Source organism: Strongylocentrotus purpuratus, unplaced genomic scaffold, assembly GCF_000002235.5.
Source record: "Strongylocentrotus purpuratus isolate Spur 01 unplaced genomic scaffold, Spur_5.0 spur5_scaffold_6, whole genome shotgun sequence".
In the NCBI taxonomy this organism is placed as follows: domain Eukaryota; kingdom Metazoa; phylum Echinodermata; class Echinoidea; order Camarodonta; family Strongylocentrotidae; genus Strongylocentrotus; species Strongylocentrotus purpuratus.
Window position 1 is genome coordinate 53,197,803 of NW_022145612.1, and position 72,089 is coordinate 53,269,891.

Here is a 72,089-nt window from a genome sequence, read left to right on the forward strand (position 1 = left end):
CCCCATGCCAGACGGTTATTTCTGTCTACCCATGCCATGGCCAAGGCCAAGCAAACACAGTCACACTAATTACTCACAGGCAGTCATCATTACTGAGTCATTCTCACATGTAACATCCACAGTCCACATTGTGCTATGCAAGCTCTCATTCATTCATTCATTGACTGTAGGCAGAGCAAGTGCCGTCGGTCGACTCTTTGTTCGAGAGGTGAATAAAACATCATAAACTGACGAATGATTGATTACATGTGAGATATTTGAGATCATATCAATAGCTTCGATATAAAAATCACTCAAAATGCAATTCTTTATGTAAAAAAGACATTTAGCAAATAAAAAGAAGATATAGAAATTCTCACCTCAACACCGCACAACAGCACTTCTGCCCTCCGCCATAGTTTCACAAGCAACTTACTAAGTACGCGCGCGCGGCCTGAATATGTGCGCTGCGCGCGCGCTTGTTGGAAAAAGAAAAAGAATAAGAAAAATAGACCTTTAATATACATTAAAGGAAAAAGCGGAAACAAAAACACAGTTCTTGGTTCTTGGTTCTTGGTTGGTTGGTCCTCCAAAATACTCGTCTGAGTTTTAACTGGAGGTTATTACGTTGAAGCTGGAAACAGCACAAAACAAATAAATTAAAGCAAACAGACCGTCAACGAAAATAAATCTTGACCCCCGAAATATAACAATGAATAATAAATAAACAAAAAGAAAAACCTATTATTTAAGTGTAATGTTCAGCTCTTTTGAATATGAAATTGCATTTTTGAATAGATTTTCGCTCAGGCAAAATAGTGAGCCTGTTCCCCCATAACTATTATTTCTCTCTCTCCTCGGGTTTTATGATGAAGACAATTAATAACAGTGACGGATTCAGGGGGCACAGGGGGGCACTGACCCCTCCCCCCGGTAAAAAAAGGGGGAAGGGGGAAAGAGAAAGGGTGAAAAGGATAACTAGGAGGGGAAAATAGAAAAGGGAAGAGAGAAAGAAGAAGAAATTAGGTAGGAGAGAAAAGGGGAGGGGAGAAAAGGAGGAAAGGAAGAAAGGGGAAGAGAGAGGAGAGAAAAGGCGTAATAAGGAGAATAATGAAAAGCCAGCCTGGAAAAAAGAAAGAAAGGGGGATGAGTAAGAAGTATTATCGGGAAAGGGGCGGGGAGCACGTAATTTTGCAGTGTGCTGTGTGCATAATATGGGGACCCTCTTGCTAGGCGTGTAGCCCCCCCCCCAAAAAAAAAAGCACAAGAAGAACACAAAAAGAAGAGATGGAAAGGGGGGGGAGAATTTGTTGTGAATTCAAGATGAAAGGGGGGGAATGAAAGATAATTAAACAACGATAGAAGAGAGGTACCAGAGCATGAGGAATTGCATCTGTTTTAAAATAATAATGGGATAACATCCAGGGTCGTCGCTAAAGAAGGTCGTGGGGGGGGGGGGAGGGGAGGTCTTGCACTCCCGCCCCCCCCCCCAACGAACTGTGACTTTTTATCGGAAATAAGAAACACTTTTTTATAAATTCAGACAATGATTAAGAGTCGGTACAACGAATCGTCTTCTTTCTCTAATAATTTAATGAAACGTCATAACTTCTGCGCTTCACGTGGGAGGGGCGAAACAAGAAGTAAGAGTCGGGAACGGTACAGCGAATCGTCTTCTTTTTCTAATAATTTAATAAAGTGTCAAAGCTTTCGCGCTTCGCACGGGAGGGGAAAAACAGAAAAATAACTTAGTTCCTGGCCCCGGGTTTATAGGGTTAAATGTGTAGACATTGATTGGCATGTATGTATTTGTCGGTAATTATAGCTAGTTTTTTCGGTAAGTTGGTGGCCTCTACTCTACACCCCCCCCCCCTTCCTTACACCGATAAAGGTCTAACGACGCTCCTGATAACAAAACAGTTTATACACTCGAGATATTATTTTTATGCAAGTACTACTGGTGAAGTACCAGACCACCTTCTCTGTGCATTGTGCAGCAACGAAGCATAATTATACAACGTCTCGTGACGTGACAGATCACTTTTCTCTAACTTCTAACCAATCAGAAGTTTTTTTCCAGGAAGTGCCGGTGAACATTAATGCTCCAAAAAATCTCAAATTGCAAAAGATCCCTACTCTTGGAGGGGGCAGGGGCGTCGCCAAAGGGGGGGTGTGGGGGGTGCGACACCCCCCCACCTGTCAGGATTTTGTCGGTAAAATTGCGCTGCCGTCGGGAAAAAGAGAAAAGGGGGGGAAAGAGGGAAAAAAGAGAGGGAAAAAAAAGGGAGGGAAAAAAAGAGAGGGAAAAAAAAGAGAGGGAAAAAAGAGAGGGAAAGGGAAAGAAAAAAAAAAAGAAAAGGAAAAGAAAAGAAAAAAAGAAAAGGAAAAGAAAAGAAAGAAAGGAAAAGAAAAGAAAGAAAGGAAAAGAAAGGAAAGAAAAGAGAAGAAAGAAAGAGAAAAAAGAAAAAGAGGGAGGAGAGGAAAGAAAGGAAAAGAAAGAAAAGAAAGAAAAGGAAAAAGAAGAAAAAAGAGTGAAAGGGAAACAAAAAATACGGGGGATGAAAGAGAGGAGAGAGAGGGGAGATAAGAGTCTGAGAGAGGAGGAGTGGGAGTAAAAGAGAGAAGGGGTTGTTGGGTGGAGTCGTCTCGTCGAGGGAGCAAGCAAGACACGGGTAAATATGTTGCTGTGTCGTGTCAGCTGTGTCGGTATTCTTGCTCGATCCTCGTGTACTATATCAATGCAGAAGTTTAAAGTCGGTGAGATGTATATTGTTGGTCGGCCGACAAGTTTTTTTCCCTACGAACTGTGATTTCTTATCCGTTGTGACCATTTCGAGAGTGACTACAACTACAATACTTGTATTTTCTCGAAGTTTCACTTTCCTATAAGTTCAGCTAAAGAAATCAGAGGTTTAACATTTTCGGGGAAACTCAATTCAAACAAGGTATGAGAATCAAAAACGGTACGACGAATCCTCTTCCTTTCTTTATACTGTGATGGAAGGCCAAAAATTCCGCGCTTCGCGCGGAAGGTGAAACTTCATTTAGACGAGTCGAGAACGGTACAACGAAATCGTCTTCTATCTCTAATAATTTAAGGAAACGTCAAAGCTTCCGCGCTTCGCGCGAAAGTGGGAAACTGAATTCAGACAAAATTAATAGGGCTTATTCAGAGTCGAAAACGGTACAACGAATCGTGTTCTTTCTCTAATAATTTAAGGAAACGTCAAAGCTTCCGCACTTCGCGCGAGAGGGGGAAACTGAATTCAGATGAATAGGCCTTATTAAGAGTCGAAAACGGTATGACGAATCGTCTTCTTTCTCTAATAATTTAATGAAACGTTTAAACTTCCGCGCTTCGCGCGGGAGGGGGAAGCTTCATTCAGATAAGGATTAAGAGTCGAGAACAGTACACCGAATCGTCTGCTTTTTCTCATAATTTAATGAAAGGTCAAAGCTTCCGCGCTTTGCACGGGAGGGGGGGGGAACTGAATTCAGAAAAGGATAAACAGTCGAGAACGGTAGAGCAAATCGTCTTCTTTTTTATAATAATTCAATGAAACGCCAAAGCTTTCGCGCGGGAGGGGGGGGGGGAACTTCATTGAGCCAAGGATTATCAGTCGAAAACGGTATTATATTAATCGTCTTCTTTTCCTAATAATTTAAGGAAACGTCTAAGCTTCCGCGCTTCGCGCGGGAGGCCCATCACCCACACCCCCTTAATGAGCGCGCTTTTAAGTGATTCTCTTGCTCACTACCGCCCCTCCCTAAAATAAGATCCAGCTCCGCGCCTGCATTAAAATGTCTAGCTATGATGCTGACTAAATTGAAGAAATAATTCGTATATTTATGTCGTCGAGGAAAATGACCATTTTGCGCATATGCAAGTACAAGAGATAGTCCATAGGAAAAACAATTTAGCCTTCGGCCCCAGGTTTATAGGGTTGAATTTTTCGATATTGGACATTTAATTTTGTCGGTAATTGGTGGCTAGTTTTGTCGGTAATCGTAAGCCTCTACACCCCCCCCCCCCCCCACTGAAAAAGGTCTAGCGACGCCCCTGGGAGGGGGTAGGAGAAAGCAATTTAACGTCATATTACTCCAGGAAGTGCCTGAAAGTTGCAAATGCTTCCTATTCGTGAAATATAATACGAAAATGGAGAAGAGAAGTTTGACATTAACTATGGAAAAAACAGAGAATTATAACAGGGGGAGAGCAAACGGACTTGATTTATAAACATTTCAAACAATCAAAAACTTTTTTGTTAATGCAGGATGTGCACCACCACTATCATATCAACTATATTATGTCGCGACCATTGCATGGCACACCAATCACGTTTGTAAACAAGGTTAAAGAGGTCATGTTTACGACTGCGACTTGACCTGTCCATTTAACCCTGAATATTGTGACTCTATAGTGGAGGAGAGCAATCGAAACAGTGGGGAAGGGGACTTTGCCCCTCGATCCTTACCAAAACCTAATTCCCCTCACGCATATAACATAATCACCCCCCCCCCTTTCCTCCGCGTTTACTGTCTCTCCCAATATTTGCATGAGAAAATCATCTCTCAAGAATCAGCACGATAAAGCTTTCATGATTGTATATAGACCGCCCCAACAAACAATTTTAAAAAAAGTAAACAAAAAGAAAGGGATTGAAAACTTCACAAGAACCATCACACTGGCATGTACAAATATGATCAATTTATTGGGATGAAAGTCCCCGGTTTTTGTATTATCACTAAGTGTACTCATGATTGGCAATGCCGATTTACAGCTATGTATATAGGCGATGCTTAGAGAACATGACTGTCTTCGTTGACTAGACTGTATGCACCCCCCTTTCCTCTGCAACCCCACCCCTTTATCCTAGCACAAGGGCGACTTGACCTAGCTTCCATCTCATTCCGACCCTCCAACAGCCGCTCACCAAGTCCAGAATCTAGCCAATTTTTTTTACATAAAAAAATCTATGGCTGAGCCACTGACTCTATACACTACAGTTCAGTAGGCTGGGCGCGTACACGAGTTCGTTGATAGCTCCATCTACGGTGACTTGGCAAACTATGAGTTTGATTTTGACTGAAGTTCAAGCCAAGGACAATCCACAGCTAGCTTATATTATTTTTTGTTTGGACTGGCATGTACATAATTATTGTATTTTGACAAGGTTAACTCGCCGGATGTCGGTTGCGCCACTTTGTGATTCCAAGAGCAAAACATTTTCCGTGCGGAATTTCAATATTGCTTCTTCAGCACAATTAATATTTTCAATAAAAGTGGGATCCTGACATTTTTTACCAAGCTTGAATCATTCGTAGTGGAAATACATCAAATCGTATCCAAAATAAGTTTGTGAACTGAGTCTTTGGAACGGACTTTGATAGAATTACCTGAAGGCTGCAGCGCAATTATTAGTACTGTATTTGTAGGCTCTTTGATATAGGATTTCTACCGTGACTTACTTTCCACTGTACTTTAGAAAACATCCATAGTTAGATTTAGTATTCATAATCATGGATTCGAACGCTTCAATGAATTCCACATCGACTCTGGATACGCAGCCCTTTACGGCCATCGACTATGTGGTCTTCCTTGGTATAATGTTAGCTTCGATCATCACGGGACTCTATCACGCTTTCGCCGGGGGAGGACAGAAAACAACTTCGAGGTGAGCCAAACGAAGGGATTCAACGTAAAAGTACCATGTCTAATGATAGCCTTTCTATCTTTTCCCTCCACTTTATACATGCAATTATTGCTTTAAAAGAGGATGCAACTATTATGATACAATAGCATGGTGTTTGATGATAACTAATTTTAATGCTGATTTTTGCTTGAAACGTTCTCTCTCTCTGTTTCTATCTTTCAAATTAAAACTTTGAAAAGCAATTCACCATGGCACAATAGGCATATTTGAAAAAGTTAAACATCTTATTAATGCTTAAAGATACTATGTCCCTTTTGCAGCCGACATCAAATTCTGTAAAACTCTGCAGGAATTATGAATATGTCATTGTCATGTAATTATCTGTGAAATTTAAACATTAGCAGTGTCCTATTCAAATTATGCAAGCCCGTTTACCTTCTAGATCACTGTCAGACACTATTGAGTGACTGACCGACATCTTTTTTTTTTCTTTGGTATAATAACATACATAAAATGAGCTCTATACATGTACATGAACAATTTTGTCTACATCAATAACTTACTATTGCAATCACTTAAGTCGATTCGACAACATTACTAATGGTCGTTATTTTCCTATACTTAAAGACGTTTTCAAGCCCTTTCGGTTTGAGGGAAGTTCTGAATTAGTATTGTCTTTCAAATACGTACGTTGGAAATTAATCTTTTCATTTTGTTTGGCCTGCAAATGGGACATATTACCTTTAAAATGTCGATACAATAAACTTAACGAGCTACCTGATTATCGTCTACTTTTGCTAGAATTGAAATATTTAACGTTATATTGGAGGACCAATTATTGAATAAGTAAGCATGCGGGAAGTAGAGCAGTAATTAAGTCGATGAAATTTACCAGAGTACGAAGCTCGGAATACAAATGAAAAGAAAACTGTGGCATAATAATATTGTTTTATATGTATAAATACAGATACCTTGCCTTAATCAGCGACCACATGTATTGAAAGACCGATTGGTTGTAGAACGTTTTTTTCTTCTCTCTCGTGCAGTAATTATTTTATACATTGGATTGGAATGTGCATCAAACTAAAGGAACCTGTACACAACGGCTACCTGCCTATTATATACAAAAGACCTCTTTTCTATTCTTCAAACTTTGAGTGGTCTCTACGTATACATTTTATGTGATTATCAATCAAGCATGATGTAACCATTTTTATTTATACATTTTTTGTTGTTACATCTTTACCACGCAATTAAGTTACCTGCTCGCTGATCGTAGCATGAACAGTTTACCCATTGCGTTGTCGACCGTCGTTTCGTTTCTGTCCGCTATCACTCTTCTCGGTATCCCTGCCGAGATCTACACCCATGGTGTCCAGTACTGGTGGACTAGTTTTTCCTGCCTCATCATGATGTCTTTAACGGCCATCATTTTCATTCCTGTCTACTTCGGGCTTGGTCTAACAACTGCGTATGAAGTGAGTATCATGAAACCAACATCATAACAACCGCAAGAAAGTCTAACTTCGAGAAAATAATTTACACTCAGACAGCTACTCAAAAAACAACATCTAGGACAATAATGCACACCTTGCATCAGCAATGATTATGACATAAACTGCTATATTATTATAGGGGGTAGTTTCAAATGTCTGCTTTGTGTCGTTGTACAGGTTTAGTTGTCCGGGGTTAGTTGTTGTCCAGCGAAAACTGTCCCAGGAAAGTATAAGTGGCCTATAGAAAGTAGCTGTTCGATGGTTATTGCATTGGGGTTGTTGTCAGAGTGGGTACTAACTTAGTGTCTGGGGAGTTATCCCAAGGAGTTTTCTGGGGATATAGTTTAATAGTGGAGTTAGTTAGTCCAGGATTTTGTTGTCATAGAATTCAATCGAACATTATTGTGTCAATGTTTTGACTTCTAACAGGCTTTTAAGCGCATGGTCGAGTTTTGATTGATAAGATATTGTGGATTTTTAAATATTAAAACACAACTTGTAAAATCACAAGTAATCTTAACGTTCTTACAGAATAATTCCAAGGATAATCTAGTACCGCGTATATTCTGATTTGCTTTATATAAACATGCCCTATTTGCATTCTTATTCATATAGTATAACAATTAAGTTCTTTTTCATCTTATTTCAAATATTTTTATCATGATACCCCTTCATCCACGCTAGAATCTTAATTAGGGATTTAACTACATGAGAGGGGTGCAAAATATATTTCTTTCCAACACCACACATCCATGAACGACACCATTGGTCTGTATACTTTAAGCGATATAATATACAAAATTAATATTGACTGCTCATGAAGATGATGGTAGGAATTATCACTCCCAAGGTGGTGTTCATACCGGCCCTTCTATCACCCCCGAGGCGAAGCCGAGGGGTGATAGAAGGGCCGGTATGAACACAACCGAGGGAGTGATAATTTACCCCACCATCCAATTACAGAGCAGTCCACATTTGTTTTTTAACACTTTCTAACACTTTAGAGATGGAAGACAGGAGAGATATGGGCCTGTAATTACATAAATCTTAAGGGGTCACCCTTTTTAAAAAACGGAACAACTTTTGCCAGTTTCATGACGTCGGGAACCGCACCCTCGGACATGGAAAGAATAAAATGTGTTCTAGGGAAAAACTATTTCGTGTATAATATTTTTCAACAAAAAGTTACTGACTTCATCATGACCCGCACTTCTCTTTTCTTTGAAATTTTTAACAAGTTTTAGAGTTTCAGATGAGTTGGTTGGACTAAAAAATGTAGAATTCTGATTTTTGTTCTTCAAAAAAGAATGAAAGGGGTTTTCGACAACAGGAATTTTTTTGGCAAGATTGGGTCCAATGTTTGAGAAGTAATCATTAAAGTGATTAGCAATAGATTCTTCATCATTGATGGTCTTATTACCCGCTCGGATTTGTTTTATTTTTTTTTTCCCACTTTTTTTGTTCAATGCCTTCTTAATAACTCCCCATGTTTCCTTTATGTTGGATTTCTTTTTTTCAAACTGGGCACAATAATATCTCTGTTTCTCTAATCGCATAATCTTTGTCGATGTGTTTTTATATTTAACATATTTTTCACGAAGTTTTGGTTTGGGATTCGCACGAAATTTATAATACAAGTTTTTTTTTTCCTATTAATTGATCTTAATAGAGATTAGGGTTACGTGGTTAATGTCTATAACTAGAAAATTTGCATCTCTCTAGAGGAATACATTCGTCAAGAGCTATTTTTAGAACGTGGGTAAATTGTTATAAGACACAGTTACATCAGTATGAGCCAAAACTTCTGCCCAATCAATCGATCCCATGCAGCTTTCCCTTTAATTTATCAATTTTGGAGGCTGTAAATTTCCTTACTATTTTTGAGGGGTAGGTGATTTAGTAAGATTAAATAAACTTTTAAATTTGCAATAAACTGGACAGTGATCTGATATGTCAGACAGTATGATGCCAGATTCAGTATGTAAATGATCAACATTTACAATTATCGATGAGAGTACACGAGAGTGGATAACCGCGTGGGTTTTGATATTACTGGAACAAAAGAATACGAAAGCAATGTTTTCAGAAAATCATGAGAGAACTGATTATCATTACATTTTAACAAAATAATCAACGTTGAAATCTCCCATAATGATGCAATGTTTATTTTGAAGAAGGGGGTGCACAAGTAAATGCTGCATTTCAACTAAGAATTCGTTGTGATTTGAAGAAGGGGGTGATAAATAGTACCAACTACGATATTTTTCTTGTTTTGTAAAACTATTTTGAGAAAGACCACTTCCATTGTCAGATTCATTGTGTTTATATCAGAAAGAACTTTAACATTCAGATGATCTGGAACATACATTGCAACGCCCCTACCTCTTTTATTCGTACGGTTATTAAATATGAGGTTAAATTCATGAATAGGTCTAGAAAATAAATCCAATATCAAGAGTCTATATGCTCAGCACTACCGAGGGAGTGACAATTTCCTCCACCATCCGATTACAGAACAGTCCATATTAATTTGTTTGTATATACCTCATCCTTTTCATTGATTCATGAAAAGGTCTAGACAATAAATCCAATATCTAGAGTCTATATGCTCATCGCATTCAGTACTATATTTACAGTCTTTTGAAGCTCAAAACAGTTTTAAATATCCAACGCTAAAAGAAATCCAACATACGGAAATCCAATGTATACTACTTTGTGTACAGGTAGTGCAGTAAGGTAATGCAGTTACTGCGGCCCAGCGTAAATAGCATGACTTGAGCACGCATTCAAAAATATGAAAAGTTTGGAACATATATCCCCCCCCCCCCAATATTTCAGGTGGGGGGATGGCCTGTACAATCATTCCCCCAATAATTCACCATCAAAACAAACAAAAATGAAGAGAAAAATTAATAATGATAGCCCGATGGTTATTAATGGTTATGCTCGCAAGATGACCATCAATATACACATTTTGCTATCTCATTTTCATAATATATTATGTAAATGAGACAAGAATAAATGGAATTCTCGCTCATACGGCTTCATCAGAAGTTGATGAATTTATTCAATTTATTCAATCAACAGCATTATAGAAGTGCAGAGCGCCAAATGCAAAGTCGCAGCGTTAAAAAGCAACGAGCTAAATGTTAAGCGCGAAGCGCAAAAGTGCAAAAAAGAAGTAGAGAGTGGGAGAGAGAGATAATGAGAGACAGAGAGGATACAGGCGCGTAGCCAGGGGGCGGTGGGGCGGTCGCAAGACAAGGATTAAGAGTCGAGAATGGTACAACGAATCGTCTTCTTTTTTTAAGTAATTTAATGGAACGTCAAGAGAAACTGAATTTAGACAAGGATTAAGAGTCAATAACGGTATACAACGAATCGTCTTCTTTCCCTAATAATGTAATAAAACATCAAAGGGGGGAGGGGACTGAATTCAGACAAGGATTAAGAGTCGAGAACGGTACAACGAATCGTCTTCTTTCTTTAGTAATTTAATGAAACATCAAAAGAAACTGAATTTAGACAAGGATTAAGAGTCGAGAACGGTACAACGAATCGTCTTCTTTCCCTAATAATGTAATAAAACATCAAAGCTTCCGCGCTTCGCATGGGAGGGGGAGGGAAACTGAATTCAGACAAGGATTAAGAGTCGAGAATGGTACAACGAATCGTCTTCTTTCTTTATCAATTTAATGAAATGTCAGAGCTTCCGCGCTATGCGCGGAGGAAGGGGAACTTCATTCAAACAAGGATTAAGAATCGAGAACGGTACAACGAATCGTCTTTCTCTAATAATTTAATGAAACATCAAAGCTTCCGCGCTTCGCGTGGGACGGGGAAACCCCCCCTCCCTGCAGCCACCCCCTAGGGAGCGCGCTTCGCGTGCTCACTACCGCCCCCTAAAATAAAATCCTTGCTACGCGCTTGAAAGGATAATAACCCAAGTTGCAAGCCCATGTGGGACCCACATGGGTCCCATATTCTCTGAAATGTTATCTTTATTGAGGGTGACTTGAAAAAAGTTAATAACTTGTAAGGGAGTGGGTGCAACCTGCCAGACGCTTCTACCTCTTGGTTGCTTTGATCCATTGCCGAAAATATTTTGGCACCTATCATCCCCCCCCCCCCCAACCACGGATGCAAATCGACAGCTTTTAGCAGACACTAATTAAGGTTTAATTTATCCGACATATTCGCAAGTTGAATCGAATACATTCAAATTAAACAAACAAAACATTAAAAGTATCATCAGAATCGTAAGGAAATCCCCCCCCCCCCCAAAAAAAAAAAAAACAACAAACGTGAATGTGAATGTGTCGCGCTTATTTTGCGCTAATTTTAGACCATGGTTCATGTAAAATATGAAGATTTAAACCATGGGTTAAATTTAAATCTACTTTGTGAATTCGGGCCTATGTGTTTGCTTTATGATCAATAAAACGGAGTAATAATCCGATACTTTTGTCAATATTCTTTCTTTTCATTTAAACGGAAAAGAACAAGCTATAGAGGAGTAGGTCGTCATCTAATAAAAAAATAATCGTAATGAAATGATGATCCTAGTAGAAAATATTTGTTCATTGTAGTAAGCAAATATTAATCGACTACGAGGGTTATGGTACAAATTATATACCTCACTTAAGAAATCCAGCCATCTGATTGGTCGAATTGCATTCATAAATTTCAATTGTTCCTGTAAAATTCCCGGTAACCATGCTTAAAACATTTCAATATTTTTAATAACCATGGTTATTAAAAAAATAGGTCAGTCTCCATGGTTACCCCATAGGTTTACATGTTAAAAAATGGTTTGAGCGATGGAGGATACCATACGTGTGCGAAAAATTGGTCGGCAATTTCAATACAATTGAATCTCGATCGATCTTACCGACAATTTTATCTTGCATTGTTGACATGAAGACGAAAATTAACTCTCAAAACAAAAAAACAACATCTGCCGATAGATCTTGATCTAAGTTCGTGCCAATATGCATTGCAAAAGTAAAAGAAGGGTCCGTTTCATATGGAGCTTTTGCGAAGCATCCCTCACGCGGAGCCGTTTTCAATCCATTTTAATGTATATATTGGAGAAAACTGCCAAGAATGTTAACGGCGCGCGATAGCCGAGTGGTCTAAGCGTTGGTTTTCGTTACACCTCTTGTTGTACGCAAGAGTTCGAATCCCGTCTTCGACAAAAATGTAAATTATTTTTTATTTTTTATTTTTTAGTCTATTTTTTTTCGGCATATAAAAGTATTAATGACTGCTTTAATATTCGAGAAATAGTTGTTTTCATACGCTCTCGGGAAGGTTACAATTGGGCTATTCCCCTCGGCAAGCCTCGGGGAATAGCACAATTCTAACCTTCCCGTGAGCGTAATAAAACAACTATTTCTCTCAAAGCAGTCATTAATACTATACTATCATCGCCGAGATATCCCACATTGTATTTCAATTAAGTCAATAAAACTGGTAGAAGTCCGAAAGAACGATGAACTTGTCAACACATAACATATCATACATGTCTACAGTGTATATGTACACTAGAGACCAACGAGGGGATGGTAGTTTGTACTGTAAAAAGTACTATCACACCCCTAGCTTACAGCCATGAAGTGATGGTAAATCTATCATTGTTCATGTGACCTCGTTTAGACCAATCAGATTGCAAGATTCTAAGTAGGCCTATATGCGGGATATAGGCATTCGGACATCATGAACAAACACTCAATAATTATACCCAAAGTTCATTTGCGATCAAACTTCCATGATCTGCATGTGTCGACTGGATACATCACAATAACAGTCACATGAATAATAAAGTATCATAAATGAGTGCTTTTTATTTCCCTGCATTGTTTGTTGTAAGACTATACAGTATACTTTTATGACATTACAAAAGATATACACTGTTGCTCATAACGGTGGAATATTTTTTTTTATCCCAATTTATGGAATTATTTTAAAAATAATTTAAAAATACTAGATCTAGATAATAGTATACAGTCTCAGATTTTATTGAATAATAATTTGCCAATATGTGTTTTGCGTGACTGCTAAAGCATGTATATTATGCTACTATGTTTATCAACTAGGGGACCTATGCCCTTAAGTCATAAATGACAGTAATGAGGATTAATGCCTCACAAAAGGGCACTAATATAGCACATCGACACGGTGTTGATCCTGGGGCCTCACAGTTACGAGGCCATTGCTTTGTCACTGAACCATGACTGTACGCAGCGGGGGCTATGGTAGGGGGCAGTTTCCATAAATTAAAAAAAAAAACAGAAAATGCAATAAATTTTCAATAATTTATTGCATTCTACCCCGGTCCCCAACATAAAAAAAATCTTCTGTGTGCCCATGCCTTGAGCCATAATGCATGGCCGTCCAGAGGATTTTTTTATGTTGGGGACCGGGGTAGAATGCAATAAATTATTGAATATTTATTGCATTTTCTGTTTTTTTTTTAATTTATGGAAACTGCCCCCTACCCTAGCCCCCGCTGCGTACAGTCATGGTTCAGTGACAAAGCAATGGCCTCGTAACTGTGAGGCCCCAGGATCAACACCGTGTCGATGTGCTATATCAGAGCCCTTTTGTGAGGCATTAATCCTCATTACTGTCATTTATGACTTAAGGGCATAGGTCCCCTAGTTGATAAACATAGTAGCATAATATACATGCTTTAGCAGTCACGCAAAACACATATTGGCAAATTATTATTCAATAAAATCTGAGACTGTATACTATTATCTAGATCTAGTATTTTTAAATTATTTTTAAAATAATTCCATAAATTGGGATAAAAAAAAATATTCCACCGTTATGAGCAACAGTGTAATTGAGAATTAACAACTCGAGTTGGTATATATCAATATAATAAATTTTCAATGAGGGGTTGAGGCTCCGAATGTGAACAGCTATTGCCTTCAAACTTTAAGGAATGAAACGATGTAATTCTGAATTAAACTCAAGTACGAATAAATATTTTTAGAAACAAGAGTGAAATTGATTGAAATCATATTGAAATGATGTTTTCTTTCAGTACCTCCATCTCCGGTTCGGTATGACAGTACGAATTGCTGGGACCATCTTGTTCATATTGCAGACAGAGGTTTACATGGCTATAGTAATATACGCCCCTTCATTAGCAATTCAAGCAGGTAAAAGTAGTATTAGTATTAATTATTTGGAAGAGGGGGTGGATTGTGGAGATAATGGGGGAGGAGGAGGAGGAATGGGGGGGGGGGGTGAGGTGTCAATACTTTGGTGAAGTTATACGACGATAAATTTTACACAATGCACGTACCAGTACCACCAGTTTAAGGTATGGCAATTACTCGAAGACAACAAATAGCCCATTTTTGTTTATTAAACAAACATTATGAGTACTGGTATTCCTTGAAGCCTTTCTCCCTTTTAAAGTTTATACCTGTAAACCGGACTTGATTTTGTAAACATTTCGAAGAATTTTATGAATGTTAGGCCGACATTAACACACCACTTTGAAATTTCGCCCGGTACTCTGAAGGCATCGTATCAATATACCGGTTACTAACATAATTATTCAAATTTGGATAGACCGAGGCTAAACCATGCACCTAGCACCAAAACGAGTGAGTCTATAACATAAAGTTTTATGAATTATTGCTAGATAGAAATATTTGCCCCCCCCCCCTAGGGTGCCGAACAGTGCTGACCTACAGTGGTTTTTCTATTAAGATCAAACGTATACCGGTGAAAAACAAATTTCTGAATGGATAATAAATGGTTTATTTCAATTTCAATTTTAATTTGATGTTTCAAAAGTGATATTAAGCATTTTCCCAAGTGACGCATTTTCGTATTTCTACATACAGATTCTGTTATTCATAACATAAATTATGGTGATATTTTGAATTGACAATTTTTCGCAAGTCTATGTATTGTGCGGTTTAATACATGCCATAGTTTTCTATGTGTGTGCATTTGTCATAGATCAGGGCTTTCATAACGAATCTTAGATAGGGGACCAAGGAACCCCCCCCCCCTCCTTCCTGTTAATTTTGGATGTTTCTTTCCTGGGGACATATAAAGTGACGGATTATTCCAGTGACCTGTCATTAATGAATGAACTACAATACTCTGAATCTAGTCTGTATAAATATATTTATATATATATATATATATATATATATATATATTACTTGTTGCTATGTCGAACAAGCCTATGAAAAGCTTTAGGGTTTTCAACAACCTTTATTTCATAAGTATGCATAACATTTGAAAATGTTAGTAAATCGGTCGACAAACCTCCTTTGTGAATTCGGGCCAGAATTGTATTTGCCATCTGTTTTCAGTGACTGACCTGCCGGTTTATGCAACCATCCTTCTAAGTGGAGCTGTATGTATCATCTACACAGCATTGGTAAGGTCAATTCTAGTCCTGACTTCTTTCTTCTAGACTCTCAAATTTGAAATGCATGTTACCTTGACATTCTGTGGAGATTATCCTTTTATCATAAACCCTTTTATCGTGTACGCGCCGTAACGGTGCCGTACTTTGGAAACGCAATCCAATAATGAATCCCATTCTTGCGCCTGTTGGGGTTTTAGGCTGTGTGGCAGTATATACTGGTGTAATTTCGATTTGATTTGATTTGATTTGATTTCTGCATTTTTCCAAATACAATAACTTAATAACAAAGAACACATAAACGTATAAGGTATAATACAAACAATAATAACTTCATGTCAAAATGTTATTTACATTTGTACATAACGAACTTAATATTTCTATAATATATTAATATAAATTTAAAGTATTATCCGAATTATCTGTGGAAAAAGTGCAGGAGACGCAATCGTAAACGATGCTTGACTATACTTGACTAGGATTGCGGCCTCAAAAGAAAAATCTTAAGGTGAACTTTGAAATGAAAATAGCTTGGCTGTAATGTATTGAAATGATGTTGACATTGTGCTTCATTGCTGACAGTGGGATATTATGTAGAAATATATGTGGTAGCAGAGAGGCCGAACGTTATAAAGAAGAATTAAATTACTGCCCGATACAAAATGACGTCAACGCTGAAATGTTCTATAGGTGTCTCGAAAGAAAAGAAGCAAAAAGGCAAGAAAATAAAAACAAGAAAAAGAAGAAAAAGAAAAGCAGGAGACATGCAAAGAAATATAGAAGGAAGAAAAGAATTTCAACAACAAAAAAACCACACCGTTACAATACACACTTCACAGATCAGCCTGAATCTTTAAGAGAAAATGTCTTAATGAAACTACACGTATTTTTGTAAGCCCTGTTGTTTTTCAAGACCATGATTAATAATAGCTTAATCGCCATTTACAAAGAACTCCCTGAAACACTTTTACCAATATATAGGGTGGAATCAAGGGTGTCATTTGGGCTGACGTTCTCCAGTTTCTCGTCCTCTTCGTTTCTTTCGTCCTCGTTGTCGTTCTCGGGTGCATCCGTGCTGGAGGAATTGACTACGTCTGGGAGTACAATAAACAAAATGATCACCTGAACTTCTTGTGGTAAGTTTATAGGCCTGCATAGGGTTCTACGACACACGCTCAAGTTGCAATTGCTCCAAGTCCGCGGTCGATTTCCTACCTTAATCAAAATTATTTAAACACTTACCAAGTTTTGTAATTTTATTAAGCATGTGAACAAATTGATTTGTTCCGATTTGTGTTTCTTGAGAATGTGACATGTAAAAGTAATTTAAAAAGGTCTTTATTTTAATTACAGAGCACCAGGAGTGTCAAGTCTGAAAGACATGGGCGCTATTATAAGAACCCACTATTATTATGTTAATTATTATTTATTATACCAGTCCACCTTTGATTCTTGAGTAACGAAAAACAGAAAAACATCAAATTTATAATTATGAATAATTTAATTGTTGACTGTAATATATTAAATATCTCTTTGACCTTTCCCTCTACAGGTTTTCTCCTGATCCGACCGTACGTATCACTTTCTGGGGTGCTACGATCGGGGCAGGATTCAGCGGACTGGCCCAATATGCCGTCGGTCAGATAGCAGTCCAACGTTTCCTCACTGCCAAGTCTGTCAGGCTTGCTCGCAGGTGAGAGTGGAAGGGTTAATTATCGGTGGTTAGTGTCACTACGGGGAGGGGAGAGGGGGGGCGTTGTTTAATTCAATTTTTCAATTCAATGTATTTCTCCACAAATGCAAAACATAGGGAGATACATAAAATAAAATACATACATACAATACAATAATAGAACATGTACAATATATATAGAACGACTCCATTTGGAGCAATGTATGTTTTAAAAAGGAGAAAAAATCAGCAAATGTGGAAGGGGTAGTCAAAAATCAAAAATGATTTGTCGAGGACTACCCCCAATAATACAAAAAAAATTATACAATTAAAACTTAAAAGTAAATATAAGGTAAAATGATGAGGTGGTACCAATAACGAGAAAGAAGAGGGAGAAAATATCAAAGACAGGGGGGGGGGGGGTGCATCTACCTTTATGTGAATGTTGTAGGATTGATTACTTATAAGGAATAATCTTAACTTAGCCTTAAATGAATACAATGAAGAACAATTTTTGAAGTCAGGTGGATGATGACTCCATAACATAGGTCCATTGAAGGGTATCCGTTTTTTGTAAAAAAAAAAAAAGTCTTAGCTATGGGTATATGGAAACTACTTGCATTTATTGTAGCACATGAATGAATAAAAGAGTTCAGTATAAAATGGCAATCAAAGACAGGTGGCAAGCTGCTATGTTTGTACTGTGTTCTATCACCTTTGAACTCCTTAATAGCCCCTTCACATACACGTATCTTACGAGTCCTCATGGATCGCCAACTCGTAGTCAATCGCAAGCATCCGTAAATAACTCGCTGATACCCCTAACTGCAATCACTGTTTCTGTCTGTAAACTTGCATTTGTCTCGTTTGAAATAGAAAATCTTTGTTGGCAATTTTCTTTTATAGGCAACTTTTATTGCCGCTCCTGAGCTTCGTCAGGCGCGGATCCATGGGGGGGGGGGGGGGCAACGAGCCCCCTGGCAAAAAAAGAAGTTGTTTAAAAGATGTTAACCACAAATTAACCTTTGTCTTTTTTTTTCGTTTAAGGGGTAACAAATATTTGGGGGGAAAAAATATATTTTTAGTGCTCACTACCCCCTCAATATTATTGAGCGAAATTAACTGTCTGCGCTATTTTATAAATTTCCGCCCCCCCCCCCCCCTTATTGAAAAATCCTAGATCCGCCACTGTGCTCCGTTGCATGAATATTGGTGGCACTGATTGTCACTTTACCATTAATGATAACTTCCATGTAAACCTTGATTTGATTGACTGATGTGGGATGTTGACATGGTAGTGTTGGGATGCTTATAAAGGTAGTATTGGTAAAGCCAACGATCCCTTCGAGTATGGTGTTAATGATGGTTATTGACGTTACACTGTAGAGTTGCTGGAACTGGTGATGGTAATATTGGCAGTGATGAATGTCACAGCAGTTAGGGTGATTCCGGTGGTAAAAATAGCGTGACGATGGTAATACTGGCGGTTATGAATGTCACTGCAGTTAGGGTGATTCCGGTGGTAAAAAATAGGGTGACGATGGTAATACTGGCTGTTACGAATGTCACTGCAATAAGGGTGATTCCGGTGGTAAAAAAAAACTAGCCTAAGGGTGACGATGGTAATATTTGGTGGTGATGAATGTCACAGCAGTTAGGGTGATTCCGGTGGTAAAAAATAGGATGACGATGGTAATACTGGCTGTTATGAATGTCACTGCAATAAGGGTGATTCCGGTGGTAAAAAAACTAGCCTAAGGGTGACGATGGTAATATTGGTGGTGATGAATTCTCACTGCAATTAGGGTTACTCCGGTAGTAAAAATCGGGTGACGATAGTTATATTGGCGGGGATAATATTGTTTATAGATGATAATAACTGATGGCGACGACGATGACGATGTGATATTGCTTGTAATGGCGACCCCAATACCAATAATTGGTGGTAATGATGACGATGAATATTTCGGTAATAGTAGTGACGATAGTAATGTAATGATGGTGAAGATGGTGACGACGGTGATAATTGTTGGTAATGACGATGACGATACAATAACTAGTGGTAATGAATGTGACGATGGTGGAGATTTGTGGTAACGATGGTGACTATGGAAATTATTGGGCTATTCCTATTAATGATTACGATAATGCCAATGATTGGTACAAAATGACGGTGATAACGGTCATATTGGTTGTGATAATGTTGAAGATGATAACAGTTGGTGGTGATGATGGTGACGATCGTATATATATTGATGGTAAAATGTATGAATAAGTGATATTAGTTTATCATTACAGTGTCGATTGTGGTTCTAGCTGTAATTACGGTGACGATTTTTCACCAGTGTATATTGCTATAGTTATGTTTTGTATAAAATACAAATAATACTAGAAGTTTGGGGATTGATGTCGCTCATTGAAGTTTCTGAAAGATCAGGACATAAATGGAGCTATCCCTATATCATCTCTGTTCTTACAGGTCACTATTGTATGGTATACCATGTTCCTGGTTCATGGTAACGTTGGTGTCACTCAGCGGCCTTGTCATATATGCTTACTACAACAGTAAGTATTAATACCTCATACCCCAGACACACCGTCGAGACCGATATCAAACCGAAAATAGACCGACCGATAAATCTACATTACCGCGAATGGCAAAGAATCTGTCGGTTTCGGATTCTGTTTGAAATCGTTTTGGTTGTGTGACAGAGGTATCTGTCATACTCGTCTGACCGACTCCAAACCGATCGGTAACCTACAACATCTTATTTTTCAATCTGTTTTTGATCTCATCGGTATGACGGCACTCAATCATTTATGCATAAAATAAGTGCTTTCAAATATCAGTAAACTCAATTCGTCTCAAAAATTGTTCTATGCAAATACCCGAGGATTAAAATACCCGAAGATAGAAACAGTGCTTATGTCGATGCTTATGTCCATATGACCAGAACATATACACCAAATGGAATAATGTAGAAAATAAGGCAGAAGGAAAAAAAAAGAATACTTCAGCACTATTATTGGTTTCCGATCGTTTTTCAATTTTATTTGATATTTCATTTATTTCTCTTCGTGGTTCACTTTTCGTATGTAGCCTATTCGTTTATATTATGACAACATTATATTAAAACGGAATTATGGTTAATATATCAAAATGAATCTTAAAATCGGTACTTTCAAAATATCAGTAATGAGAGGCCGACTAAAACGTACCTCATCAATTTGTGTCAAAGTTATTCTAAGCAAAATGCCTGAGGATTTTAGAGACACTGCACTCATATTAATGTCTACTGCAGTGGCATGTTAAAAGGGCGCGTGATCAGAAAATATACTATAATTTAAAGGAATGTAGAGAATCATCTATAACGGAAAAAAGAAGAAGACATCACTGAACATATTAAAGTAATATTTCACTGTTGGTGGTTTCAGATTATGGACAGTTATGTATCCAGAAAATTTTTATGATAATAATTTTTTTAAAGTCCACTCCAAATTTTATTAAGCTAAACCGAAAATGGAAATTATTTTTGCCCAATTGATCGTGAGCCCGGCAGCCATGCACTGAGCAGCGCCAGATCGACGTTGCTCTCAGTATCCCTTATTGTTGAACGCCAAACAAGGTAGCAGCAACTCCCGTCTATATTTCTCTGTATGATCTTATTTTGCATTCATTTTTAGCATGCCCAACAAATCTAAGTGAATAACTTATATTTTGGTATTTACATGATTTTATGTGAAACAATGATTAGGAAGCGATGATCTTTTTTTTTAACTCAATAAAAATGCTGATGCCTCTTGAGAGTTCATTACACCATCAGGCTATTTCTGAACTTGAACAATATATGCCTTATATATTTATTTTCTTTTCTTTTGACTGACTTTTACTTATCCAATCATTTTAGATGACGAAAATGGGAGAGGTGAACCGAATTTCCCAAAGTCTGATCAGGTAATGGGCCCGACATGGATTATTTAGAATAACATTGTTTTACAATGTATGGCAGTATGGGTCGATAGTGATCATTTACTGGCGTACACAAAGATATATTGACGAAAATCAATGATAATGCATGATCTTTACTTTTTAAATCCTTCTAGTGGCATGACTAGTTCTTATGATTATGGTTCAAAATTAATGTTTGAGGGTTATATAAATACCTTTGAATCAAACATAATCCATCAGCAGAGGCGGTGGAGCCGGGAGTGGGGGGGGGGGGGAGGAGCACAGCACCCTTCCCATTCTTATAAGTACCTCTTGCCACCTCTGATAAGTGCCCCCTTCACCGATGATAATTGCCCTTATTCTAATCTGAGAGGTGCTGATTTTATTTTAACAAGTGCCCTTTTCTTTTGTAAAAGTGCTTTTTCCCATTCTGATAAGTACCTTTTCACATTCTGATAAGTGCCCCTTTTCATCTTTTCCCTTTGGATATGTGCCCCCTTTTTCTTTCACCGTAAAATGTGCTCCTAATTTAAAGCTACTAAGAGCAAATTTTTCTTTAATTTCACCCAAAGCTCTCTCGCATTTAAAGTTGATATGATTATGTTTCATATATGAGATCTTTTCAGTCTTTCATGATAAGGTTGTGCTGAAAACCCCATCAGGATTGTTTGTTTTTCTCTTTGCAAGATGTAATTGTTCACACTGCAACCCCACAAATCTTAAATTTTTGCTCACTCGCTTCGCTTGCTCGCAAATAAATATTCAGACATCCCACCCAGCTGCACAATAATGATGCTTAAGTGGTATCTTGGACCATGTAAAGAGAGAAACAAACATTGAAATCATCCCTGATAATGTTATCACAATGTAGGGGTATATACCAATGTCTAAAAATTGTATATTTTCGCTTTAAGGTTTCGCTTTGTAGGTGCCCCTTTAAAAAAAAAAAAAATCCCTTTTTTGTTGGTGCCCTCATCCCCACCCCCTTCCCTCCCCACACTTTGAAAGACGCTCCGCCGATATATAATACTGAAACTATGGGCAATAATTGAGTAGGAAGACCAGTATGACGAAAGGGGATCTGAAAAAAGGGGAAGATACCCTGCTGTACATCGAGTGGATGGAGCGTTTTCGGTATGTATAAAACGTGATTAAGATAGAGGTCGCTGTTTGATCAGTCATCTGCCGCTAGAACTGGACACAATTTATCTAGAAAGTCAAGGATGAGTAAGTGTACGCTTTAACATTCGATTTTTTTTTCTTCCTGCAACAGATCTTGATATACTTTGTAAGTCAAGAGTTTGGAAAGATTCCGGGAATTCAAGGGCTCTTTATCGCAGCGCTGTATGCTGGAACGATTAGGTATAACAAACATTAAGACAGATGTTGTGGATATGTTTGGTTGCGCGTTATAAGATGAATATTATAAAGGAAAATATACGCATCGCGTATGCAATTACGATAGGATGAATTATTTGTCTCCTTATTTATAATACATAAGATTTGCTCATCTTCTTTTCGAAGCTGGAAAAAGAATTTTGTCTACACCTCTTTATTATCTTAATCTCTGTCTGTCGCCATCTCTTTTTCTAATTGGTAATGCGTGCATGGGCATGTCTGTCTGTCTGTCTATCCTTCTCTCGAGTCTATCAAAGTTAACTGCTAATCATCACGATGGCATGTTCCAGAGACAGTTTTTCCAGGCCTTTACGAATTCCCGCCAAAACGCGCGAAAGCAATGCTTGCTACAAGCATCTCATTAAAGGTAGCCCTACTATGCCCCATTTGCAGGGCAAAACAATGAAAAGGTTAAATTCCAACGACATTTTGAAAGACAATACTAACTTAGAACTTCCCTCAAAACGAAAGGGCTTGAAAATCTATCTATCTATCTATCTATCTTCATATCTTGATATCTATCTGCACACATACGTTTGACAGCACGGTGACCTCGGGGTTAAATTCACTGGCTGCCGTGACCCTTGTCGACATCGTAAAACCATGGAGGAGGTGGAGGTCAAGACGTCGAGGGGAGGTCGTAGAGCCCGAAGAGACGGTAGAGCAAGATCATCGCGATACATGGTTCTCCAAAATATACAGTAAGGAATTGGGGAAGAAAGGGGGAGAGAGAGAGAGAGATTAGTGAGAGAGAGAGAGAGAGAGAGAGAGATGGGGATGGTGGAGAGAAAGAGAAAGAGAGGGATATATATTAAGAGAAGAGAGAGAGAGAGAGAGAGAGAGAGAGAGAGACAGAGACAGAGACAGAAGGAGAGAAGCAGAATTTAGAAAGAGAAAGATACTGAAAATGTGAAAAGAAAACAAACATCGTATTTCAATATTGAATCGATATTTTGATATCTCAAAATGCGCCCATCAAGTAATCCAGTAACTGTAAATCGTTTAATTTGTTACTACCGGTAAAATGTATTTATTTCCCCTTGATTCTTAGAGAATATTTGGACATTTTTCTTGATCATAATGATAAAATATAGAGAAGAAAGTTATCTATTCAATGTCTCTTTCTGTTTATTCTCTCATGTAGCCGTTGTCTACGGTTGTATTACGCTCGGCCTGGCTTTCGTCGCCACCAAGTTGGGGTCACTGATACAGATGTCAAACTCCGTATTGGGGCCAATCGGTGGACCAATTGTCGGTGTCTTCTCGGTCGGTATGCTCTACAAGAGAGCAAACTCAGGGTAAATCCGTAGTATTTAATTTCCTTTCTGTTTGACTTTTAAAAACGGGGTAGGATATTTTACACAACAATGGCCTGTTAGGCTGATGAAGGACAGCATAAAATCAGAAAGTGCTTATTAACGGTTTTTGATGTAAATACGATAATACAAAAGGACTTTGATTCTTTAACTTTGAGATGATTTTAGCATGTATATATTACATGATATTATGTTAGGAGGTTAAGGAAATGGTAAGGAACAAACAATGGAGGCTGTGATTATTTTGGTCTCATATACCGAATATCTTGAACTACTGAGAGTTTCTAAATTGGAAAAAATAAAAATCGTGCCGAAGGTGGTTTAATATTTACTCTGGTAACAACTGCTCCGTGCTCTATTTTGTCAAAATTATAACAGGTAAACACCAGGGCTGAAATTTGGTTTAGGTTAGATTTAATGTAAGAGTTGTGTATAATGTTTGGTCTGGTGTTGACTCCACAAGAATGAAGTCTATTAAGACCCTGTCCGATGAAAATACAACTTTATATCAGTTTCCCTTTCAGTATTGCACAAAAGCAAATTAAATCGACATTTCCCGCACCCCTCTAAATCACGAGACAACAAGGGGGAACACGGGCCAGTTACGATGATGACAGGATCTATAATAATTTGTCGCATGAGAAAGTGTTGTACAACCTTATTACCACTACAAACATCTTTAATTTCTTTCTTTATTTCATTCTTTCTTTCATTATTTCTTTCTTTCTTTCTTTCTTTCTTTCTTTCTTTCCTTTTTTCTTTCTTTCTTTCTTTCTTTCATTCTTTCTCCCTTTTAGAGGAGCCATCGCCGGTCTAGTTGTGGGATCTGTCTTTGGTATCGGGATGTCCGTTGGATCAGCTGTTAACCCGGACTCGGACTTGTGGATCTTAAAAGTAAGAAATTAGAAGCTTAAGGGAAAACAGTCCCCTCCCCATTTTTTTTTCGCGAGGCACATGTAGAAAAATAATGCAGGAACCTACAAGACACCCCCCCCCCCCCAAAAAAAAAAAAAAATATATATATATATATAGAGGCCTATATATATATATATATATATATATTATATATATAAATAAATAAATAAATAAATAAATAAATAAATAAATAAATAAATAAATAAATAAATAAATAAATAAATAAATATTTAAAAAAATATATAGGCCTCTATAATAGAGTCGCACCGCTTCTGAATCATAGGCTGATCATCCCTTGCTCTCAAAACATTTATTATGCAGGTATCATTCATGTGGTACACCATGATATCCTGTTTCACAACGATCATCGTCGCCGTTCTTGTCAGCGAGGTCGTACGTCTGTTCAGCGACAAGGAGAGGAGTCGTCAGGTTGACCCGCTACTGTTGGCGACATTTCTCCGGTGAGTACATGTACATAAACGGTATGTGATATAAACGTGCATAGTGCCTTCTTGTGCCAGTATTTGGTGACCCAAAGATTCGTCTTTGAATCCAATTAGATTTTTCAACACGACGGTGTGCAGGCGCGGATCTAGGGAGGGGGGCGAGCGGGCCTTGCCTCCCAGCTGTTAGCTCCCCTCCCCCCCCCCCCATCAAAAAATAAGAGACAAGGAAGGAAAGAGAAAGAAAAAAGGAAAAGAGGAGACAAGGGGAAGGAAAAGAGAGGAAGAAGAAAAGAAAAGAAGGGGGATATCAGTTACAATTTTCTCGCCAACAAATTGTGGATCGGGGGGGGGGGGAGGTCCTTGCCTCCCCCAAGCAAACCTAAGACAGAGAGAAGGAAGGGAAATGAAAGGAAAAGAGGAGAGAAGGGGAAAGAAAAAAGAGAAAGAAGAAAGGTAGGGGAGATCAGTTACGATTTTCCCCGCCAACAAGGTTTAGATTGAGGGGGAGGGGGGGGGGGGGGGGCAGGGGGGGGGGGGGGGGGGGGGGGGGGGGGGGAGGGGGCTTGGGGTGACAGATGCCCCCAAATATAATTCAAACGTGGTTTATTTCTAATTCGATACTGGTGATTCACAAATGTCGCTGAAATTAGATCATTTTCTGAGATTTTTCCTCAATGTTTTAGTAAATTATACTTTTTTTATGCGTTTGATGGAAAATGGCAAATTCGTAATAAAAGAAAGAATAGTGACCTGCCTTTGTCACAAAATAATAAGGTGTCAAAATTTGCTCATCTGACCGTGATTAAATGCCTAAAACCCCTGAACTTCCGGGGGCTCTGCCCCCTGGATTCCACCTAGGGCGGCAACTGGATGCTCATCTGACGGTAATTTAATGTATAAAACCCTTGAGCTTCTGGGGGCTCCGCCCTTGGATCCCACACCAATTTGTGTCCTGCCAGTGTCACAAATAAGGTATCAACATATGCTCATATAACCCTAATTAAATGCCTATACCCCCTGAGCTTCTGGGGTCCCCACCCCTGGACCCTCGCAGGGGCTTCGCCCCTAGACCCCACGCCAATTTACGCAACGCTCTATACCTGATCGTTAATACCCCCCCCCCCCAACTACTTAGAAAAACGTTCAGCGGGGCCTGTATGTAAGAGTGGGTTATTTAAAATTTTATTTAAATATTCAGAATCCGAATTGCATATTTATTACGTGTTTTTACACAAGACAAACCATCATATTTTACTTACCTAGCAACTATTAGTGTATGCAATTCACAAACTAAGTATTGAAATGCAATCATTCGTAGCAAGTGTGTAACAAGTGATTGAGGTAAGATGTAACGAGTCATGGAACAAAGATTTGTGCATTAAATTTGATTGCATTACGATTGTCTATTCTTTCCTAGTTCTTACTCTTTATCAATTTGGTCACCCACCAACCGACTATAATAATACGAGTTATTGCTGTTCTGTACCGTTACAGAGATGGCGCTATACACCATTTTTTTTTTAAATGACAGCGAATGTCACCGATTTCTGATAGATGGCGCTAGTCTGTTCCTCATTACGAACAGGACAGTGCTCCTAAATGCTGTTTATGCTAGTTTCCGTTATTTCCTTCTGCGTTCTGTGTAAAGAAGGCAGGATTGAGAGCGCAATTATTTTGTTGTAAGAGTTTATGCCTTCTTATAAATTTAGGCTATATGTTTGTGTTCTGTTGGGGCTACTTCTCAATGATTCTAAATCACTATTATAATTTTTGTTTAAGCTAACGAAAATCTGACTTTCTTTATAGAATCATCCCCCTTTTCACCGTCTCTATCTGACCTTACGTTTCTAACTCTCTTTCTTTTCTCACCTTCTCTTCTTTCGTAATCCCCTCTCTTTCTTATCTCACCTTCACTTTTTTCCCCTCTCATTCTCCTCTTCTATGTCCACTTTCGCTTCTTTCAGTAATGTATATTGCCCCCCCCCCCCCTCCTCGCCTTTCACTATATCGTCTTTCTCCCTTTTTTCCATCTTCCCTCGAGTCCCTTTCTCTCTCATCACAACTTTATGTTTACATTTCTCTCTCTCTCTCTCATCCCCTCTCTTTTTCTCCCTCTCCCTCCCTTTCTCGCCTCTATTTTTGTTCCTTTTCTATTGTTTTCCTTCTTTATTGTATAAGTTGTGATTTCGGTATAAATAATGACAAATACACAAACAAGATCACAAATACAATGAAAATCTAAATCATAATTAGCGTCCAGTATACACCAGTATAATTTGAGAACAGAAAACAGACTTAATTTATCTTTCATGAAAATGATATCACAAAATAGTACCATAATAATAAAATACAGTGGAAGAGTTATTAAAATTTCAACTTTCAACAATTTATAAAGTGCCTTTTCATAAAATACAAAGCGCATAAAAAGAAAATAATTACAAACAAAGCAAGAGAACATTATTATACAAAGCATAAATTGATAAAGAACAAATGAATATTTACAGAAATTGGAAAAGATGTGTTTGAAGACACGCATTGCAAGACAGGGGGTTAGGCATTCAGGGTTTTGGGGCAATAACTTAAAAAGCCCTATCACCTATTTGTTTACTGGGTCTGGTACTGGTCCTGGAGGGCAAGTGTATTACTAGTGACAGAGCGTTTAGTTTAAGTTTAATGAGACCAGGGAGTATCATGTCAATCAGACATAACACCATCAGATACACTACCATCAGGACTGGAATAACCCCATTCACCTTGCTCACTTGCACTTGACTCACAGTCACTAGGAGATAGATAAAGTTCTGAGTCTGAGTATTCAACTTCCCCTGTAAGAAGAACAGACAGATGTCTTGGTACTATGCCCTCATGCGGGATCTTGCAGCGAAGGATTGTTCTTGCTGCTATTTCTTGAAGAGGTAACGTTGTTCTTGGTGGGGACAGCAGGGTCATTAGCTCTTCATTTTCTGGTGCATCTGGATCAAATTCATAACGTCTACTGTTACAGATATTCTCTTTCACTGTCAAACCATCAGCATCTCGTGCTTCAATATCACACCCATTGCGGATAAGGATCAGAGCAATTTCCTTTGTGAACTGATGTCTGGCATGGCCATCAAGACAGAGTAACGAATGCAACATTGAGTTCCCGTTAGAGTCAATTTGAGTTGCATCTTCACATCGCATCATCCTTAAGATCAAACGCCTCATACGATTCTCTTTCAGTTGCCTTCGACGGTACTCATCCTTTTTTACCCTATCTTCGGAAAACCCCCAATACAATTCCTTAACGCGTTCCAAGATACGGTGAGAGATTGATACACAAGATTTTTCACCAATTTGCATTCTTATAACTCTTACCATTCCTTCACCAAACTGAAGCAGTGGTTCAAACATTTTCTTAGACTTGGCAGAGTCAAAAACTAGAGCAAAATCGAACAATAAATCGCCAACTTCATCCACCAATTTAACGTCGAGTTTAAGGTCCTGGGAGTCTTTACTAAACACCTGCAGACAAAGGTCTAGCAACTTGTAACACTCATCAACTTCTTCATGTTCAAGTTCTCCTCCGTAACGGATACCTGTCATTAGGTAGACAAGGACTGATCCAAGCTCAAGTTTTGATTCCAACTCCAACTGTATTAATTCTCTACAGATCTGAGAGCATTGTGACAGTGTTTCCTGGTTCCTTCCCTTGTGAAACATCACGCCATCAAGCCCATGCTCGAAAACTCTTCGAAAGATGTAGCTATCTTTTATTTCTTCTGGGAGCACTCTTTCTGCAACCAAGAAGCACTGGTTCTTTAAAGACCACTGATCTGACTTGATGTTTTCCCAGTCTTCTTGAGTCTTACATTCCTTTGTTTCAGAGAAAAGAGAGAAAGAAGCAGCTACTTCAGACTTTCCATGATTCCCATAGGGTTTAATACTATTTTCCTTGTGAATAGACAGAGCTCTGCAGAAATGTGTACATGGGTGCTCCTCACCTCTGCAAGTGGGTGCGTTGAGGTTAGCATTAAGGCCCACTGCCACTCCAAGAATTTCATAAACTCTTGCCTTTTCTGCATTGGACAATCGCAATTCATGGGTTTTTCCCTGCACAAAAAATTCAACGATGTCTTGGAAATTGTAAATTGCTGCCATGCAAGGAGGATCGAGTCCATTTAAGTTACAGGTCAGTGTTGCGCCATGATTGATGAGAAGTCCAAGGATCTCCTTTCTTGACTGCATGTCCCAGCCCTGACGGGAATAAAAATAATCTAATGGTGGAAGTTTTGTACAGTTGTTGCCAATGGAAGCAAAGTGCATTGGTGTGTTTCCATCTTTGGAGCCTTTTGCATTGGGGTCAGCTCCATGATCAAGGAGGAACTGGACCATTTCCTTCTTATCTTTACCACAAGCGATCATCAGAGGCGACCAACCACGTTCGTCTCTAGCATCTAGATCAACATTTTGGGACGCAAATATTCCTTTCATGTCATCAAGACTCACTGGATTAGGCAATTCCATTCTTGAAGCCAAGTTGAATGGTTGCTGGTCCTGGTTGACTGATGCCATTTTCCGTCAAAAGTTTCACTCGACAGCAGATCTACAATTGAAAACAATAACAGACCAAAAAACACAATATAATTGATTACCGTACAGACATTTACTAGATTTTTTGTTCTACATTTACCATGTAAGAAGTGGTAGTCCTGAATAGAACTAGTAAACCTGATAAGAGCAGTTTAAATCTGGTTTACAAGTTCTCTCCAGGGCTTAATCACCCATACATGACAGAATACATTTCATTCTAAATCTTTGCAGGTCTACTTCTCTCTATAAACAAATTCAGGTAGTCCTTAATTATGTTAATAGGATGAAACAAAGAATACTTCTCCCTTCCTCTCTCTTTACTCATCTATCATCTTTCAAATCCAATTCTCTTTCAAGTTTCAAGACTATCTATCTTCGCGCAATATGCAAAGTCAACCATGTCAACCATTACCTTTTCAAGGATCATTATGATTACAGATACTGGTAGTTGTAGATTTACAAATTTATATTCATCAATTTATATTCATCAATTTATATTCATCAATTTATATTCATCAATTTATATTCATCAATTTATATTTAGAAATTGTTTTTTTAGTTATAAAATCTATGACCTATAGCTAAAAATATGACTTGTATTCATATATTTAGGTATTAACTATAGATCTTTATATTCTATATATATATATATATATATATATATATATATATATATACAGTGCGTCCCAGAAACCGAGAATTATTGATGTTTTTTCATAACTTAATCACAATTATAATTGATAAATGACACATATTTTTAAAGCTTAGATCCTCCTCTTTCATTTGATGAAACTCATATAATGCATATTTCACGCATGTATGATAACAATGAATTTGAAGAGAGCAAACCAAAAATTCTTTTGGCGGGCGGTATCTAAATTTCAAAGAAAAAATAATATTTCTAGAAAGTTCATTTTCTGCCCTTTCATATGACACCTCAATCAGGAAAAATGAGCCAGGAATAACAAAGTTCTGTTTGTCTAAAGTTTTGCTTGCATTTCCATAATTTTGTTAAACGAATTCATTTTCACTGGCTGCCTGCCGTTACGTGCCGTAGCAACAAACGGAATTAATAAAAGACTTAACTCCGTTTCGTTGACAATCAGCCGTAGACGAAAGACTTCATGCATGTGTGACATATGCATCATACGAGTTGCATCAAAATGAAAGAGGAGGATCTAAGCTTTACAAATATGTGTCATTTATTAATGATAAATGTGACTAAGTTATGATAAAAGTAACATTGATAATTCTTGGTTTCGTTTTTTCTGGGACGCACTGTATATATATAGGGTCTAGACTGTATATCTTACATGATGATATAGGCCTAGTAATACACTCCTTCATATGATATAAACAGCCTACCGTCAGATATTGCACTACTACTACTACTACATTGTAGCTGCTTAAAGGTAATACAAAGTTTTGGGAAATTTTTGAAAATTGGGTGGATAGTGATTCTTTACAATTTTGATATATTTGGATGCCAGTGTGGATGTATTATAAGCACTAGAAAATTTAGCCCCTAAAACACTTCTGCTTTCTAGAAAATTTGAATATTAAAATTTACCGGTGCTCCCGGTAAATTTTGATGAATTTCAAATGGCGCCTACGGCCATACAATGGTGGCTGCAACCATGAAAATCTCAGAATATGTAGTTGTGATATATAATTTCCAAACGGGAATAGCCAATCGGTCGATTATAGTCAAGAAACATTGTTTTATAGTTAAATTCATATTTTGACCTTGAGAGGGAGCTATACAACATAAAGAGTTAATTATTTACAATTTCATCACTTTAGACTCGATTTCAACCGCGACAACGATCACTGAATATTGTAAGATCGCATATGCTTCCAACATGTTCATTCGAACCAAATTCATGACTCCATACCAAAACTTTGTATTACCTTTAAATGACGTCATTGGTAGCATAGGCGCCGGAAGTGGGGGGGGGGGGGGGGGGGGGGTCCTACAAAAGTGGGGGTGGCAAAACACAGTTTTGCCGCCCCCCCCCCCCCCCCCCCCCACCCCCTCCCTCCTAACTAGCTACCCTGACAGAAAGAGAAGGTTATAGAATAATAGATAATAGAATAATAAAAGAATAATAAAAAAATAAAAAAAATACACAAGAGTAGATGTTAGAAGAAAGAAACAAAGAATACAATAAGGAAAGACAGAAAGAGAAAGTGATAGAATGATAAAAAAAAAAGAACAAAGAATAACAAAAGAGAAGGTAAGAGAAGGTGATAGAAGGACGAAACAAAGGATAACATATAAGGAAAGACAGAAAGAGAAAGTGATACAAAATAGAAGTAAAAGGAAAGATAGAAGAGAAGATAAATGATAGAAAAACAAAGAATAACATAAGGAAAGACAGAAAGAGAAAGTGATAGAATGATAAAAACAAAGAATAACATAATAAGAGAAGATGATAGAAGGAAGAAACAAAGAATAACATAGGGAAAGACAGAAAGAGAAAGTGATACAAAATAGAAGAAAATGGAAAGATAGAAGAGAAGATGAATAGTAAAAAAACAAAGAATAACATAAGGAAAGACAGAAAGAGAAAGTGAAAGTGATAGAATGATAAAAACAAAGAATAACATAAGAGAAGATGATAGAAGGAAAAAACAAAGAATATCATAAGGAAAATAGAGAGAGAAAATAATAGAATAATAAACGGAGAATCACATAAGAAGTGATCAGAAGGAGAAATGGAATAGGCGCGTGCGGGGGCCATTACGTCATCGTGTAGAGAATGGGCGTCGACTAAACAATGAAAAGGGTTATAAGGTAGTGAACAGGACAGGTGTCTGACGCTAATTCGCATCATTAGAGGATGCGAACGCCGTCCTCGTCCACACAAACGAAAAGCCCCTAGGCCTCCTATCGCAGAGACAACGTGGCTGAAGTTACGCATTCTGCTTACTGCTTAGCAACATATGCGTACGCTTTGCACACGCTTGCATATCGCGCGATACAGCCGTTTGCCTAAATTTAAAAAAAAAACATAATTCTGTGTGTACGTCTTTTTCATCGATTCTGACCAAAATGCTATGAATATTGCAGCGTTTTGGAGGGGCTGTATCTTTTGATAGAAACATCAGTGAGACTTGAAATTTGAAATGTACTAAGTTAGATCTATTCTGATTACAATTTTTATTCAATTATCAAACAAAAATGGTGAAAAAAGACCCCAAATTGAAGATTGAAAAATCGTTCAGACACCCTAATACTAATAGTAATAAACTAATACAGCTAGGCGAGATCTAAGCATGTGTGAGCTAGACTCGTTTCTCACTCGACGCCATCGCCATCGGCATCGCAGATATATGTACGAGCACTCCTCAAAATCAGTATGTGGGACCGAACGCGAACCTGCACTTACCAATACCAGCTCACTGTGTCTTGAAACACTCCAGTTCGGCGTCAGATTTGGGCTAGTTTAGACTCTAGAGCTCCGGGGAGAGATTTGTGGACAGGATTCCGTAGTCTGGAATTTACTTTTCCCCACTCAACAGACTGACACATGGATCAAGGTATCTTTTTGGAGACACTTCTGACTCTGAGGGTCAATGCTTGTTGTTGTTGTTGCGATTAATGGCGTTTCCAAGGTTTCCATCGTCATTGGATGATTTTCGCCAGCCCCCCCCCCCCCCGGCCCCCCTCCCCCCTCCCTATTCAGCGGCTGGCTGAGTCGTTGCGAAATTTTTGAGACCAAAAATACAAAAAAAAAATATGTCCTCTTATTTCCCTTCTTTTTTCCTTCTTTGTCTTTCATATTTTGGGCATGATAATAAAACTAAATTGTTTCTATCGTCTGGCATTCTACACATAATAGTCCAGTGTCGTGTTTTCTAATTAAATATTTATAGTAATTCAGGTTACATTTACCAAGCCTGAATTGGTGGATTAATCTTTCATCCTTTCGGTTCAAACCTTTGATTTGAAAAAACATATTATTTACATTTTTATTGATGCTATATATATTATACAGGTGTCTTCCTTTCTCTAGCTGCTTTAATTATCACATGGATTTATAGTAAATGTCTGATTCTCTTATGAACTCACTTTTGCTTTGGTTTACTATTATATCTGTGTTTGGGTTTTTTTAAAGCTTGTTTTGCCAACAAATTAGCTCGTTCGTTTCCTGCTAGGCCGTAGTGGGCTAGTTCAATAAACATATTTCTCCAGTTGCAATGGCATTTCCCCCACATTCAACTTGTAAAGCTTTTAAAGAATTAGTTAGATGAACTCCTCCAGTAATAATGTAATGTAATATAAAGGAGTGGAATATAAAGAAATAATGTGATATAAAGGAAGTGGAGGGGCAGGGTGATGGGGTGCCGGGAAGGAGCATTAATGGGATACCTATACTTCGTTTTTTTAATTTTATTGTTAATTATGAACAGTGGATAGGATAGTTTGAGGTAGATGAGAAGGGGGCGGGCATAGTGATACAAGGGGGTACAAGCACTGGCAAAAAAAAGTGTTAAAAAAAGACAGGCCCCACCCCTGGTCAAAGGGGGGGGGAGATGTTAACCACCATATGACCTTCAAAAACAAACAAATTTAGTGCTCCCCCCCCCCCGCTTATTCGCCGCAAATGAAAAAAAAAGTATTGCTCTTTACCCACCCCCCCCCCCTGCTTATTCTCGGCCGGTTGATCGGCTGATTTTTTCACGAATTGAGCCCCCCCCCCCCCCCCCCCCTGCTCGCCGCCGGCTGGATCCGCCACTGGTGTAATAGTGGATAGGATTGTTTTTGGATGATGAAAATAGGATGGGCATAGCGATGAAGCCTGGTTGGTTAGGGGCTAAGCGGGGAAGAAGGAGTTTAAAGGGATATATAGATATTGCTACTTTTATCTTTTTTTTGTGTGTATGTTTTAATTAAGATTTTGTTGTTGTATAATTTTAAATTATAATCCAAATTAGAAGCATATATGTGATGCAATTCATAACGCTTTGAATATGTGATTGATGTTAATACATATGGACAATTCCACGACATAAGGGACAAAGTTGTCATAAATTCAAAATACTAGATTCAAATACCTCATATAGTTACACAATTAGAGTTTTAAGAATTGTCATATTTTGTACAAATGGCGGCCCTTTATATATTCAAAATGGCTGCCGAATTATTTCAATCACATGGATGAAGTTACCAGAGAAAAACTTTACCAACTTCATGGGGACAAAAAATAATGTTTCATTAATGAATCTGACCAAAATCTTGATTAGATTTATACCATGGAAGATAGTATATCGGTAAAGCGCTTATAGAGACATTGTATTAAGCGCTAAAAGCGGAATATGATATTAACGTCAATTACCAAAACATGGATATTTTTATTTTATTACAAAATGAGGTGAGTGCGTCCGAGAAAAACGAAACCGAGAATTATCGATGCATTATCATAACTTAATCACAATTATAATTAATAAATGACACATATTTGTAAAGCTTAGATCCTCTTCTTTCATGCAACTCATTATGATGCATATTTCACGCATGAGTGATTGAAAACAATAAGAGAGGGTACCAAAAAGTCATTTGGCGAACAATATCTGAATTTATTTCATAGAGAAAAATCATAGTTCTAGAAAATTATGTTTTTGCCTCTTCATATATGACACCAGGCGCGGATTCAGGGGGCCGAGTGGGCCTTGCCCCCACCCCCCCCCCCCGCAAAAAAAAGGGAGAGAGAGAGAGAGAGAGAGAGAGAGAAGGAAAAGAAGGGAAATGGAAAGTGGAGAGAAAGGGAAAGAAAGAAGAGGAAGAAGAAAAGAAAAGGGGGAAAAGAAGAAGATCGGGGGGGGGGGCGAAAAGGCCTTACCTCCCAGGCTATTGCCCCCTCCCTCCCCCCACCCCCCACCATCAAAACAATAAGATAAAAGGAAGGAAAGGGAAAGAAAAAGGAAAAGAGGAGATAAATGGAAGGAAAAAGAGGAAGAAGAAAAGTATATCAGTTGCAATTTCCCCGCCAACAGCTTCTGGGGCCTCCGCCCTCTGGACCCAACGCCAATTAGTGTGCTGCTTGTGTCACAAATAAGGTATCGAAATATGCTCATCTGACCGTAATTAAACACTAAAACCCCTGAGCTTCCGGGGGCTCTGCCCCCTGGACCCAACTTGGCCCTATTAAAGACAGGACCCTGTATGCGTATCTGACCGTTATATGCCTAAAGCCCCTGAGCTTCTGGGGGCTCCGCCCCATGGACCGCTCGTCAGTGACCTGCCAGTGTCATGAATAAGGTATCAAAATTATGCTCATGTGATCGTAATTAAATGCCCATACCCCTTGAGCTTCCGGGCGCTCCGCTCCTTGACACACCCCCCCCCCCGGGCTATGACTCTAAACTCTACGCTACCTGATCGTAAATACTCTAGCCTCCCCCCCCCCCCCCACGCACTTTGAAATACGTTCAGCGGGGCCTGCATGTAAGAGTGGGGGTGGTGCGGATTTTTAGTTCCCCCCTCCCGCCAAACATTTTTGCTCATTACGCCACTGCTGGTCACCATAACGTACCAATATTTGGCTTGCATAATTTCAAACTTGAGCCCCCCCCCCCCCTAAGAAATTCCTGGATCCGCGCCTGACGGTGACGGTGTGGTGGTCTAATTATAGAATTAGAACTTATATTTTCCTGGCCGCCTCTGTGTATGGTCAGAACGAATAATAATAAACTTTGTAAATTTATTGCTCATCTTGTCTAGATAATTAATGTATATATTCCCCCCTATTTTTTTCTTCTTTTCTTTATTTTTCTAGACCTAAATCCTTTCATGCAGATAGTGCGTCATCATTTGAGTTGGAGGCCAAGGAGGAGAAACATGGAAGAGAAGGAAATATCGACATTACAGATGAGATCGAATACAAAGGAGATAGTGTTAAAAAGGGAGACTAGTTTAAAAATTAAATCTTAAATAATCAATAGCACCACTGGGGCTTTAAAAGTGGAGGGCCTATGTAGGTTAACAAAAATGGGGAGGCGAAGTTGGAGGATAGGATCAAGAGATTGAATAATAAACAAACAGATATGTGTAATTGTTACCATCAGTACAAAATATGCTTAATCGGGAAGAGGGTCAAAAACAAAACGCACACGCACTAAAAAAGCACCCCCAAAAAAATTAAAAAATAAATCCACCCACTTCCCTTTTTATATTCTCAGACGCCTCTAATATCAATGTTAAACAGCAACTTCTTGACCTTTTTTTAAATATTTTACAGAAAATCTATTGCGTGGGTTTTGAAAAACCTCTGCAGCGAAATTTGTTGCTATAAGGCGAACTGTAAAGTTGTACTATAATTATTTCCTTTTTCTGACAGATTTTGTATTTTTTGAGTATTATCAGTTTGATGTCATATTGTTCTAATTATAATTAGAAGAAAATGAGCAAGAGGGGTGGGTGGGGAGGGGGAGGAGTGAGATAGAGAAGATATGGTACGGAAAACGAGAAAGAGGAGGGAAGGAGAAAGAGAGAGTGAAGTGGAGAGAGTCGGGCGTAGTTGCTTGGTGTATTCTCAACATTTTGTAATCATGAACTGCAATTAATACTAATTGGTAGTATAACGTAGTACCGTATGTAGAATACTTCATTTCTTTTTAGACTGTATAAGAAAAACATCCTTGCAAAATATATCAATCAGTTACGTCCATTTCGATTCTCAACATTGTTATTGCATTTTATTATTAAACTTGTTATTCTGACATGTACTACCCACTTGAATTGCATGTACATTCCATATGAACTTTTGAGGAAATGTTTGGTCAAAAAAATAATCTGATATCCAAAATGGAAAAAGGGAGTATTGCATTTTCAGCTGATTTTGGGGGTCTAACTTTGCCGCCGGGGTCACAATTTTATCTTGTATTCAATAAAAAAACATGTACATTCGAATCTCCCTATCCTTTGTTTCATGTACGTTCAATGTATAATAGATGAAGAATTCGTCATGGACTCGGATCCAAGAGATGATCATACCTGTAGCAATAGTATTGTGAAATATACAGGTTCTACTTGTATACTTTTTGAATAAATGAAGTCTATATTCTCTTTATTGCTATGCGAATTCCCTTGCTTAACTGTACAAAGTAAACATACATGTAAAAACTATTAATATGACATTAATCTGCTTGTTGCTGTCTATCGTTTTCTGTCCTTCCTCCTCAAGGCCAGTTAAGATTACTCCCGATTATCTGTCCTATTGTTTTAAAAAACAACAAAGACCAATATACACTACATGGATTCATCTCTCTCTTTTTTTATTTCTTTATTTCTCTCTGTCCCTCTCTCTCCCCCTCCCCCTCTCTCTCTCTCTCTCTCTCTCTCTCTCTCTCTCTCTCTCTCTCTCTCGTCTCTCTCTCATCTCTTCTTACACTCCTTATCCTTCTCTGTCTTTGATAGGAAACAGTGATTCCATGGTCGCGGTTATTCTATACGAATTGATAAAAGTACATAATCATCACACCACTTTGTACAATAACATTCATGATCTTTATTTCAATTATTTTCAGTATAAAAAGTCATTTACAGAACAACAAGTTATATAAACATTAAATCTGAAATTACACATATTCACAAACACAGAAATCTACTTCTACCGTTTTATCAAAGAGGCCCCTCCCACAACTAGAATAAAGTTAAATGTATCTTTCAAGCTAAATAAATAAAACTGCATCTATCACTAAACAACCCACACAAAGAGAAAAGAAAAATTGACCTATTCCCTCTCCCAATAAAGAATAAAAACCTAGGACCCTAAGCAAACAAAAGTAAAAGGCAAGCAAAAGTATCAACAGAAGAAATGGAAGCCTTTGAAATATAAGTTCAAGTGATGAACTGGTACAAAGTTGCAAATATCCTAATCCCATTGCACGATACACATCTGTACTAAAAATGGAAGTGTTTGCCAAAGGACATTCAGTTTTTCAAACTTCAGTGTTACTGTGTATGATATCTATTATCTAGCTCTTATTTTATGGATCTTTCAACCAAACATTGCCTGCGCTGCTTTTAGCAAGTATTAGGTAATAGTCAATAATAGAATGTCTTGAGATATCTGAGATTGGTGCTAAAAAGAGATATCATAAATACACAAGGCACTATAGATAAAGGGAACTAAGTACATAGATAGCAGAAAATAAATTAGTCATAAAGATAAAATAGATCTATGTCTAGAGCAATGTTTTCTACCATCTTTTACAATGTTTTTGTGTACTTGAGGACTGTTGAGAAATACATACATGCAGCACACACATTTCTTAGCATCAGCTGGTCAATAATGTAAGAAAGAAAGTCAACAAAAGGCAGTCAATGACACAAGAGGTTGAGACATGAAGTCATGTGCAATACATGTATGAATGATAGTATGAATATAAATATCTTCAATATGTCCAATTAATGATATGGTTTACATACCTGAATACATGCATCTGCATGTTCTGATAAAAGTTTGGAAATCATGACATTTTAACATACTCAACTTTACATAGCCTTCCAATTAAAAATTAATGTATGAGGGGTTCTGAAATACATGTAGAAGAAAACTTAAACTATGATTATCACGTTCCACTAAAATATTTATAAGTATTACAGCACAATTGATATGCGACTCATTTTAAGTACAAGGCGCAACTCGAAGCTGATTTACAAATACAGTCTTGTTTGGAGCCAGGAGGGCATTGACTCAAATGATTTTACATTGAGTTAACGTCCTTCTGGCGACAAACAGACGATATGCAAATGAAAGGTGTCAATGCCACATGTAGTAATGCCATGTAGAAAGTGAAATGCTCTCTTGATTTGTGGTAAGGTAAAAAGGGGGGGGGGGCATTGAAAGTCTTAGCTTTGTCTGACTATTGTTCATATTAACAGGAGAGGCATCTTATCCATTTCCAATCTAACCAGAGAGATTTTCAAGTATGAACAAGACCAAGCACATCTAGTAGCTTACTACATATAATTTGGTGATAAATTACAGGCATGAAGCACAGAAGGTCGATTCGTTCTTACGCCCGGTCTGAAAATGTCTATTTGAGTCCTAGTGTGAAAGTGATCACTAACATCAAAAGTGAAAGCAGCAGGTAGTTAGGGGTGTGTTTAGACTAGAGGATAGCTGGCTGAGGTAGCGATACCACACTGGTTGCTCTTGTTTCGAGACATCTTGATGTAACCGCTGAGTCCCCAGGTCTCTCCCCAGCTGTGAAGGTAAAAAGGAAGGAGGTAAACGTTGAGGATTCAAATTTTAGCATATAAGTAAAGATGTGAGATATCTTTTGCTGTATTGTGGAGAACTATCTTATTAGGAAATCAACAGAGTTTACTAAAGAGTAGTGAATTTTGTAATATTATATTTAACATTATGATTCCACACTAGGATTCCTAGAACTAATCCTCCATTTTTATATGGAAAATCACAAACATGGTCAAGTACTAGTTATAGAATTGTGTATGTGGGAAAACATGAAAAAGTGGCAAATTGTAAACCGTTTTGAATATGAAAGCATTTCAAGAGCATTTCAAAAGCAAAACACTATGTGGGGCATTGCTTTAATGAGATTCACTAACATGGAAGGGAAAAAAGAAAAGGAAATCTACCAAATTGTTTCATATTTACAAATCAACCTTCTTTTTGAGTAAGGAGAAGTATTTACCTGTTCTTAACAAGCCAGTAGTCCTTTCCTCCATCGGTTCCATAGCCAACAACGAGTACTCCATGGTCAAGCTCACTGCTACTGCATTCAGGCTCATCATACACACCTATCAATGATCAAATACAAGAGTGAAAGTCAAATACAGAAGCTGGCATAAGGTTCCGTGTTAAAGGTACTAGTACATCAATGGAATAATGCAAGGTTACAAAATTGTCTGTTGAGAGCCAGAAGTGCGATAACTTTCTTTAAAAACTGTAAGTATATGAGTCAACACAATTTTTGTTCCAAACAAAAGCCTGTGACAATGAGAGAATTGATTAGTCAGCAAGCTGAAGTAAAGCTAGGCATGGCATTTCAAGACTCACCAGACTCGTACAGCTGGAATGACTGGTGGCTAGCATCAATGGCAACAGAGACGGGTCCAACTGAAGCAACGGCTTCCATCAAGGCTTGTTCATCCCCGCTGGTGACATCGGTGAATCCAGTGACCTCGGCAGAATCACATGATGCTTTGTAGTGGCAAGTCTCGTCCTACATTGAGAAGAGAGGGAGAGACAATATCACAATTAATTCTTGTCAAATGTAGAAAAGTGAAGCCCACTGGTGTGCAGCAAGCAAATAAAGCATACATAAACTATAACGAGACAACCTCACGAAATGAACAACGATGAACAGCCCCACCAAACCCAAGAGCAGTCAGGAGAAGTCCACTGTTTGAAATGTTCATGTTGTGGGGTATAGTGGGGTTCAGGTGCAACAACAGAGTCAACAGCTCACAAATTACCTGTGGGCATTAAGGAGAGAATGGATCTTTCTTGCGTTTTCCCATATTTCAGTAGGAAAGATTTTTTCTTTTCTTTGGTTATAAAATCTTAGTAACTAGTGGTGTGGCTACCCAAACAAAGAGGACAAACAGACAGGCACAAAAGATAGAAAAACGTGCCCCTCAAATTTAACTTGAGCAATTGGGAACACAAGCCACATGTATACCTCTTCTGATTTGACATTAAAGTATCCTTATCAGTGACTATAGTATGCTTGGAATGTCTTACCTCAGCATCGTAGGGGTAGCAATCCTCAGAGTCGATACCATGATTGTCGATGACGTACTGGAATCCTTGATCCATGAGACCGCCCTCGCAGCCCATGTTTCCTTCAGTCCTAGAGCAGTCCACCAGGTTCTGTTCGCTGAGGCTGACCAGTTTGGAGGTCTTCTTGAAGGTCTGTCCTTCGAGGGATCCAGTGGTACTGAAGGCCCAGCAAGATCCGCATTGGCCCTATCATGGTCAACAGTAACAAAAGCAAGGGAAAGTGGTGTCAGACCTTTCTAAAATGTACTTTGTAATAGGCAAAGTTTCTATTACTGTATTGCTGATTTGCACTGGTTATACAATGGAACAACAATACTTCATCAACATGTACAATTGCAATGTGTAAAGAAATTGTTTGACACATATGACTGTACACATTGTAAGAAAGTTGATAACAAATAATCCAATTTTCCTCCATGATCGGCAGATATAACATGACATTAACTATATATCTGCTACAAATCACATTCCTAAACTGCCACTTTGTTTTAGAGTGTGTGGCGATGCATGACCACTGTATATGTGACATAATTCAGAAAAGGCTAACCACTGTTTGTTCCATTAGTTGAATAAAGCAGAAAAAGATTAAACTGAATTAGGATCTGACAAGTGAGAAAATGTCACAAAAATGCCCTTTTCATATCTTAAAAAGAAGGTTCTGATTACCTGATTCTTGACGGGAGTGACGTATCCCTTGGTCCTCCAGTCGACGGTGTCTGGTACCTGGATGTTAGATGGGGTCAGGAAGGCGCTTCCTTGAACCTTGGTCACGTTGGAGTTCTTGTAGCCGTTCATGGTGGAACGGACCTCATGCAGTCTCTGCACAGAAGAGAGAACAACATGCAAAGGAAAGGTAAGCTGTGAATTCGAGAACTAAACAAAACATAAACCAAAAGTGTGCATCTACCATTTAAAAGTCATTGAAAACTAATCAATGCCCTACATTGTGAATCCAATACATGCAGGATAATGAAATAGATAATCATCTGGATCCATGACTAGTTTCAATCTGTTATAAACAATCTTGGCATGGAACCACATTCTGTTGCATATTCACTGGAGATAATGCAATCATTCACGGGAATAGGAAGCATGTGGGCCTTTTAAGGTACAAAACAGTGGAAAACTTAAAAAGATTCAATGAGCAGTTTGACCTCAAGTGTGGATAAAAGCCAAGTAAAAGGAGAGGACACTCGAGAGACTCTTATGCTGCAGTAAAATCCATAAAAATAATAAAATAAATATATGATGTCCATTCATATCTGGGGTAATTCACATGGCATACAAAAATATTACAACTGATTTTGTTGTAAAAAAGGATGGAAAATTGAATTGAAATTAATAGACAATGACATGAAAAGGTAAAATGATAAAGGAGCACCAATAATAATTGATTGCCATTAAATGACCCATTATTTAATTCAGACACTTGTGTGATGTAGCCTAATAGCAAGTCTTGACAGTCTTGAAAGATAAACTATCAGATAATCACAGGATATATGGAAGTCAGGTGATGCCATTACACACTATGAACATGACTGACAAAGAAAGCGGACAAAATATACAGTTGCTCAGGTAGACAAAGGAACATCCCTTCACTGCTATTATGTAAAAATGTGTAAAACAGGTGTCACATGCATATTTACTTTTTACATAATAGCAGTGAAGGGATGTTCCTTTGTCTACCTGAGGAACTGTATATTTTGTCCGCTTTCTTTGTCCGTCATGTTCACAGTGACAGTCATCAATCTTGGAAATTTATTGTTGAATAGAAGACAATGTTGATACAGACTACCAGGTCCTCTTTATTTCAAATTCTTAGATTATCAAGTATTACCGCAACCATGTGACTTAGCCGCTGTCAAACTTTGTCACAAGACTGAGAGATTTTTACAATAAGCTTATGGAGGCCTAGACATAGTCGTATAATAATTTGGAAGACAATACAAGTTTACATGCCCTTCTGAAGATACCAATCATGTGACTTATCTCTTATTTGACTTTGTCACAAGTTAGATTGTCTTAGTTCATCACAAAATAGTGTACTATTTGGAGAGTAAATATTTGTGAAACTAATCTAATATGACACACAACAGCTTGGCCTTGGGTATTAGTATCAGGATATCTATATAATAGAGATTTCACTATCAGACTTTGTAAACAAGCCTTAGATCTATGCCAAGAAAAGAAAATATGGTGTAGATACAATTTGATAAGATACAGGTCTTTACAAATGATAAGATAGGATAGACTAATAATACAGTCCTATAAAACTCCTTTAAGAGGCTTTGTCTTACACCCTACTGGCATACCAGTACCCGTCAAACTGATGGATTTTACAGGCATCACATGATCATTTACGTACCGGTAGTTCAGAATCACCTGACACTGCCTCAACAAACAATTGGCAAAGCAAGGTCTTGTGACTGAAACCTAAACTCATATTGATAATAGCGGAAAGGATATGGGAGGATCAGGAAGTCATTGTAAGTTGGTGTTGGGGAATTACACACTTTAGCCTGGGCATTGGAGTTTGATGTGAATAATACAATTGAAAATGAAACTAAAACTGGACCCAGGATCAAGAAGTCATCCTGGTATTTTACATTGGGAAGGCCTTGATATAAGGAAATCAAAAATAATTAGTTAAAGGAAATCAAAAATAATTGGTTCAAGGAAATCAAAAATAATGTTCAAGACAATAAAACATATCAAATGTTTTGTGGAGTGCAGTGGTTTGTAACATGTACCAACTACAATGTAGATCAGGTTCCTGATATGGTTCTACCCTCACTAAAATGAGACTTAGTCAGTGTTATATGTATTGTATTACACAACATAAAAGATAATGAAAGCAGGGTGGGAATAAGGTGTATGTGTATTTTTATTTACAAATCTTATATGTAGGTCTAATATTGCTTGGTAAGATAATAAATAAATAAATGTTCACAGATAAAAAGGAAGTATGAAGCAAGAAACCAAGAGGGGTATGAAAAAGAAAAATGCACTATCATCATAACATTTCTAAATCATTTTTAAATTTCATTCAGATTTGGAAAAGAGGGGCATAAGGGCTGAGGTTAAAACTACTGAGTATGAAGCATATTGTGTGGGCAGAAGTTGAAAAGACCTACCCATCCATATCTCTTATCTTTGGAAATGAACAATGGGCGTCTAAACAACCCACACAAAGAGCATAAGCACGTGAGTTTGCATCAAGTTTATAGATAACAGGAATAACTGCAAACAAAGAAACGAGGGTTACAGGTACTGGTTTTTTTAGCTTAGTCATTCCACAACATGCACTGTGATGTATACGCGCATCACACTCTTGAGTTTCTATTCAGTCAAACATGTTCAAGTGGAAGATTCCCTTTTTTCTGAACAGAATTTTCTTCTTCCTCTTCCTTTTTATATTCTGAGCAGGAAACTGATTACAATAAAAAAAAATGCAAAGATCATGGAGGCCTACTGCAGCATTTAATGTCCTTATAGCAAAAATGAATGTTGGACATTTAGACAAGTTTCAATTTTCAGAAGAGGGAGAAAACTAAACTTATACATTATAGCAGCCAATGAAATACGTACTGCAGGAAATGCAAAGGATGATTAAGAGCTAGAACATTGATTGAACGAGGAGTAGACTAAACTCTTAACTCTAAAACACAATAATTTAGAATGGATAATGATGGATACATGTAGTTAGTGAATGAAGATCTAGAGGAAGGAGTGTCTTACCATATCACCATATTCGTTCATTCCTAGCCTGAATCCCTTCTTGTGTAGACTGTGGTCTAGGTTGTGCATGTTGATCATCTTAACATTCTCCTCCCAGACGAGTCTCCTCTCCAACTCGTGCATATCATTTGTGTAGCTCTTGGTGTGGGCTATCTTCCACTCCAACCACCTTGAGTCTAGGTCTGGGTTGGTGGGCTTCACAAAAGCAGCAGTGGCGCAGGCAACAAGGCCAATTGCGACAAGGAATGTTAGATTGGACATGATGATAATGGGAGCTTTCTGCAAAACAGAAAATAAGAGAAAATGTTAATCAACAAGATTTCATAATTGAAATTGACAGCAATTCACATGGCCTGCCTAAACAACAATCGATCTAACATTAACATTATGACCAGATCTAGATCTAGTTTACATGAATTCTCACAAGAATTTAAAATTCTTCATTCATTCCTCAGCCTCAGGAATACAGGAAAGGACATGATGACTATTGATGTACAGATAAGTAGGACTACAAATAGTACAATGCAATGTAGATGCTCAACAAATTAGTCTAGAATCTAGGTGAACTTCACACGGCAAGGTTATGGTACGGAAATTGACAGACTGTTTGCCAATGTACAATGTGAGTGAGGGTCATGGATCAAGTCAACAAGAACTAGAAAAAGTAGACATGATTTTGTGCTAGATCTAGACTATACTATTACTGGTACTCAAAATCAAATCCAACTCCAAGCAAATTAAAGTTAAACTGAACTTACCTGCTTACGTAGTACTTAGCCTAATTACCGCCAAAGGCTGAACTTATGTTTTGACTTAATTATGGCTTAAGTTTCGGAACACTTCTGTTTGTAGAATAAATTTAATTATCATGAATGATACTGATACTAATAACTTGCAGTTGCATTTGTAAATTCTGTTCTGTTGACTGTTCTTGAACAGTTGAGCAATTTCAATTTGATGACAACAATTAACGAATAACGTTGACTAACTTAATCGTAAATGCTACGGATGATTTCAGGAAAGAAACTCGTAACTCACCAGCTTGCTGAAAAGAGGAATCAGTCTGTAAATTACTTTCAAGAGTACTAGAGATGATCACTGTTCTACTGGTTTTTATAAGCGATGTCGATGGTCTCGTGACTTCCGTAATTGTGGAGCGACTAGCCTTCAAAGTCCGTGATACACAGAAATACAATGCAAAGCATGATGATGCAAGCAAGGGGGCCGAGGTCTCGTGACTTTTCATCAGCATGTGACCAAACAGGTGACGTCACCAATACTAGTAGTCTTTGAATATAGACACATTTGTTACACCACTCGGGTTAATAACATTATGTTCTTTTCCTCACAATGACGAAATGTAAAAGTGAAAAAATAGCGTGGTATGTATAAAGACCCAAACATAATATATGAGATATATTTCAATGTTTTTTAATCACTGGAAGTATCAGTGTTTTCCACTTCAGATGTAATTATGAATTACGAATAAATGGATAAAGACTACGTATAGGCCTACGTTGTATTTTTTTTTCCATACCTACCTATATAGTCTCAACTATCAGACAAAGATATATTATGATTCACTGTCGTGACCGATAGAAAGATAATGATGAGTTATACGTTACAGTGGCGGGTCCAGAATTCTTTTACTGGGAGCAGGGGAAACTGGGGAAAATCTCTAAAAAATATCAAAATAGAAAAAGAAGGGGAATTTCGAAAGAGAAAGGGGGAGAGGATGGAGAGAAAGCGAGAGAACTAATGATGAGAGGGGTCGGGATGCCTAAACGGGGGGGGGGGGGGTCTAGGATGACTGGGTGTTTTGCACCACTTGCCTCAATTCTTTCCTTCTTTTTTTTAATGTTAAAACAATGAAAGTATGAACAGTGGCCAACAGTGGCCAACAGTCTTGCCAAAGTCGAAATCAAAATTTCCTTGTCAATTAGACAGCTAACAGACAACCAGCGGTGGTGCTATGACCTACTTTTGTATTGAGAAGGTTATAGATTTGAGAACTGGGCAAGGTGACAATAGTTTGTGAGTATTTGCATTATTTGTATATAAGTGTGGAGTAGTATCACCAGGGCTCAAATTAATTTTTTGTCCACGGGGGCTCTTCCCAAAAAAAAAGAGCCCCCGTGAGCCTTCTCACGGGGGCTCTTTTAGTGCTGACGGGGGCTCTTCTTTTAATACAAATTTCCATTGAATTTGTACCCATGAAACTCCTTGTTTTTTATCATTATCATTTATCGTCCACGAGCCGTGTGGCGGGGAGGCGATTTTTGTTGTTGCTATTTTGAACCCCGTAAGACAGTGATGTTTACCTGACATCTACTAACATGCGGAGCATCGTCCACGAGCCGCGAAGCGGCGAGGCGATTTTTTTGGTGCTATTTTGAACCCCCGTAAGTGATATTTTCCTGGCATCTACTAACGTGCGGAGCATTTTTGGGGTGCTCTTTTGAACCCCCGTAGGTCATGCTTTCCTGGCATCTACTGACATCTATACTGTGTAGGTCTGGACACAAGATGGCATTTTTCTATGCACATTTTCACTTGGCAGCCCAAGGGGGAGGGGGGGGGGGGTAGGAGGGTTAAACCACCTAAACCGCCTAGATCCGCCCCTGCAACATCTTTGGTCTTGTTCTTCTTCTCGATATTAATTTACTGGTCGAGGTACATAATTTGCTGGTCTTTTAGAATCACCAGATTTCCGAGGATTCACATTTTTCACAACGAAAAAAATTCTGCATATTTCAGTCTTTGCGTGATCGTCTCCAGCTCCAGCAGATATTGGGCGTATTGTGCAAACCTGTACTACCGGCGCAGTATAGCCACTGCTGACGACCGCACAATATAGTGCGAGCTTCCGTTTTTTTATATCGGTAATACTCATAGAGATGGGAGAGATAACGCCATCTAAGTTCCATTTCATTGGTTTAAGGTTTGAAAATTGATACTCAATATTGTGTTAAAGTTATATCAGAAAAGATAATCTTTATTTTATAATTCCACGGGGGCGATTTTTAATTTTGCAATCGCCCCCGTGAGCAACCTGACGGGGGCGATTATGGAGCTCACGGGAGCGAATCGCCCACCGCCCCCGTGTATTTTGAGCGTTGAGTATCACAGAAGAAAAACATTCCCTAGATATAGAGGATGACTCATCAAATGCCCCCATATTCGAAATATGACAAGAGCTAATAATGTTGTGGATCGTGTGTAGGACCTATACCGTGTGAGTCAAAAAAAGTTTACACCTAGAAAATTGCTAATCATTTTTAAAATCATCTATGAACAGTAAATTATTATACAGCTTATGAAAGAGTGTTTCATCCCAAATCATTTGGTATCATTTTTGTGTGGTATGTGTTCACGCTTGGATGAACATGAGGCATTGTTTGCGAGAGTGCAAAAATCGACTTGCGCCAAAGTGATGCCTACAGTATGTATTATGTTGGGATAAGCGGAGTGAGAGAATGAAGTGGATGTATCAAATGAAATGCATTGCATATGCTTTTTGCAAAGAGCAAAGTCACACACACCCACACACACGTGCACAAATGTTCGTTGATATTTGATATTCGATATTTGATATGTGTGGCCTGATTAATTTTGTTAGGAATGTTATTTGGATCTGCAAAGACCGAATTAATACCCAAATCCCAATTGTTTTATTCAAACATCATTAAAGCAACTTTGGCGCAAGTCGATTTTTGCACTCTCGCAAACACTGCCTCCTGTTCATCCAAGCGTGAACACATACCACACAAAAATGTTACCACATGATTTGGGATGAAACACTCTTTCATAAGATATATAACAACTTAACGTTCATCGATGATTTTTTTAATAATTAGCAATTTTCTAGGTGTAAACTTTTTTTGGACTCACTCTGTACAGTGCATGTGACCACAGTGACCATTAGCAAGAGCCAATTTCTTATCATTTCGATGATTCCAAAACCGTTCTGATGTGCTACATATCTTTCTAAACGCTTATACACACACACTTTCCTTCCACATTGCTATTGCATGACCAGAACTCAACTTAATCCTTCACGTGACCTCGTTAACTAACAATGAATTAATAATAATTAAACATTAAAAAAAAAAATACAAAAAAGTAAATAAATAGAGAGATAGAAGAATAAGTAAATAATCAAACAGATAAGTAGATAAATGAATACATGAATAAATGAATAAAATGAATAAAATTAAATATAAAAGTGACAATGCATGATGACAACTGAATAGCCACATAGAATGATGTGATTGATATCTGTCAATAATTTTGTTTGTTTTTTGTTTTGTTGTTGGTAGTATTCTTTATTGTATTCATTCAATACAATGTACATGATACATCATACAAAATTGCAATACATAACACAATATACACAACTCAATTATTCTGAATGAATAAATCTTATCGTAATAACCCCCCTCCCAAATTAAAACACAAAACTTTGACGAAGCCTTAAAAAAACTATTAATTTTTATTTTAAAAAACAAAAAAACATTGGAATGAGATAAAGTCGATATTTTGTGACCATCATAATTATAGCTCTTCGGAAGGCCTTTCAATTTTTTTTCTCGCAAGGCTACATACGTAGACCCTATAGTGTCTACAAACTTGACAGGTTCTCTGATTTAGAATCAATCTTTTTATACGAAGTTCGGAGCTTTAAGTGATATTATTTCATGACAATAGATTTGTTGCGGCTTTTCTCACCTATTACTCAATTCTGTTTGTCATTATAATATCGTTCTGAAGGAAAGACTATGTAACAATGGAATAATAGAAACTGTCATAATAACATCTAAATGACTGCACTCGTGATAGACTGTCACTTCGAAACAAACACATCCTATACGTGTGAATTGAATTGTGGTAAAGTTAATTTTTCAAGATATGTTTCCCTTTTATTTGCTGTTTTCTTTTATTTCTCCTGCACGATCATGACTGTATAGATGCGTTATAAAAGGGGAAGCAAGAACGAAAATAAGTTTAAAGGACTGGTGGTCACAGGGGCGTACGCAGGGGGGGGGGGGGTTTGGGGGTTCAAACCCCCCTTTGGTATTCTTATCTGTGTAAACCCCCCTAAAAAAAACTAAACCCCCCCTTTGTTTTTTGTTTTTTTTTGTTTTTTTTTAATTTAAAAAAAAAAAAAAAAAAGTTATGCCCACGGCTGACGTGAAGTGACCTTACCCCCCCCCCCCAACGAAAAAAAATGTCAACTTTTCAAATTTCGAGACCAAAAAAAAAAAAAAGTGTCCGCTTACCCCCCCATTTTTTAAAGAGGCAAATGCTGCCTATATAGCAAAGAACGCTAAAAGATATCAGAAAAGTGGTGATTTTTAAAAACTAAATCAGGAAAAAATTTGAAAGTTATGCATAATTTAAAGTTATAATCTTTAAACGTATATGGAAACTTCAAATTGACTGATTAATCGGTAATGTAACCGTGAAGTATAGTGCCGGACACATTTCCCATCTCTTCTAATAAACTGGCACACAAAATGACTAGACAAATGTCTTTTTTTTTCTTCAAAGTATACTCGGGAATGTATTTTCTCTTTTGAGAATCTGTAATAATATATACACATCAGACAGGGAGGCGCCAGGTTATTTTGTTAGGGGGCGAATGGGCGCGCCACGCAGGGGAGGGGGGGGGGGGGTGTCTGAGGGAATGGGCCCCTCAGAAGTTGAAGTTTTTTTTAAAAATTGATGCTTAAATGCCTCGCTTTAGTGCATACTTTTTGCCAAATTAAAAAGAAACAGTAGAACGGAGGGGTGTCTGAGGGGGGGGGGGGGGTGTGCCCCCCTCAGAAGTTGAAGATTTTGTTTTAAATTGATGTATAAATGGCTTGATTTGGTGCATACTTTTTGCCAAATTAAAAAGAAGACAGTAGAACGCAGGGGGTGTCTGAGGGGGGGGGGGGTGCCCCCTCAAAAGTTGAAGATTTTTTTTTTTAAATTGATGGTTAGATGGCTTGATTTTGGGCATACTTTTTGCCAAATTAAAGAGAAAACAGTCTTAAGTTCAACTAAAATGAACAAGAACGCAAGGGGGGGGGGTAGATAGATTTTGTCTTTTCCATTGAACAATCAGCCATAAGTTTTTGAAAATACAAGGGTTTTTTTTTCTCATCGTAAATCAAAGTTTGAACTTCCGGTAATGTAAATGTAATATTAATGACGCTTCTATTAATAAAATCTGATCGCCTGAATTGGCTTGATTTTCTCAACACAGAGAGAAAAAGAGAAAGAAAGAAAGAAAAGGAGAAAACAAGATTTTAACCCCAAATCATGGGGGGGGGACATTTCACCACCTGAAAGTTCGTGAGGGGGACGTGTCCCCCCGTCCCCCCAGGATTGACGCCCATGCATATGGCAAACAATTTGCTAGAAATGTATAGTGGCTGAGTAATGAGCATACTATAGATAAGGAAACTAGGAAATCCGGGTAAGTAAATATATAGACCAAACACTAGTTATGTGCCAATGGGAGTTGTGGCTTTTATCGAAGATGATGATGCCCAGTAAGTTTTCGTGCGTTTTTTTTTTTTTTTCTTCACTGGTTCAAACAACCAATCTACTGCAGAATACTGACAATCTAGAATAAATCATAGCAATTTTCTCTCAAACTACGATTCCCATATTACACTGGACAGAGCTTTACAGAGTGATTGTTGTTGGTGGTGCATGGTAGTTGTTTTATGACGTCCATAATTATTATATCTTCAGTTATGAAAAGTCAGTTATCCATCAAGAAAACTGAAAATGACAAATTGTAATAATATAATTAATTCACCAATATCGCAATTCATTAGGAGTCTTTTGATGGTTTACAACTTCATATTTCTGTTTTTATCACGTTAATTAATCTGATCAGCCCGGTTTCGAATGCATTGAAAAGAGTGTATTTTGCAGTAGTATATATTGTTATCAAGGAGGCCTAAGCCAAATCAGTTACGAGAACTTTCTTCCGGTCAAATGATTCTGTTTGACAGAAATGGTACCCATTATTAGGGGACTTTGGATGAAAAAACGAAATGAATTGATTTCATTTTGCGGGATTTTGCATCTGTAATTTTCACTTTAGCGAGATTATGGGCGAGATATTATCCTGGAGAAATTATAACCCATATTTAAGGCCAAGATTTGAAAAATGGGGGCACTAGGGATTTATAAGTCCGTAATAATGAGTACCATTTTCTGCGAAAATGAGTCAAAGGGTTTATACGCTTCAGCCGCACATCCCCGTCCAAACCAAATCTGAGTACCCCCCCCCCCCCCCCGCGCAAATAATTTTTTATTTAAAAAACGTTTTAGCCCTCCATAGGCTATTTTATTGAGTTAAACAAAATATTTTACAAATCAATGAAATCAAGTCTTTCTTTAACTCTAACAAAACAAACTACTATGATGATCATTTCTTTCCTTTTCAAGGAGTGTTTCAAATGGATGAAATCAAATAATGAAGGATTGTTTTTTGTTTTCAATGATATTTTATTTTCTGCTTTTCACAAACAAGAACAAAATTTATAATAACAAACAATAACAAAATCAATACATAAAATAATCTGCATGTTCATATTATTCCATAGAATATGATTTTACATTCACAGCTAAATAATACAAAAGAACTTTTACTATTTAAATCGATACTTACACCAATGTTCAAGACACTCCTATAATGTTTTAAACAAAAGATGGCGCTAGACCGCATTTGACAAGTTTTTTTCCTTTTCTTCCTTTCCCCAATAATATTTCATTTTCTCCATTGCTTTTCACAAACAATAACGAAATCAATACATAAAAAAATCTGCATGTTAATATTATTATATAGAATATGATTTTACATTCACATCTAAATAATACAAATGAACTTTTGCTATTTACATCAAATAAAGGATGAAACATGCATGCATAAAAAAGGCATGAACATAAAAAGACATTTAAGAGAAGAAAAAAAAATGAAAAAATGAAAAATACTTACATACACACATACACACACGTGCACAGACACCCACTTAAAACATGCCTACATTTTGTGGGAATCTCGACCATTATATCAGCCATGTCCATTCCATTGCTTCTATTCGCTTTCCTTATTTTATCTATTCTGCACGAAGCTATTCTAATTTGTCCCACTTTCTAAAATGATATGTGAGTGTACCTCGGTCCCCAGCTAATTTCTTCTCCTCCTTTCTATTTTCTAATAATCTTTTCTTAATCTCCAAATAAGTTGGTGGTTTTTGTCTATTTTTACTATCTATAAATATCATATATTTTATCAAAATTATGATATGATTTAATAACTGTTCCTTCCCTATGTTAAACTCAACTACCCCTACATGGATACCTTTCCAATTTATATTTGTAATCTCTACTAAATTAAATAAATTCCCACACTCTTCCCAAATTGGTTTTACTTTCTCACAAAGACAAAATAAATGCTCATAAGTTTCTTCATATTTACCACAAAAAGAACATAAATTACTATCAACCATTTTAAATGTATATAAATGTAATTTAGTATATATAATATTATAAAGCATTTTAAATTGAAATTCTCTAAGCTTACTATTCAATGTGCACTTTCTAAGTCTTAAAAATATTAGTTGTATATCTTTTCCATGAATATTATAAGTCTGTTCTAAATGTCGTTCTGCATACGATTTTTCTACTCTCTTATTTAATAAAAAAGCGTATATAATTTTTGAGGTTATTTGATCTAACATATATACCTTTTCAAACATAATAATATCCATATCTAATTCCCTATCTATATTTGAGTGAGTATTTTTATTTAAAAATTGTTTCCATGAAGACGGGATGCCAAGAAAAATATGTTGTATTTTACTAATTTCTAAACTATTTAAACCTTTTCTTTGAAATTCCTCATTAGATTTTATATTACCTTCCTTATCAACAATATGATGCAACTTATACACATTTTTGTTAAATAATCCCTCATCAAAAGGAACATGACCATCGATAAAAACAAATCTATTACTATAGATAATCTCATTCCTCCTAGAAACACTTTCCTTTAACAAAAATATTCTCGTAGCCATCCAAACATCCAACATGTCTCTATAAAATGCTGGTAATACTAATTCAGATATACCTACGGTTGCATTATTATAAAATATCAAAATTCCTCCAGCATCTTTAGTTAAATAATTAAAATATTGTTTCCATCCCATGTTTGCATCCCCCGTTAAAAGTCTCTTTACCCACATAATCCTCTGCACTAAAATAAATAAATGAAAGTCCGTTAATCTTAGTCCACCTCTACAATAATCCAAGAACATTACATTTCGCTTTATCTTATCATTTCCTTTCCACAAAAAGTCAAAAACCAGTTTATCCAAATCTGTAAATACCCAATTTGGTACTGGTGTCAGCGCCGATACATAAATCAATTTTGACAAAATAAATGTTTTTATCAATTGAATTTTCCCCATTAAAGTTAAATCTCTTTGTTTCCACCAAGACAACAACTTTTTTATTTTACTCAAAATTTCCTTATAATTTGTCCTTTCCTGAATTTCAACATCTAAAGAAAAATATATACCCAAAATCTTGACCATTTGTACTACTTTACCAAATGGAAGAGCAATATTTTCATTTTGAGAAGGGCCCAACAATAATATAAAAGTTTTTTCTTTATTAATTTTTAATCCAGAATTTCTAGCAAAATTTTCAAACAGTTCCCCCACCTTTTTAAATGAATTTGAGTCCCGAATAAAGAGAGTCATATCATCTGCATAAAGAATTTGTTTTACATGTACGTTATTAAAAGTAAATCCTTGAATTTCAGGGTCTTTATATATTGAACGAGCTAAAATTTCAATACAAAGTATAAACAAATATGCGGACAGGGGGTCCCCCTGTCTAACACCTCTCTTAATATCAAAGTACCCAGTAGATGAGCCCCCATTAAAGACACAACTTTGAGCATTATTATATATAGTCTCCACCCATCTACAAAATGATGGTCCAAAACCAAATGTAAACAAAACCTTCTGCAAAAAAGTATGTGAAACTGAATCGAAAGCCTTTTCAAAATCAATTATCATCATATATCCAGGTATTTCATTGACTGATGTATGATGAATTATATCATCTATCATTCTAATTGCTTCACCTATATTTCGATCCTTTAGATAACCCACCTGGTCGACAGAAATTAAATCATTTAAAACTTTTTTAATCCTTATAGAAAGCACTTTAGTCAAAATTTTGTAGTCTACATTCAATAAAGATATTGGTCTATAATTTTTTATAAATAAGGGATCTTTTCCTTCTTTATGAATCAAACTAATGACCGCCTGCTTTTGTGATGAGGAAAGTTCCTTCTGTGCGTTTGTTCAGGTTGTTAATTATTGACAAAAGATGGCGCTCTACAAAAGACGGAAAATCTAAGAATACATCTTCTCATCAAACTGTGACATGTATATAATAACAACGAAACCAAAATCTAACTTTGTCTTTAGATATCATTTACTTCAAATCAAAGCCCAGTGTTATCATAAAATAGTTGAAAGGTCCTCTTCTGTTGATGAATTTACCCACAACTGTTTTGAATTGTCGAGGAAAAGTGCAATTGACGCAGGAAAAACGTGCATGCCTTATTATCTTCCTTTTTTCCACTTGGGGCTCGGAACTCGCCACAATAATCGTTTTCGGTACAACAATTTCATCCATTTGAGACACTCCTTTAATTCTTTTTTTTTTTTTGGGGGGGGGGGGGGGGTCTAATAGATTACTGAAAAAATGTTGTATTCCCGAAATAAAAGCCTCGGTCTTTTGGCATAGGCCTACCAATGGTTTACACATTTTCTCATTCAAATCATATATAATTATGCAAGAGAGTGCAGCGACAGAGCGAAAGATTTTCAATTAATCGTTCTAACACAGGTCAACTGTTAGTCCATTCATTTTATCTTTTTTTTTTGTTCTACAAACTTTCCGACGGGACAACATTTTCCGAAAAGACGCTCCCCCCCCCCCCCCCCGCCTCCTGAACGCTTCTCCTATAAGCATCACTCTATTCAGTCTAAGATTGAACTCTCTCCTTCCTCTCCTCATCTTCTTGTGGAACAACTATTAAGAGTTGCTGCAAAAATACTGTCAGATTATCTGTAAAAACAAACCGAATAAAAAATAATCAATGTACATTATGGGATGGACAAGACTGCTTTATAACTGCTTTTTTAAGACTAAAATGGGTGTATCTCATAAAGAGGCACGGGAGGCATGTGCCTCCTCCAATCGAAAATGACAAAATAGTAAAAAGAGGGAGAGAGAGATAAGGAAGGAAGAGGGGGAGAGGGACTCGGATAGAGAGAGTAGGGATATATTATATATATATAGAGAGAGAGAGAGAGAGAGCGAAGAGAGAGAGAGAGAGAGAGAGCGAAGAGAGAGAGAGCGAGCGAAGGGAGAGAAAGAAAGAGAGAGAGAGAGAGAGAGAGAGAGAGAGAAGGAGATGGAAAGGGGGAGGGGTGATGGTTAAATTAGAAGGGGGAATGGGGAAAGAATGTGATGATAAAAGAAAAAGACTCCCTCTCGTATCCCCATTCCATCGCTTTGATCTCTCGCATGGCTGAGATCCATTGGCCGATCAGTACAACGTGTGGATCCACACTAGACTACTAAGTACATATTTTACTTACCCATTGCATTTGTGAACCATTTAGGTTTGTTCTTCCATGCCACGCCCACATAGTAGACTGGTATCCCGAGTAGAGTGATGGCTAAACCTATTCCACAGTCTACAGGGCTGCTGTAGACAGACATACCCACCAGGAAGAGTGCACAACATACAAAGATGATTGGTATTACCAGAGGAACCTGTTAGGATATGAAAAGACTTTTAAACTTTAATATCCCATCTTCTAAAAACGATCGAGTGATGTGATATACTTATGAATGCATTCTCTCTGTGTGCAAATACGATACTCATAAAGACATCAACAGTAACAATGATGATAATTATAATCTTGAGAATGCTGATGATCACAGTATAAATTCTAGCAATTACAATTATGATGATGGTAATAATAATGATAATAATAACGATGATGATGATGATAATAATAATAATAATAATAATGATAATAATAATAATAATAATAATAATAACAATAATGATAACAATAATAACACTAAAAATAATTACAATTATAATAATGACAATGACATCGATTAAAAGAAGAAGAAGAAGAAGAAAAAGAAGAAGAAGAAGAAAAAAGGAAGCAAAATAGAAGAAGACAAAAAGGAAAGATATGATGATGGCAATGATGCCGATCACGTTCCTCAATATGTTTGCCGATCACATCATATCCACTGCCTAAACACACAAAAACACGTCAACAAAAATGATATAGAAATACGAACTGCCCAATTTATTTTACTGGATCGTATACTTGCAACACTATAAGCATTTTATTACAAAATACGTACCTTAAAGGGTCGTTTAAGGTCTGGATACTTCCATCTATAATATGGGATGATTGCACAGGCTAAGGCAGTAAAGAACCAGCCGGCAAAACCAGTATAGTTGATGAGATTGCTGACATCTCCGCTTACCAGCATTATTATGCTGATAGGTAACTATATAAGCAAGAAATAAGAACTGGTAAAATTCCTATATAAAAGCGATTTCAAGCTTCAAGACCTCGCCTACTATGTTCGATCCAGATAGAACGTGTCATGAATTTTGTCTATAGAGCATTAACGGTTTCCTGCATTAATAATTATGAAATTAACTTCTCATGATTAAAACACAAACTCTTCTGTTACTAATTGTTACACATGCACTGTAATTAATTATATTCGATTACCGTTTAGGACTTGATAGGATTTGTCTTCTTTATTTCTTTATAAAATATTATAAAATAAAGAAACGTTACAGCCGGTAAAATCCGTACTTGGGGTCATACCCTGTATATATTGTCTAGATACAATTTAATTTGACTATGTCATTTTTGATTCTTAGAGTCGTATTACAACTAACATCAAATAGCCTGTAAGCTCTATATGTTTTTTGTCTTTGTAATAATATACAAGGGTATACTATAAAACTATAAGTAACAAGATTATCATATTGTAGGTGCCTTCGTGGGTCTAATACCGTTACCTATATATTTTTAGGGCGCAATAATTAGGAGGCCCAATTTTCTTAGTGAACATAATCCAGGTTGTGTGTGTGTGTGTGTGTTTTTTTTTTTTTTTTTTTTTTGGGGGGGGGGGGGGGGGGGTGCCCACCCGTTATATTGATCCGCCGTTGAAGGCTTTGCTTTTTGTGGTGTAATTGAAGGTAATTGTTGGAGGATGATTTACCAGACTTGCAGCAGCAGGGAGGGGTGTCTTCTGATCTATGTGTACCATTGATATGACTTGGGGGATGTGTCCTTCACGTGATGCTACCAACAGGGTTCTATTTGGAAAAGAAAAAAAGGGCAATGATCTAGCGAATGAGAAGTATTGTTTTAGTATTCAAATGTATCGTATAATTCCAAAAAAATAAAAAAATAAATAAAGTAGTATTGCACTTGAAAATGAAGGAACACTGATAATATAGAGATAGTAGTTATGATAGTTGTTATTGGTTGGTTGGTTGGTTGGTTAGAAGGGGTGATGAAAGTTATTGGTGGAAAGAATGTCGTTACCTTTTGAAATATGCTTGTGCTCTTTTTAGTATATAGGCCTATTCAAGGTGAGTGGAAACTTTCATGTTGAAACTATAAAATGATGACTAATATGGATAAAACAATATACTAAATTAATAAAAAAAAAGATAAACTATATAGTAATAAAACATATTCAGTACCATTATTATTGCTTACTCGTACCTTGCAAAAGTGATAGCTCCACCGTTCAAGTTGCCTGCTATAGATATAGCAACTATAACACTCAGAATCCATGACCAGTTTCCGAAAACACGCTGACCAAAGTCCTGGTGTACAAGAGAATTGAATTGTATTGATATTTAGTGACATCACCAGAATGTTTGGAGTAAACGGGAGTAAACGGGAAGGGATGTCACTAAAATTTGCCGATTTTTTTGACCGATAAATTATTTAGAACTTGTTTTTTATTACGACAAAATGTGCGACAATACTTTGTGCCCGGACTTTGCGATGATAGTCTTGATAATTTTTATGATTCAAATCGACTAACAAAATGAAAATGAAAATAGAGGAAAAAATAAACAAAAGACAAAAGATAAAAAAAATGGTAAAAGGAACACATACACACAACAAAAACAACAAACAAACAGAAAAACCAATGGTACAAACTAACCAAGGCAACAGCGCTGGAAGCGAGGAGTTCGGTTGAGTTAAGCACACTGAAGTAAGCAATGTTGGCGAGCACGTAAACAAATGTGATGAAGGCGACTGATATTATAATCGCCAGAGGAATTGTCCTGAACAAGAACAAGAACAAGAAGAGAATTCATTTTTATTTCATTCAGATGTAACAATTAGATTGATGAGTCAATATTATCTATATTATCTATAGTTTTTTTGAATTAGTTATTAATTCTTAATCATTATTTTATTGTACAATACTGATATTGGATATTTTTTTATTGCGCACATAATAGTTATCCACCATGCAAGTAGTCCAAAATATGGGCGATTTCATTTTGATCTCCACCCACTATGAATATGACGGACAAAGAAAGCAGACAAAATATACAGTTCCTCAGGTAGACATAGGAACATCCCTTCACTGCTATTATGTAAAAATGTGTAGAACAGGTGATACATGTATCACCTGTTCTACACATTTTTACATAAAAGCAGTGAAGTGATGTCCCTTTATCTACCTGAGGAACTGTATATTTTGTCCGCTTTCTTTGTCCGTCATATTCACACCAACGCAATGCGACCTCTCCCTACTTACTCGCTGCCAGCCGAAGATGGTGTGTGATCCTTATATTTAAGTCATAGGCTGGGCCCTGGGGGCGTTTCACAAAACTTTTCATCAGTGACAAATGACACTTTTTGTTATAAGCTACTGAAATTCTTGCTTCTGATTGGTTATCGACAGATTTTGTCACTGAATTTTGTCATGTGTCATTGAAAAAAAGCTTTGTTAAACGGGTCCCAGGCGGCTTTGATCAAGTTTAGGGAATCTAAAGAACCGGCCACATTCTGGACTACCATGCAAGGTGCTCAAGATATCACTAGGCTAGGCTACCGATTTCGGTGCTCACAGCATTCAGGCATTGTTCTTCCTACCGGTATACCCGTTTGTACCCTGGGTGGTGAGTGGCAAATTTAGATTAATGTCTCACCAAAGGATATTAGTCCCGCGCCGGGGCAATATTTGGGTGAGAAGGAAAAAAATCTTTAAATAAATATTTTATAATTTCATGTACTTTATCTGTAGCGAATACAAATTGCAGCGGTTTCTTTCCAACTACGAGTTGATAGCCGGGATTAAAGTTTATAGTCCTTATTTCACCGTTTCAAGCTTCTCATACGATTCACGTCAAACTATTTTTGTCTCATTGACGTCGACGGATGGGGAAGGGGACGGAGGGAACGGTTACCCCCATTGTTTCCGATTAATATTTTGCATAATATACCCCCTCAAATCCTTCCTAAAAACGTCTCTTTCTTACCTTCCTGGGTTGATGATTTCTTCAGCTATCGAAGGAAGAAATTCCCTGTTGTGATAGGAAAAGGAAGAAATGCTTAGAACAACATCATTTTTTTCCTTGACATTATAAATACTCCTTTCTCAGGTGTGTTTTGAATGATTGATACTTGCATGAATATGATGTAGGTTTGTTGTACATAACAATAATCAATAATGTGAAGGACCTGATCATTATGCGTTATCAGTGTTTATGAAGATAATTTCATGATCATAAATGGGAGTATACTGGGATTTAAAAAACATAAAACATAGGTCTAGTGAAGGAAAACACAATCATGTGAAAAAGGGGTACTATTGATTAGGAAAGACAAGTAGTGAAAATTCCGTTTCTCTTATTTTGAAGCTCATTTTAAAAGAAAACACATGATTGTACAGGAGTGCTCCCATACTCTGCTAACCAATTTTCAAAACAAAATTGAAGAGCAGAACATTTGAAGTGATACTGACAAATTATCTTGCCCCAAAAAGAAAAGTATTAATGAACTACTGACCATCCGGAGTAAGCGTAGAGTCCAGAGTAGAAGGCAAGAGGTAATGTCTTCCATTTTATAGACCCTTCAGAGAATGCGGTTTCTATATTCGATGTATTACCTGTTTGTAATGAAATCAGACAAAATGAAACATGTACATAAACAAAGTTTGTAACCTATATTTTTATACTGACATTTATTTATAAGATCACAGAATAGTAAATCGGACATTACAAAGTAATATATCAAAAATTGAAAAAGAACAATTTTAAATTTCAAAAATTATTGTTTCAATTTTCTACAAGTTGTCTTGCGATATTAAAGTGTTCGGACAACTGATACTGCATAGCAGTGTTCCTAAAACATTTTGAAATCGGAGGTCGGACTAACTTTGCAGTCATAAGAGAAAATAAATGGCCGTTATATTTTAAAATTCGTCGGAAGAGGTTCAAACTTTTTCTTTCGAACCCGAAGAATATTGTGGAAATAATTTGTTTGCGATTTTAGCGATGCCTGATCAAGTTCACACTCTTTTTTTTTTGGGGGGGGGGGGGGGCAAAAGACCAAGGCAATTTTTTCTTAGCCCCTGGTGTTTGGTATTTGATAAGATATTTTGTTAAAGTACACACAAGTTTGTTTATTACTCACCTTTTATAAGTTGGTAAACACCGGCAACGACGATTGCGATAAGACCCAACACTTTACAGAAGGATGTTGCAACTTGGATCTTACGTGTCAGTGGAACGCTTAGGGAGTTGATGATAACGATTAACACTGTAAAAAATGGGAGCTAACTGTTAAATTTATGCATACTGTTACGGCAACATTTTTATACATATTCATTTAATATGCTGATTATGCGCGCACGCAGATTCAGTCGCCAGCATCAAGGAGAAGACAAGAAACACCACAAAAACAATGGTAGGTTTAAACTTTTTGTAGTATTTTTTTTGTTGTCTTAAAGAGGTGGTGAATGATCACTTACATTTAGTCAGCACTGACTGAATTTGACCAATCAGAGGCCTGAAAAATAGTTGGTGACAATATAATTGTCGGTGAAAATGATATTAGTCGGTGAAAACCATCGACTAATTGTTTCATGAAACGCCCCCCTGGTGATAACAATATAACAGCGGTAACCAATGAAAAATCAAGTATCATTATAAACTAAATCAACAATTAATAATTCGTATTAGATGTCCTCATAAACGAGGGAAATAGGCCCTACCTACCAAGAAGTGCTGCTCCTATGAGTCGAGTAACTACAAATGGGACCTCACATCCCATGTAGAAAGGTAAAAGGACGTAATACGCGAAAGAGACCGAGTTGATCGCCCTCGAGCCAGTCCGGACAGCCACAATCCTAGTCCATATGCGAACAAAGGCAGGAACTGGTCCGAAAGCATCAAGGATGTACACGAAGTCTCCTCCTGATACGGTGAAAGTTGTACCCAGCTCAGCATAGCAGAGTCCTCCAAACATGGACATTACTCCACATAACACCCACACCACCAACGCCCATCCAGTGCTCCCAGTATTGACTAATACACCTGTTTAACAAAATCATAGAACAAGATCTTTTTGAAGTTTGTTTTGTTTGTTTTGTTTTATTTTCACTTTTTCATATCAATACAAAGAAACATACAAATGAATATAATGAATAACATGTAAGTTTGACAAAATTTGTTTCTAGTTAAAATAAAAGTTTCATACAAAAGGAAAAAGCAGGAGACCACATGTCGTAAGCGAAAATGCTTGAACATGACCGTGGCCTCTGCTGAGTTAACGAAATAAAAGAACAACCCATGCAACTGCATTGTATTCGATGTTAAATGAGATATAATTGAAGTGATTAAGAGTGAGCATGGCTGAATTAATTTTGAGCGAAAATAACAAAACAAATTTAGTGAAATATTTCGTTTTGTGAAGTGCATTTGTGCAAGGTGCAAACATTTAGCTTGGTGGAATAAAAAGAGACTAATACCGTGATATTAATTGTGTGTTGGTTTCAGTTACGGGTGATAAAATTAAATGTATGCAGGGTCCATTCCTGTTGACAAACAAAGACAGAACAATTCAAGACATAACAAATTAGATAATTTTTAAATTTCTAAAGTGGTTTAATTATTCACTTGTCTTTTATTCAAATGGTTGAGGGTTCGAAACCAAGCCCGGGACCAACGTCCTTTTGCAAGACATTAATCCACATTTGTCAATCTTTATTCAGATAATGACTGGTACATAATTATTTGGTCGCTCGGCTATGACCAGTGTAATAATTTTGGAAAGGCAGGAGCCTCACGGCGTGATGGCTTAAAGGGATAGTTGAGTTTTGGTATAGAGGGCGCTAAACAATTTTTGTGTAAGATGAAAAACTGAGTGTCAAATTTGAAAGAGCATACAATAATTCAAATGACAAAAATTATCTTTGTTTGATCAAAAATCGGTTCAGAGACGGCTGAAATATCCATAAATATAACCATTTCTGATATTTGCGGGGCCCCACAAAATAATATTCGATAATTTTGAACCAACAGTTGAAAAAACGAGATAAGACCTTATGGCCCGAATTCACAAAGGTTTTCGTACGTCATATGACGCGTTTTACGCGTTTTTTACAAACCTGGTTTGTAAAGAACAAAAGGAGGTTTGAGCTCAAACCTTGGTCTGAGCTCAAACCTTGCTTTGTGAATTCGGGCCTGTCAATGCCAATATTGAGGTTTTGTTGGCTTTTTATTGTTGGTTATATACGCACAATCATCAGCCGGCCCGTGTAATGTTATTATTCATTAGTTAATTAATCAATGGTCACCGTATTTTTTTAAAGTGGAGCTGGATTGGTATGATCGTATTGTCTAAATTTCACATATTTTGGGGTCTAAAATTACCTTCATAGCAAGGGCGCTAGAAATGTCATAAGTTAGAATAAGAGCCTTAACCATGTACTTTAAAGGCATTTTCGGACTTAGAACTCAACTGTCCCATTATGAGTTTTAAAAACAAATCAGGAAACAGTAATAATCGAAATACATAAGTGGATAGAGGAAAAGGGAATGTAAAGTTGGGAGAAAAGGGAAAGAGAGCTGATGCGGAGTAAAGAACGGAGAAGTAAGGACAATTGAAGGAAGACAGAGAGAATAATTATCATAACATGATAAAGGCAGGCGCGGATCCAGGATTTTTTTAGGGGTGGGGGCCCAAATTTGAAATCAATTTGAAATTTAGGGGGGGGGGGGGGTAGTAAGCACTAATTTTTTGTTTGGCCCTCGAAAATTTGAAAAATAGCTAACCCCCCATTTGAACGCCAGGGGGGGGGGGGGGTGTGTGGGTATATCAAAAAAGGTAAAATTGACGTGTTTTTATACGTTTTTTTCCCAGGGCGGAGCCCTCAGAAGCTCAGGGGTTTAATACATCAAATTATCGTCGGATGAGCATAATTTGTATACATTTTGTGTGACACTGGCATGTCAATTGGCGTGGGGTCAAGGGGGCGTAGCCCCGGCAGGTCAGGGGTTTTGGGCAATAAATAATGGTCAGATGAGCATATTTTATACCTTATTTGTGACACTGTCAGGTCACGAATCGGTGTTGGGTCCAGAGGGCGGAGCTCCCGGAAGCTCAGGGGTTTTAAGCAATAAATAACCGTCAGATGTGCATATTTTTTATACCTTATTTGTGACACTGCAGGACACAAATTGGTGTTGGGTCCAGGGAGCGGAGCCCTCAGAAGCTTGGATGTTTATACATTAATATTTATCGTCAGATGAGCATAATTTTATACCTTATTTGTGACACTAGCAAGTCACATATTGGCGTGGGTTCCAGGGGGTGGAGCCTCCGGAAGCTCAGGGGTTTGAGGCAATAAATTACGGTCAGATGAGCATATTTTTATACCTTATTTGTTACACTGGCAGGACACAAATTGGTGTTGGGTCCAGGGGCGGAGCCCTCAGAAGCTCAGGTTTATACATCAATTTATCGTCAGATGAGAATAATCTTATTTTGTGACACTGGCAGGTCACGAATTGGCGTGGTATTCAGGGGGCGGAGCCCCCGGAAGCGCAGGGGTTTTCGGCAATAAGGTACGTACGGTCAGATGAGCATATTTTTATACCTTATTTGTGACACTGACAGGTCACGAATTGGCGTGGGGTCCAGGAGGCGGACCCCCGGAGGCTTAGGGGTGTTAGGCAATTAATTACGTCAGATGACTCTAAATATACCTTATTTGTGATACTGGCAGGTAACTTATTGGGGGGGGGGGGGCAGAGCTCCGGAAGCTCAGAGCTTTAGGCAATTAATTACGTCAGATGAGCATATTTATACCTTATTTGTGATACTGGCAAGTAACTAATTGGCGTGGGGTCCAGGGGGCGGAGCCCCCAGAAGCCAATGGGTTTTAGGCATCAAATTACGGCCAGATGAACATATTTTGATATCTTATTTGTAACACTGGCAGGACACTAGTTGGCGCGAGGTCCAGGGGGCCGAGACCCCAGAAACTCAGGGGTTTTAAGCATTAAATTACCGTCAGATTAGCATCCAGTCGTCCGCCTTAGGGTCCTAGGTGGGGTCCAGGGGGAAGAGCCACCGGAATTCAAGGAGTCTGAGGCATTTAATTACGGTCAGATGAGCATATTTGATACCTTTGATATTTTCCCCCTTTTATTTCCTTTTATTTATTTTTGTTTTCCTTCTTTCCCCCCCCTTTTTTTTCCCTTCTTTTTTTTTGCCAGGGGGGGGGGCGGGCTCCCCGCCCCCCCTGGATCCGCTACTGGATAAAGGTATTGAATAAGATAGTGAATGCATTCATTGGCGATAGTCTAAATAAACATATTTACTATTTAATTACTTAACAGAAACCCTTACTCGACTGTAATAATTCAGCTCTCAAGCGTCTTATTAACGTAAATAGATTTATCGAAAATCATACTTCATAACCGAGGAGTGCAGCATCTTAAGCATCCACGGTTTTCTGGTCATACCTCTCTTGTTATTCTGTTCTTCTTTGAAAATAAAATAAAACAGAATTATTGTAAATAGATTTTATCGAAAATATATCGTATGATGCCCATTAAACTGTACACAATGTGTCTTTCGTTACCTAACTCAGTAACTGGAAGCAAACCCAATTTTGCACAGTTCAATTTGCAGTCAAATGGCGCTTCAAAGATCGCCAAAGAGGTTCATGCTGTCCTACGTTAGAAATAAAAACGCCTTGTGTGCAGCGGACATTAGAGCAACATATTTTAAAATTTGTGTTTAAAAACTTTCCCATTCTAAATATTGGATAGGCCGATACAATATTTACCTTTTGGAGATATGAAGATCCCTCCGCCTATGATTATACCAATCACTATGGAAATACAGTCGATTAAAGTCATTTGACGAATCAGTCTGACACCGTCTTTATCACCGCCGTGTTCGACAACCGATGGCGATGGCGATGATGACAAACGGCGATTTATAGACATTGCGTGTCCTTTTCCGATAGGGATGGACTATTGTAGTTGGATTCGTGATGCTTTTTGAGGAGCTCCAAGTGATTGCAGATTATGTTCATACTTTTTTTGTTTTAATCAGTGGCGTCGTGTGAGTCCAGGCAATGAGGTTGGGGGGGGGGGGGGGGGCACGAAAGCCATTTCAATGATCGGCACCGGTGTTAACAGGTGAATGAAATGCTAATAATAATGGACAAGACTGTTATAGGTAGGGGTGCATAATCTCCTATATTTACGTCGCCTTTACCCGCTTGATAATTATTTTTCTCTTTTGTTTCTCGCCATTCGATAGGGATGGGGTTGGTATACCTAGAACTACGCCATTGGTTTGAATAGCTTCCATAACTCGGCAAACCTATTTGTCGTGTTTGTACGAGCGTTTATTGCTTCTCTGACATCAAACGAACGTACCGAACTTTCTCGTATAAAGCAGGAGCTATTGATCTAAATAGACTAATCTGCTTTAAAGAAGACCAATAAATGAAAAGAAATCGGTCTGTTAAGAACCATGAGGGCATTAACTCTGTGTTTAAAGTACATGATCTAAGTCCTTTCTGACTCTCATCACTACACTCAGACTTTGAAATCAATTTCACAGAGAATTGACAACGACTACCCCTAAAAGAAAGTCACGTACCGCCATCAAAGTTGTACGAATTGTATGCGACGGTTATAAAGTGCGTTGTAATAAAACCCTGTTAATGCTTTTATGGAACTCCCAAGTGATTGTGGGTGGTTATAATTACTCGATAGTTGTTAAGGGTAATACAAAGTTTTGTTATGGGGTCATGACTATAAAACAACGTTTCTTGACTAAAATCGACCGATTAGCTATTACCGTTCGGAAATTTATATATCACAACTACATATTCTGAGATTTTCATGGTCGCAGCTACCATTGTACGGCCGTATGTGCTATTTGAAATTTATCAAAATTTACCAGGAGCACCGGTAAAATTTTATATTCACTTTTTCTCGAAAGCAAAATAGCTGTAGGGGCTTAAATTTCCTAGTGCTTATGATACATCCACAGGGGCATCCAAATATATCAAAATTGTAAAGAGTCACTATTCACCCAATTTCAAAATTTCCAAAAACTTTGTATTACCTTTAATTGGGGGGCTTTGGGGCAGCATGGGTCCAACCATTGAGGGAGCACTAGTGTCATTTGGGGGAAAGGCGGCATCGGCCTACCGAGGTGTAATGGTAAACATGGCAAAGAACAGCTTCATAAAATTGGAAATGTTATTTTAACATGCGTTTCATTGCTCCTCTGATTGGATAATATACAGCACACATTTGTAAAGTAAGGGTTGCTGACCTGAAAATAATAATTTGATGCCTATACCGACTTTGAAATCAAGTTCACCTAGCACCAACCTTCGACAGATTTACCAAAATAAATAACTTGACTAAAAATTTCCTGTAAAAGATCGTCCTGTCATAAAAGTTGCCGATATATTATATATCGAGTGTAAGAAATTGTTCCATAGAGTAAAAATCATCGGGGTGTTTATACAGTGCATTAAAAAAATATATACCCACATTCGATAGATTCCTATCAAAAAGTGATATCCAGCGTTACCTTGAATCATATTACCTGATATTGTTAGTCAGTCAAAAAGACAATTGCTGACTTATTATTCACAGTGATTCTTTGCTTTAGAATAGAAAAGGTGACCTTGTTAACTGTTAACTCAGACTCAAGAAATGGCTCATTATACGATGGCTACGATGCAGGGGCGGCGATTTCTTTTCATGACCGGGCAGGGGGGGGGGGACGAAATGCGATGGGCGAGGGAGCAGTGGCGTACTGAGGGGGGCAGAAAAAAAATCTGCATCACCACCACCCTTACATGTTACATGCAGGCCCCGCGGATCGTTTTTCAAAGTGGTGGTGGTGGGGGGGGGGGGGGGGCTAAAGTATTTACGATCAGGTAGAGCAAAGCGAGGGAAGCAAGTGGAGCGTAATTGGCGTCGGGTCCAGGGGCCTCTGGAAGCTCAGGGGTTTGAGGCCTTTGATTACGGTCAGATAAGCATATTTTGATATCTTATTTGTGACACTGGCATGCAGGTCACCAATTGGAGTGGGGTCTAGGAGCGGAGCCCCCACAATCTCAGGGGTTTTAGGCATGGTCAGATGAGCAATCAGGGGCCCCGCTTTAGGGCCCTTGAAGCTTCCGGAAAAATCATGCCATTTCAGCAACATTTGTAAATTAGTGGTATCGAATTAGAAATAAACCACCTTTGAATTATATTTTTTGGAGCAACTGTCCCCAACCCCCTCCCCCTTCAGCACGGTAGTGCGAGGGAGCATAATGGACGAGAGGGGTGACGTTGACGGAAGTGACTACCCCCTCATAGGTTTTTGAAGTTTTTTGAAAATATGTGTTGTTATGACCTTTGATTATTGGTATTTGGTTTTACCAAAGTCAATGAGAGAGAGAGAGAGAGAAAGCGAGAAAGAGAGAGAGAGAGAGAGAGAGGGGGAGAGAGATAGAGAGAGACGGGGGGGGGGGGGGGGGGGGGGGAGAGAGAGAGAGAGGCGATAGAAATGAGAGATGGAAAAGAGATATATATATTATACATACTTAGAATCTTCCATAAATGCCATGATCGTTAACAACATCCCCATACAGGGCCCGTTTTATACTAGAGCTGAAACTGATTACAAAGAGTTTGCAAATGATTCGCCTATCTCTTTAGTACAGAGTTTCGATTGATATAAATTCCAAATTATTTGTAATAAATCGCAGCTCTTTTATACAAACGGACACTTTTTCTTTTTTTTGGTCTCGAAATTTCAAAATTTGACATTTTTCTTTTGAGGGGGGGGGGGGGGGGGTAAGGTCACCTTATTTAGGTTAGCCGTGGGTATAATTTTTTGTTTTTCTGTTTTTTTGTTTTTTTAATAAAAAAAAAAAAAAAAAAAAAAAAACCAAGGGGGGGGGGGGGGGGGGGGGGGGAGTATTAGGTTTTTGGGTTTTTTTTTTTTTTTACATACATAGAAATACCAAAGGGGGGGGGGTTGAACCCCCAAACCCCCCCCCCCTGCGTACGCCCCTGCCGTACCTAGATAATGAAAAACTATGGGGAGGAGCAATCTTTTTTCGTTGATAGAAACGGGGGGCGCTGAAAGGAGAGACATCGTCAGATCATTTTTGATTCAAGGGGGTTCTGACCGAACGTGCAGACAAATTAGCCGGTCATTTTCCAACAAACATCGATAAAGGTCTTCAAATATTAAAATTTGCCGCAAAATGACAAATTTGGGGTTGGGTGTAATTGTGAAGGATAAAATTGACGTACATGTAACTTTACACACAACATCTCAACAGTCGGTTAGATTTAGAAACAAACGATAAACAATCCTTTCAAAGTTGTGATATTGATTTTAATTTTGGAATCCTCTTATACTGTGTGATCAATAAACCAAACGTTTACGAAAAATAAAGTAAAAATGCAATCAACTTGAAAGTCATGAAAACATTCTATGGACTGGTTTTGCTAATAACGCTGCTAGTCAATGTTTAAAACACTAACCGTTATTTGAATACAACATAACTTTTAAAGCGTATCCGGACACCTACCCCCCTAGGACAACTACCCCCTAGGATAGTTGTCCGGGGGTATAGTTGTCCTATAGGGGTAGTTGTCCGGCGAGTAGTCGTCCTAGAGGATGGTTGCCCTATTATAGGGGGTAGTTGACTGGGGTGGTTATCCGGGGGATGGATGTCCACGAGGTAGAACCGTTTTAAAGCGATTCTGCTGATAAGTTTTTGTAGGTAAAATTTGTGTATTATTGTCTATTTAAGTATTTGACATGAACTAAAACGTCTTTATACAGACCGAATCCAACTCATCTTATAATGAACATGAAAGGTTGAAAATGTCACCTTGTTTTTTAATACCATTACCGGTCATTTATAATGTCAAAGATCGTGAGAAGGGGGAAAACTGATTGGGATGTATTTATCTTCTTAATTTCATTAAAAAAAAGTACATGTCATAGTTTCGGGCCATTATAGTGTTTTAGAACACATTTCTAAGCCTAGTCCATTATCTGAAGAAAAACAAATCAGTATCCAAGAGCTTGTTGGCCTTCTCTGTACACCAAATATCCGGTGAAAAGCAGCGGTCGATCCGCATCCGCGTCCAGCAAACCCGGTGCCAACCGCAGAAAAACCTCGTCGTCGCGTTTCAGTTCTACCATGACCGAGGCGCTGGCGGAGTCGAGCGGGCTAACGAGGGCAGGGGTGATGCTCTGGAAGACCTGCAAAGTCGCGGATTTAAGATCCTTTCCAGCTTCGAGTTTGAAGAGTTCGACTCGGGTCTCCTCATCCATTGTCTCACTCGAAAAGCTGTAGTAGAAGTAGTAAACGCCTTCCAGTGGGACTGCATGGAAAGAAACGGTGCAGTCGCTAATTATTTCATCAAGGGCGTCACTAGAAGGGGGGGGGGGGGCTGAGTAGTGACGACTCATTACGAATTTTGTGGGATTTGAGGTGTATATCGTGAGGACATTAATCATTCAGGTACGAATAATGGGGCTAGCAATATCTTTGAAAACTTCGCTTTTAAATTTATGACCATCTCTCAAACAAAGTCATTCGATTAAGGAAAAAGGGGGCAAATATCAGATCACATGTCCTCTAATCATTGGTGCATATGGGCACAAAAGACCATTTTCTTTATATGTAACCAAATTTTATTTTATTTGCAGACGATACGGATATATTCTTTAAACACAACAATCGTAATTATTTGGAACAGACTATGAACTCAGAATTAGATAAAAGACAGTAAACTAATGGTTTTTAGCAAATACATTAGTACTAAATGCTTCAGAAACTAATTTTTATGGTATTTGGAAATACAAGCATTGATGATAATCATAACAATGCACCAGTTCAAAGAGTCAAAACTTAAAAATTTTGGGAATTTTTGATGGCGAGGATATGACATGGTAATATCCAGATGCATCGGAGCTACAAACAGATTTAATGATACTGTACCTATAAATATGTTTTATTGGTGTTGTACAATACAATGATTTTACCCCATTTGAACTATGGTAACATTATATGGGGATCGTGAAATACTATCTTCTAGATAGATTATTAAAACTAC

At 37.7% G+C, this 72,089-nt stretch overlaps 6 protein-coding genes across 8 annotated transcripts in view; 1 reads left to right on the forward strand and 5 right to left on the reverse strand.

Annotated features, from left to right (window-relative positions):
* Window positions 1-426, reverse strand: part of LOC115918090 (cold shock domain-containing protein E1-like) — a 21,755-nt gene extending 21,329 nt beyond the window's left edge. For both annotated transcript variants that reach the window (XM_031000348.1, XM_031000349.1), the window contains exon 1: window positions 360-426. The gene's annotated coding sequence lies outside the window, so the exon portion shown is untranslated. The remainder of the gene's footprint in view (window positions 1-359) is intronic.
* A 4,959-nt stretch (window positions 427-5,385) lies between these two features.
* On the forward strand, window positions 5,386-25,265 carry LOC115929926 (sodium-dependent multivitamin transporter-like). The gene is made up of 13 exons (XM_031000067.1): window positions 5,386-5,654; window positions 6,892-7,111; window positions 14,184-14,301; window positions 15,478-15,545; window positions 16,515-16,669; window positions 17,086-17,226; window positions 19,685-19,770; window positions 21,114-21,160; window positions 22,428-22,516; window positions 23,096-23,253; window positions 23,697-23,850; window positions 24,666-24,762; window positions 25,105-25,265. The coding sequence occupies exons 1-13, from the start codon at window positions 5,500-5,502 to the stop codon at window positions 25,246-25,248; spliced, it is 1,632 nt and encodes a 543-aa protein (XP_030855927.1). The 5' UTR covers window positions 5,386-5,499; the 3' UTR covers window positions 25,249-25,265.
* Window positions 25,266-27,660: 2,395 nt separating this feature from the next.
* On the reverse strand, window positions 27,661-33,428 carry LOC754964. Of its 2 annotated transcripts, none has more exons than XM_031000138.1 (2): window positions 33,200-33,428; window positions 27,661-29,814 (listed from the first exon to the last, which is right to left on the reverse strand). In XM_031000138.1, the coding sequence occupies exon 2, from the start codon at window positions 29,781-29,783 to the stop codon at window positions 27,924-27,926; it is 1,860 nt and encodes a 619-aa protein (XP_030855998.1). In that variant the 5' UTR covers window positions 29,784-29,814; window positions 33,200-33,428; the 3' UTR covers window positions 27,661-27,923. The 2 variants fall into 2 exon arrangements, with proteins under 2 accessions (XP_030855998.1, XP_011676530.2); XM_011678228.2 differs by having other exon boundaries at window positions 33,194-33,428.
* Window positions 33,429-38,294: 4,866 nt separating this feature from the next.
* Window positions 38,295-46,483, reverse strand: LOC579572 (cathepsin L1). Its single transcript, XM_796691.5, has 7 exons — window positions 46,340-46,483; window positions 45,302-45,580; window positions 42,230-42,382; window positions 41,525-41,749; window positions 40,838-41,003; window positions 40,473-40,578; window positions 38,295-40,018 (listed from the first exon to the last, which is right to left on the reverse strand). Exons 2-7 carry the CDS (start codon window positions 45,560-45,562, stop codon window positions 39,919-39,921), a joined length of 1,011 nt encoding a protein of 336 aa, XP_801784.3. The 5' UTR covers window positions 45,563-45,580; window positions 46,340-46,483; the 3' UTR covers window positions 38,295-39,918.
* A 10,361-nt stretch (window positions 46,484-56,844) lies between these two features.
* Window positions 56,845-66,932, reverse strand: LOC590022 (cystine/glutamate transporter-like). The gene is made up of 9 exons (XM_031000068.1): window positions 66,770-66,932; window positions 62,691-63,008; window positions 62,107-62,232; window positions 61,480-61,579; window positions 60,951-60,995; window positions 59,621-59,750; window positions 59,170-59,273; window positions 58,658-58,754; window positions 56,845-57,166 (listed from the first exon to the last, which is right to left on the reverse strand). The coding sequence occupies exons 1-9, from the start codon at window positions 66,930-66,932 to the stop codon at window positions 56,981-56,983; spliced, it is 1,269 nt and encodes a 422-aa protein (XP_030855928.1). The 3' UTR covers window positions 56,845-56,980.
* A 3,939-nt stretch (window positions 66,933-70,871) lies between these two features.
* The window catches only part of CVp18 (18kDa egg cortical vesicle protein), a 4,178-nt gene continuing 2,960 nt past the window's right edge, over window positions 70,872-72,089 (reverse strand). The window contains 1 exon segment of the mRNA NM_214476.1: window positions 70,872-71,354. Within this exon segment, the coding sequence (NP_999641.1) occupies window positions 71,038-71,354 (317 nt within the window). The 3' untranslated portion in view covers window positions 70,872-71,037.

What these genes read in the sequence shown, in the direction of transcription:
- LOC115929926 (XM_031000067.1), top strand. Translation starts at nt 5,500, where the DNA reads ATGGATTCGAACGCTTCAATGAATTCCACATCGACTCTGGATACGCAG. An exon ending in ATGGTTCTCCAAAATATACA is followed by an intron (nt 23,254 to 23,696) that starts GTAAGGAATTGG and finishes TCTCTCATGTAG; the next exon opens with CCGTTGTCTACGGTTGTATT. An exon ending in CGGACTTGTGGATCTTAAAA is followed by an intron (nt 24,763 to 25,104) that starts GTAAGAAATTAG and finishes TTTATTATGCAG; the next exon opens with GTATCATTCATGTGGTACAC.
- LOC754964 (XM_031000138.1), bottom strand. Translation starts at nt 29,783, where the DNA reads ATGGCATCAGTCAACCAGGACCAGCAACCATTCAACTTGGCTTCAAGA.
- LOC579572 (XM_796691.5), bottom strand. Translation starts at nt 45,562, where the DNA reads ATGTCCAATCTAACATTCCTTGTCGCAATTGGCCTTGTTGCCTGCGCC. An exon ending in TGAACGAATATGGTGATATG is followed by an intron (nt 42,383 to 45,301) that starts GTAAGACACTCC and finishes TCTTCTGTGCAG; the next exon opens with AGACTGCATGAGGTCCGTTC. An exon ending in GCTACCCCTACGATGCTGAG is followed by an intron (nt 41,004 to 41,524) that starts GTAAGACATTCC and finishes TTCTCAATGTAG; the next exon opens with GACGAGACTTGCCACTACAA.
- LOC590022 (XM_031000068.1), bottom strand. Translation starts at nt 66,932, where the DNA reads ATGTCTATAAATCGCCGTTTGTCATCATCGCCATCGCCATCGGTTGTC. An exon ending in TGTTTACCAACTTATAAAAG is followed by an intron (nt 61,580 to 62,106) that starts GTGAGTAATAAA and finishes CATTACAAACAG; the next exon opens with GTAATACATCGAATATAGAA. An exon ending in CTTCCAGCGCTGTTGCCTTG is followed by an intron (nt 59,274 to 59,620) that starts GTTAGTTTGTAC and finishes CTTGTACACCAG; the next exon opens with GACTTTGGTCAGCGTGTTTT.